General features: G+C 36.9%; 1 protein-coding gene across 1 annotated transcript; it reads left to right on the forward strand.

Annotated features, from left to right (window-relative positions):
* The first annotated feature begins 13,797 nt into the window (after positions 1 to 13,797).
* On the forward strand, positions 13,798 to 59,929 carry MINDY3 (MINDY lysine 48 deubiquitinase 3). Its single transcript, XM_036403737.2, has 15 exons — positions 13,798 to 13,958; positions 20,596 to 20,675; positions 21,827 to 21,884; positions 22,329 to 22,502; positions 26,044 to 26,095; positions 27,973 to 28,087; positions 28,503 to 28,576; positions 29,041 to 29,120; positions 33,772 to 33,842; positions 34,386 to 34,466; positions 48,338 to 48,410; positions 49,216 to 49,288; positions 54,299 to 54,386; positions 57,600 to 57,671; positions 58,916 to 59,929. Exons 1-15 carry the CDS (start codon positions 13,862 to 13,864, stop codon positions 59,063 to 59,065), a joined length of 1,338 nt encoding a protein of 445 aa, XP_036259630.1. The 5' UTR covers positions 13,798 to 13,861; the 3' UTR covers positions 59,066 to 59,929.
* The last annotated feature ends 3,857 nt before the right edge of the window (positions 59,930 to 63,786 follow it).

Here is a 63,786-nt window from a genome sequence, read left to right on the forward strand (position 1 = left end):
CCCTGCAGCCCATGGTGCAGCCCATGGTGAGGCAGCTGTGCCCCTGTAGTCTGTGCTCGGCCCTTTGGTGAAGCAGAGATCCACCTGCAGCCCACACTGGACCTCCCAGCAGAGCAGGTGGAGGCTCGAAGGAGTCACCCTTTGGGAAGCCCACACTGGAGCAGGCTCCTGACAGGACCTGTGGCCCTGAGAAGTCAGGAGCACACACTGGAGCAGGTTTGCTGGCAGGACTTTTGACCCCATGAGGGACCAACACAGCAGCAGCCTGTTCCTGAAGGACTGCACCTTGTGGAAGGGACCCACCCTGGAGCAGTTCTTCTGGAACAACTCACACTTTAATATAGATTTTTTCATTTCACAGTTATATAATTGCTTCTTTAACACCTAGTAAGGAACTTAGAAAAATGAGATTTAATGAGCATTGTATTTTACAGTGGACCTTATACTCTTTATCCATTTTTGCATTAGAAACATCCATGATACAAATATGTAATAAGCTAATGTAGTGTAGCTTATTGTTTTCTCCAGCTTGAAACAGATATTGGCATTTATTAACCACTTCAGGTTGATTTTTTTTTTAGGTCACTGACCTTTAAGCTTTTCCTTTTAGGCCTACCATAACAACATAGCTTAGAGAAGTTTTTAAACATGCTAACTGGAGCTAAATATATTCATTATTTTGGTAAAGCTTCTCAGTTAGCTTTAGAAGCAAAATGAAACAAATCTCTCTCCCATTTTTCAACTGTTCATGATTCTGAACAAGCATTTGTATTCAAAACCTCTACAGATGAAAACAGCATTCAATACTGGGAATCCATACTGAGATACAGAGAATGGGATTTATATTTCAGAAGACCAAATGGACTTTCTATTACCTTCAGTGTTCCAGGTGAACGGCTGGAAAAGCATCTGGCAAAACTCTGCCAGACTCTTAAGCTGACACAAGGTTGAAGGTCTGGAACCAGCATTTGTGCCAAGTTTCATACTAACAGAAATATGGCCAGGTATTAAAGATGACTTTTATGATGCATTTGGCAACCAACATCAAAATATTTCCAACATTATCCTAACCAAGATTTTTATATCATTTATTCTGAAAAATGAAAGAGACTGTCATCTAGAGAACTACTACCAGTACTTGTGGGATTGCTACAAAAAGTGGATATATAGGACCTAATTTTAAATAGCTTCCCCTATTCTGTTCTGCTTGGTTCTGCAGAGATGCTTTATAACACAGCTTTGTTGACGAGTCATAGGTAAGCACAGAAAAATGGCAACACTTCCAAACAATTTGTTAAAAATCCATCCAAATTTGGATCTCCTTGGACTTAAGATTCTGACCACATAAGTTGGCATTACTGTATTTCTTTACCATGTACAGTTACATATAAGAGGATGCTCAGAATGATACATAAGAGGTTGGTATATTTTTTGTGCTTATGAAAGCCTCACTGGCAAAAGTGTTAGTAAGGCGTTTATTGAAAATACTTTTAAAATTTGTATTCAGTTTTACTTTAAAAATGCTTCAAAAGCATACTGCAGGAGACACCTGACCTAATTTACAACAAGTCAATAACAAATTTTTGCACTGAATCCTAATTCCATTTAGTAATCTAAAATATTTATGTTGACACACTAAAACTTAAGAGTCAAGAAATCAAATACTGCAGACCATGCCTATTAAGAAGTTCAAAAACAGCAAAAGACCCAGCTCTAACAGGATCTCTAGGCAAAAAAAAAGGTTGCTATAACACTTGGTAACATGGGAAACATTTGGTACGTTATTATTTCACAATCTTTACGTACACACACCCAGTTTAAAGGAGTGCACTGTAAAATTATGCTCTATAGTTTCCTATAAGGCCTGGTTGATGTTACATAAAACAAACTGTATGGAAATTAAACTAGATCCTATGATTTACAATGTTCTTTCCATGTTATTTATTACACTGAATCAGTTTATATATATATATATACACCATATATACATAATATTAATCTCTGGATTGTTTTGAGTTAGCACATTATTCCTTAAATTCTATTCCCTTTCTTTCCTTTTGTTTATGGGCTGCAATAAATTCTTATTGTTTCTCTTTCTTCATTTTACAAGGTAAAAACTGTTCTTAATGCCTCATCTTATGGGTATAAAAATGGAAGTTGATGGAGCACACTGTTATGATTTATACAACTTCACCCAGAACTGCCTGTGTATTTAATCCCATAGTGAGACTATAATGTCTATATAGCTACCATTTATTTCAGAATAATAGTATTTAATACTCAAAAGACATAACTTGGCGTGGGGGGGGGAAGCATTACAAGAGAGAAAACCAAGAAAGGCTAGAAACAGATTAATTATCAATGTACAATAGCCAAGCTATCTGTAGTCTGACTTTAGATCTGAGCATACATTGCACAGTGATTTTGTCTTGGTGCTTTTCCTCTCCAGAGAACAATGCCTGCAAGAACAAAGATGATCCTGTAACTAGTTACTAGCTTGCATGCAAACATTTCTCTTTTAAGCTTTCAAATACTGGACTGTCAGTGGGGGAAATCTCAATTTTCTGGTAAATTTTCTGGTTAGTACCATAGTGAGAAAGCACCAAGATACTTCAATTCAAGTAGGAAACTGCTAAGCTGTTAATCAAACCACTCAGTATACAATTTATAGTAACTATGTTGTTGCTTCATTAAAATGACTTCACCTCTCCATTGAAGATGAGACTTCAAAATTACTAATAAACTTCTCTCAACAGAAGGAATACACATCATCATCATCATCACGATTAGTCTGGGAATCAGAAATTACAGGAAAAAAGAAAACAGAACCACAGGAAAAGCAAAAAGTATAGGTTTCAGCTGGATCACTATTGGTGTAGGCAAACAATAGATGAATGCAATTACTATGATGTTCTTATGAGAGAAGTTATCAAATGAAATATCAAGATGACATAGAGAAAGTGAAATACATATAATACTGTTCATGCACTTCTAAGACTCAAGCAACAGACTATACAAATGAAAATTCACAACTGATTTTCTCTTCTTTCCTTTTAGTTGCTTCATTTTTATATATTTCCCTGCAAAACAAAACTCCATTGACCTGTAACTGTCACTTCAAAACTATGAATGAAGAGAGAGAAATCTCTCCTACTGGCATCAGTCCATGCGCATTCAATAACTACCATAGACAGATGCAGTTGGAAAGCACCACTGGAAAACACACCAACACCCTACTCAGTGTAAGTCTATTCAGACCCAAATGCTGAAGGCAGTGGCCAGTCTCCTTGGGTGAAGATTCCACAACTTGTACAGGCAATCTGTTGCAGCATTTGACCACTCAGGGCAAAGGTTTTCCCCTTGCACTGGGATGGGCTTCCAACATTCCAGTGCTCTAACTCCTGGTCACAGGCTCTTGTCCTCCCACTGTACTGCTCTGAGGAGAGCCTAGGTCTGTCTTCTCAACACTCTCCTGTTGAGGGAGGCATATAGAGCATTAGTCTTCTCTACTTAGGACAGAAAAAACACATCTCTCCTTGTCCATCATGTCCTATAGCCCCCTAAACATCAAAATGGCTCTCTGATGCACTTGCTCCACTATGTCAATATCTCTTCTGTGTTGGGGAGCCCAAAACCGGACACAGCTAGAAATGTGGTCCCACAAGTGCTAGATAGAGGGAAAAAAACATCATTGCTCTTCTGCTGCTGGCTACTTTCCTCCTAGCACAGCCCATGATGCACCTGTCCTTCTTTGCCAGAAGTGCAGATCACTGGCGATTGCGTTCAACTCACTGCTCACAGAGGCCTTGGGTCCTTTTCTACCAGGCTGCTTCCTAGCCAGCCAGTGCTGCCCTGTGCTGTTCCATGGGTTTATTCCATCCTGGCACTTGGTATTCTGCTTTGGTAATTTTCCTGAGGTCCCTGACAGCCCATTTCTGGAGCCTGACAAAGGTCCTTTAAACAGCAGCCCTGCACCCCAATGTAGTGAACACGCTTCCCAATTCATGTATCTGCAGACCAGCAAAGGATGCACTCAGTCCAGTCATCCAAGCTGTTACTGAGAACAAGCATGGTTGGAATCAATCCCCGAGTCAAGCAACTCATACCTCGCTGCCAGGTGAGCTTTGTACCAGCAATCACTACCTTAGAGTTCAGTGGTTGAGCTAATTTTCTACCCATCATACTGTCTATTTATTCAGCTCACCAGTTTGGCTATAGGAGCACTATTTACATTCTTAAAAGCCTTGTAATACAACATCCATTACTCTTAATGGCTTAGCTGGTAATCTCATCACAGACTAGAAGGTAGATGATCCTCCCAGACCACATGGCATAGAGAAAATATAGGCAAAGAAATCTTATCAGAGTTGAGAGGTGGCCAGAGTACATAAGAAGCAGTTCCATGGCAACTGCTTCTGACTGGCGCAAACTCAAAAATCCAGAAATCTGGGAAGCCAGAACGAGTTAGTTGCTTGCTGGCCTTGCATTTTCTTCTGAAATTTTGTTGGGTGACTTCTCTTTCCCCAAGGTTTCTGCTCATTGTAAAGATGATGCCCTCTAAAATTCAAAAGAAGCAGTTGGGATTTTTGTTTTCTCTATCATTTGTAGCAAGTTCTCATGCAAATGCATCAACACTGGAAGCTCAGAAGTGCAAGATTTAGAGTATATGTCCTTCTCACTCATTGCCTGAAATTAACAGATTTCTTCACTAAAATACATAAAGCTTGTTAAAAATTTTGCCATGCTAAGCCACACATGGATTTTTCTCTACAATGTCATATGAAAAATTTTCCAAGCCAAAAACGTTTCTCTGTCATCATGTGAGTCATCATAGCACTGACTTACATTCATATCTCCTGATGAGCTCCTCAGTTTTGCTTTCAGTTGCACTGCTACAGAATGAAGTATTCGTAAAAAGAGGAGAGGAAAGCTGCACTAGGATTTCACTGTACATAGGTGATACTGCTGAAAATATACTAATGCTGACTGCTTACGAAGATTTTTAAAGCAAAAATAAATTAGTGAGGCAATAGGAGATGCAAATGGCTTTTGAAACCCATCCGTATGCACTTCATGTAATGCTAAGTTTTGTAAAACACTATGCAAGGATGTACCATATGTCAAATTGCAGAACAGGCTCTGACACTACCAGTTTCAAACATTTAATAACAAGTATTTAATCTTCAACCATTTCTAGTGACTGTGACAAGATGCTTGAATATCAGACCATCTCCTCTGTTTTCCACAGCCAGCCATCTTAAGATGAGGGTTGCCATAATACTTTAAGTGCTGATTATTTTTATAAAAGCAGTGTTAGCAGCAGCAGTCCCAATGTTGTGCTGAATAAGCAGTTTTCTTTTTAGCAATACTTTTTAGGTTTCTAAGAACATGTAATATCCAAAGCTACTTAGTATATTTCAAAGAGGCAGCAGGGAAGCAAAAAGAAAAGAGGAAAACACCTCTTAATAGGCTCAAGACTTTCTGGAATTGTTAGTTTCACAAAACATAAAGAAAATTGAATTTGTACAAAACAAGGAAACTTGTTTATTTCCATGTAACAGCAAAATTAAAATAAAACAGAACACTTCTAATACTTGCAGTTATGGTCTGTAGGGACTATGAATCATTCCAAGGAATCATTCCAAGTGTTTTATTTGAGGAATAGATGGTTTTAAGTAACAATCAAATGTAGTGTTGAGGAAATGCTCCCATTCATCTACAAGGTTTTTAACTGAAAGAGGAATGTGGTATTGAGGATATGTTCCTAATTAATCTAGACAGTTCTAGATCACAATCTCCTCTTGAAGCTTTGATGTCTATCAATTGCTGCTTAGAATGACAGGAGAGAGGTTATTAGATTTTACTAGTATTTATTATTTATTCCGTTGGTTTTTTTTTAAATAAAAGAATGGGAAGAAAATAAAAATATAAGCATAATTTTGTTTGGGGAGAAATTTAAAAGGAAAAAAACCAACAACCCAAAGTCTAATGCAGTTAATATGTTCAAGAATAAAAGTTGTCAGTAAAAATGCCAGCAGTATGTAAAATGGAGACAAGTCATGGTTGTTGCGGGAAACTGTAAATTTGAATCCTTCACTTTGTTTTCCAAAGCAGATGTTCAGCTGCTATAAATCAGCAAAACTCCCTGACCCTTAATTTCTTAACCACATGAATGTGCTGAGGATTTTTTTTCCACTGAATTTAGTTAAGGTAAGTAGCAGTACTCTAGCTATTCTAAGAACTACAACACCCTCTATTGGGCAAAGAATTTTCACTCAAGTATGGAAAACCAGTTAATTTCAATGATCCAAAGCAACCACTGGTTGCATTCTTCCAAATGTCAAACTTGAGTGCACAATGCACATACACAGTCTATACAAATAAACTATATCTAAATATAGTGATGTATAAAATCCTATGATTTATTTTGGTGGAATGATAACATTTTATAAAGAGAAAGTAGGAATTAATCTTTTGATGAAAGAAAAGACCATCTCAACTCAATAATGAGGTTACTCTTGAACCCCCTTTCCCTGAATTTTCTCATTTGATGGGTGCTTTTTTCAGTACTGCTCAACATCTCCTCTGGACAAATCAGTTTTCCCAATATAGGTGCTCCTTTTAAATTTGATCCTTGCATTCCTCCTTATGTATTCTTAAAATGTCCTAAGTATGTTATACTTTTTAAGGTTGCACTATCACAGGCCGAAAGAACTTACAGATTCTTGCAGAGAGTGTATCAGTATGAAAGCAGATGGGATTTTCAGCTGCGTCTGTGAAAAGAGATGAAATAATGAATTTTCATCACAAATCAGAAGGATACAACAGGAAGAAATAGATTGTTGCAAAAATAAAAAATCACTAACATTTAGATTAATACTTAAGAGAGAAAACAATGGTTTGGGATGGAAAATTTATGAAAAAGGCAAGCATTATTAAACAGAAGTATTGTATATGAAGGGGAGATGAGAACCAGTGTGTCAGGGTTTTAAAACAGAGGAGTTTGAAACAGAAAACCTGTAAAAGTAAGAAAAATAATTTAGAGAGCAAGACACTTAAAAGGGCAAATGGTTTTGATTGCCCCATTTAGAGAAGGAGGTGCCTATCCCTTTAGTAGAGACCACTTTCTGAGCATCTGTTTTCTCCTATCAGCCCTCTGAACCACCTCTTCCTTCTGCAGTCTCCCAACACATCACCTGCTTGGAAACAAAACCGCTCCAGTCAAACCACCTTTCCAAGATAAAAAGGAAAGTTATTCTAAACACATTGATGGCATCTTCTGCTGGAAACCAGTTCTTTTAGAAGACTGGAACTTTCCTGTTTAATTTTGACTAAATAATGCATATTTAATTAAGATTTCAGTGCAATTAATATATTTCAATTCAGCTTTTTTTTAAAATCAAAAATTCAGTTCCTTGTATCAAATAACTTTTTAGTTTGAAATGCAGTTCACTTTACTAAATTTGATGAATCTAAATGCCTTTTATCTTTCCTTTTGTGCATTGTCACTGCCAGGTAAATTCTGTAATTAACCAGAGGATACTGACTGCACAGCAAGTTATTAGCCCATTGGATAATTTAGCTTTAAGCTTGCCTGAGCCACTTCTAACTAATAATGCCAGAGGTATAGTATTAGTATTACTGTGTTGGAAGTTGTCATCCTTAATTTAATTATACTACTAATAGTCTTAATAATTACAGACTTTTTTCCTTGCCAATTACAATGTCTGTTTTTTTTCTTTTTCTCATAAAAAAATTGAAGCCCATAATCCAAAGCGTGCGCTGAGAGCAACACACTGAATGACCACGTAAGGATAATGGATGTTTAAATTTACCTGTCTTTGTAAGATCTTTTTATTTGGAAATAATAGAGAACCTCAGGATGCTTTGGGAGAGAAAAGATGACTTTTGTCTTTAAACAACAAGAAAATTCCATGGTAACTTGCAAAAAATGAATAAATTACTCTTTCTGAAATAGTCCATTTTCCTCTTCCATACACTTATGAATTGTAAATGAAATGCAACAGTGAGTAGAATGGTTAAGTTCTGATGTAGATTGTACTAGGAGTACAGGGATATTCACCCACTGGTGTTTCTGTAAATGATGGAGTTTTAGCTCCAGCAGTTTTAAACAGCTTACCTAAAACTAATCTATTGTCTATAGCATTAAGACACTATTTATATATATGTTATATATATAAGAAATAATATATGGTATATACACAAGAAAAATCTCTTTTTACCTTGCTATCAGAGAAAGTTGTGACTCTCCTGAAACTCCTTCTCATTCCACAAAGATGTCAGTCCCAAGCATTCACGTGCACAGGATAATCACTGGCTTCTTTAGTCTCATCAACAGATTCTGAGGGCAAATAGCTACTATGAAATTGCCCTTTTGCTCTCTTCTGTAATTTCAGTAGGAGCAAGTATACTAAGAAATGTTTCCACCTAACACTAATTCATCATTTCAAAAGAGGAAATAAGAAATACGAGAGCTTTTTGTTTCTTAGACTTGGACTCATCTTCTGAGAATTTGGTCCTGATACATAGTTCAAAATAAAAGTTTTACCCTCTTCTCAAAACAAGGAGGCCTAAGGAGAAACAAGAGGGGCCATGAAAGTGTCAGGGCCATAGGATGTCTCTTGACACTTGAAGAATTTAAATTTTGGGTCCCAATTTTCCTCCCAGTCTTTATCCTGGCAGAAAGCACCTTAGACTGCTCTAGATTGGAGGAGCTTTTCCTTTGCCAGACAAAACATGCTATTAGACCACCCCAATTCAGGATGGGTACACTGAGCAGATAAGCATGACCATGTTCTTGTCTCTTCCATATAGTGTCCCACTGTCTGACCTCAGCACAAAACAGGGATCAGCATCTCTTCCCACCCCCACTTTGCCATCACTGCTACTACAATTACCTTAACCTCTTCAGTGAGAAACAGTTGGAAGAGTGAACATCAGCTGCAGTCCAAATCTTGCCTCTGCTACAAGGGATGGAGTCATCAGCATTCTGTAAGCTGGTGACATTCATCATTCCTCAAACACAGATGTGTACACAATGGAATTTTGAGCATGACTTCTGACATTAAAATTTCTCCTCAGTGATCACCCTGAGACTAAATAGTCATCTAGTACTTCATGTTGCACTATAAACAAAGTTCACAGCTAGGAAATAGGCATCCAACACCAACAGGCAGACAGCTAAACATTTTTGTGATTTGGTTCAACAACATTTTCTAGCCTACCACAAGTTTCAACTTCTTAGTAAAATTTTTTTATACAGCTCTGATTGATAGACTGATTTTTGTTTTGCTGGGTTGAGAGGGCAGAAGGACGGGGTGAGGTAATTAAAAGAGGGGAGTAAACAAAAAAGGGAACTGTAGACAACCTTCATACACATTTTTACCTCCTCAGAACAATTTAGTAATACAACACCATTGCAATTCCCTATGGATCTATATGAACTAAGTAGCCTGCCATTAGTTAATATATTTGTTTTTACTACCACCCAAGCCAGCTTTATTAAAGACAAGTAAGGCAAAACTATCTCAGTGTAGATGAACTTTACTGAGATATGTCTGGCAAAAATCTACAATGTCTGTAACTTGTACTGCTGACTGTCAACAATTCATAGCAGTAAATCCATAAAATCTCAATTAGAAGTTTCACTAAGAGATGTAATTCTTTAAAAATAAGTTAAGTAAACCAAATAGGACTGCACACTTAGAGACTATATGCTTATGTTCTTTACCTACTCCTTCTGTCTAGCAAAGAACTGTTCTAAGATGTAACATACTGCAACCAACAGAATCAAGCTAATCTAAGTGAGTTTGGATTAGAGATTAGAAGGGAGAGAACAGTATCTCTCCTATGTTTTCCTAAAACCCCAAACCCACCACACTAGTCTGCAGAGAGAATCATCTGCACAAAGAAAAAAAAGCTGCATCTTAAGTCTCCAATCCAACCACATGATGGCAGTCCAACATTAAAAAAAGGAAAAAATCCCCTGCATTAAGAGAAACTATTTGAAAAAGTAATATAAAATTGATACATATTGTTTATAATATAACCAAACAGTGTTGCAGAGCAGTAATTTTCAGTCTTTCTCTGTTTGCATACCTCTAAACACTTGAAGGACTTAAAGACCCAAAATGCAGATAAATATGCTGTTTATCTTCTGTGAAACCCTTCACAGATGAGTGTTGCAGTGTGATGTAATAGATGAGTTTTGCCTCCCAGAGTCCACAGAAAAAGGATTTAAATACCAGTTTCATAATTTTAGAAAATACTATTTTGAAGTAGTAGTATGCAGATTTGCACTGTCTTTGTTAAGAGTTCTGACTTCAATTCACTTACATTTATTTCTGAAATCCAGCATAGCTGTCAATGTGCTATTGTACAACTGAGCTTGTAGTTTCTTCTAATCATGCTTTTTAGTTTCCTCCTCACTAACTGAAACTCAACTATCTACACAAATTCACACACAAAGCTTCCTGTCCAAATCTTTGATAGGCATATGCAACACATCATTATCTTATGAATGCCCAACACCTATAAGAAACTGATGACATCCAGAGTCTCATTTGCTTGGATTCAATATTTGCTACAGTTGATATATAGTTTGATTTTTACCATTTTTATTAGTGAGGCTAATGATTTCAGTGATATTTCATGGTATTTCCAAAATAATTTCCCAATGCTTTTCCTAACCAGCATGACAGATTGTTCCAGTTGGCACATATCCCCAGAACTGCTCCCTTGTTCCTAGATGAATTAATTTTTATTTGTCTTTATTGAATTGCATGTTCTGTATGCCAACCAAATCAAGATGGGTGAAATCATTTAACATCTTGTGTCTCTCATTACCATCTTTGCTTTTGCCAGTATTGTGAGTAACTCTGAAAATGTGTTTTCTCATACCAAATTATACGGATCAAATTAGCAATATCAGAGTTCATATCAGTTGCTGGTGAGAGCATTTTTACACAACACAAGGCATTAGCTGCAAACCAGTCACTGCTACACAAAAATACTGCTACTGCAGCATATGTGGCAATTTGTCATTCTAACTCAGGTTGGAAATACAGATTTAAATTTATATTGATGCTACAGGTGATACGAGCTGCTAGGTCACCTGCAGGTCTGTAATCACAGATTTGAAGCTGATAAACATTCTTGGTACTCCATGGTAACAAAGTAAATTTGTTGCACTTTAATTTAGAACACATTAAACTGTGGAATCTCTTCTGGCTCACAGCTCTCTAGGTTGTGACTCAGCTTTTCCTTACATGTGGAAAAGTTTCACTGTGAATACCTCTTTCGTACCTATGAAATCAAAGGGCATGCTCATTAACTTCATTCACAATCACCACAGAGTTGTAGAATCATTTAGGCTGGAAAAGACCTACAAGATCAAGTCCAACCTTTGATCACCACCTTGTGAAGCAGACCATGGCCCTGAGTGACACATCCAGCCATTTCTTGAACACCTCTAGTGATGGTGACTCCACCACCTCTCTGAGCAGTGCACTCCAATGATTCATGACCTTCTCCATAAAAATTCTTATGTCGAATCTGAGCCTATCCTGGTGCAGCTTCAGACTATGTCCTCTCATCCTGTCACTGGTTGTCTGGGAGAAGAGCCCACTCCTCACCCGGCTACAGCCTCCTTTCAGGTCGCTGTAGGGAGTGATAAGGCCCATCCTGAGGCTCCTCTTCTCCAAGCAAAACAACCTCAGCTCCCTCAGCCACTCTTCATGACTCACCTTCTAAACCCTTCCCTGGGCTCACTGCCCTTCTGTGGAGACAATGTTTTTCTTGAAGTGATGATCCATGACACCAGAGATGAAGAGGAGGAGGAGCTTCTCCAGCCTTTTGCTGCTTCTGGGTGGTGCCATACAACTTCTCTGCTGTACAGCAGTGGCCATTGCCCCGTGGCAGGTTCAACATCCTTGTTTTGCAGTGCCTTCTTCCCTCTCTCTACTGAATTGTTTTTCAGATTGCACCCTGAACATCCATAATAATATATTTTTTTTTTCCCTACAACAAGCCCAGGAACTTGAAAAGCCAGCCTAAAACTTGCACTTCTTTCCTCTGCCTTGTAAAGCCTTCCTATTAATGGATACAGGCTGAAATTTGTTGAGCTGACTTAGACTTGCACCATGGCACCATTTTGATGATTCGTTTTCTGAAAAACTTCACATGTATATACAACAACACACTTTAAAATAAATGTACTTTGGTATTTTCCTCCTGCACATGGGATGTTTACAATTTCAAGTCTGGTATACCTCGTATTAATGTACTACAACAAAATTTGCTTTTTACTGCACTATTGATTTGAAAGACACAAAACCTAGCAACATAATGGCCTTTGTTAGAGTATGTACAGAACTCAATTTTGTTGTCATCATGCCTTTAATTCTAATTAGATTCTTTCTCATTGTTTGAAGTTCTTTCTTTATGCTAAAAATCAAAGTGTCAATTATAATTGCATTGTTTATTCACAGAATCCATTCTGATAATAAATATTGAAGGAAATTGATGAGTTGTCAGTAATTATTCAGAAAATGCTTAACTGTGCATATAGTTGAAAACGTTTGAAAATCAGAAGTACAACCACCCCATCTTCTGATCAATTTGTGGTATGACATGTCAGAAAACTCAGAAACACGTTTGATATTGGTGATTTTCATATTCAATTCAGAATGATTGCACGTGTAACAGCCTCAATATGTGCTCAATCTTTATAAAAGCACCAAGTGTATGATGAAAGACAAGGAACTACTGGAGAGAGTCCAGTGGTGGGCCACACAAATGAATAATGGATTGGAGCATCTCTCATACAAGGAAGGGCTGCTGGAATTGGGCCTATTCAGTCTAGAGAAGACTGAAAGGGAATTTAATCAATGCATATAAATGAGGTATAAATACCTCAAAGGTGGGTGCCAAGAGGGTGGTGCCAGGCTCTTTTCAGTGGTGCCCAGTGACAAGATGAGGAGCAATAGCCCTAAACTGAAACACAAAAAGTTCCACTCAACGTGAAGTAATATAATTTTACATTGGGGATGGCAGAGCACGGGCACAGGCTGCCCAGGAAGGTCATGAAGTCTTTCTCTGAAGACATTCAAAACCCACCTGGAAACTTTCCTGTCACAGGCTCCTGGTGACTCTGCCTTAGAAGGGGCTCGGGCAAGTTGATGTGGAGACTGTCAAAGGGGATATTCAGACTAGATTATTAGAAGAATCTTTTTCACCGTTACGGTGCTCAGGCATTGGAATAGGTTGCCCAGGGCGGTGGTGGAGTCAGGGTGCCCCAGGTGTTTAACAGGAGTCTGGGTCTGGCGCTTAGCGATGTGGTCTAGGAGGTGACAGTGGCACTGCGGGGTGATGGTTGGACTCGATGCTCGTAAGGGTATCTTCCAACGCCGATGACTCCGTGATTCTCTAATTCTATTTCCAGAGCTCCCTTCCAACCCTAGCGATAGAGTAATTGTTTAAGAAAGTGGGCACCACACCGCAGCTCCATTTCGGCCGCACACCGCAGGAAGGATTCCAAGTGCGAACACACAACAATTGCATCTCGGGAACGTTTAAATCGAAAGGCTGCTCCCTCAGGGACCCGCTCCGTCCCGGATTTGTCACAGCGATGCCCAGCCCCGCACGCCCCCGGGCCCGCGGAAGCACCAGGGCCTGCTGGGGAAGCGGAAGGGCCGCCCCGCCCCGCCCGGCCCGGCCCCGCCCGGCCCGGCCCGGCCCCGCCCCGCCCGCGCGGCCCCGCCCCCGCCTCTCCTGCGCAGGGGCAGCCGGAGTCGCCGGAGCCGCCGCGCCCGCCCGGCGCCGGGGCCGCCGCCGCCCCGCCATGTCCGAGGCGGGCCAGGAGCTCGTCCACCTGGTGTGGGGCAAGAAGGCCGGGCCCCGCGGGCTGGCCGACACCATCTTCTGCCGCTGGGCGCAAGGTACCTGCGTGCGCCGTGCCCCGCCGGCCCTTCCCGCCCCGCTGCCCGCCCGCCCGCCGGGCACGCCGCAGCGCCCGCGCCGCCCCCCGCGCTGGGGCCCGGGTGCCTGAGGGGCGCCGTGCCCTGGGCGCTGCTCCTGTGCCTGTGTCCGCGCTGGCCCACGCGGGAAAATGATGCAGCAGCTTCCCTTGCTCAATAATTATTTTGGTTTTTTGCAGCATAATCGTCACACATTATGCCACACATCTCCGCAGGAACTTAGAATTGTGTAGAAAATTATCTGAATTTATTAAATATAACAACAGTGTCTTATGTCGTGATTTTACATAGCTTGTGGAAACGAACATAAGTTGTGCTGTGGTTTTGGGTTTTTTGTGAGGAATATATGAGTCACAAATAGCAAAAGCGGGGCTAAACTTGGGACAGAGACCCACAGGTTTGTTTTTTGAACTGGTTATTTGGCCGTGGAAGCAGGTGCATGCCAGTACTAGGACATGCCAAGAGATAAAGCACCAGTAACTCTGGAACGTGTGGTATTTGTAAGGTGTTTTTTCTGTGTTTAAGTTGTACAGCCAGTGCAGGGTTTGTTCTTGATGAAAGCTTGTTGGTGATCCTTAAAAGTGCAATTGCAATGCTTACCTGTAAGAATCATATGCAAGGAATTAGGGCACCTATTCTGGCTGAAAGAAGGGAATAGTAGCCTTCTCTGCAACTTACTGGGGGCTTTGAGGAATTCTAATAATGATTCATGTTCATGATAAAACTCTTGATTCCTGGAGAAAATTTGTAAGTGATAGTAGAATTTATAGATAAAAAGAATGTGTCCGGGTCTCAGGTTAAAGTTGCTTGAAACTTAGTTTCTTAGTGTTCTCTGTTCCTTTTTATTTTTTTAACAAGGGTGTTGTCATCTACATAGTTTCAGTAGATTTGGGAGCTGCGTAGCTGCTCCCCACTACTGGACACAGTGTATTACCAGACTCATATTTTTTTCCCTATGTTTATCTGTCTTCAGATAATTCAGTGATAAATATTTAGGGAAAAAAGCCAAATTCCTTCTAAGATCTAGAATTGAAGCAGGCACAGCAAAGCATTGCTTTTCCTAACAAAATTGCTTATTGAAACGTAATCACTTTCTGAAATATCTCTAAGTTTTGGTAATGTAGCGGTTTCAGTACAAGGTGTGTGCAAAGTCAGAAAAGAAGAATTGGTGTTAGAAAGTTTAATTATTTCTTTAACTGGTAATGTTGGATTGCCACAATTGAAGTTTTAAAGATAGTTTGTATGAGAAATTTCAGCAGTTTCAAAATTTATTGAAATGTGTGTTATAATGCACTGTACTTGTGATTGAATGAGGGCTTAATGGAAAAGGTCTCTGGAGTTCTTGGTGGCTTCTGCAATGGAGGCATTTCCAATCTGTCTTTAGGGAAAGTCCTGTGACTAGAATGTGTAGTGCATCTGTTTCCTTCTCTATATCCCTCTCAGTATAATCAATTTTGTGTAGCAAAACCCCATGACATTAAGTTAGACTGTTTGGAGGTCTTGTGCTGAGAATCAAAACAGTTAATTCCAGTCACTTACCTTGTGTAGCTGCATAATACTTTCACCCAGCTTTCAGTTTCTATCTTGTTGATAAAGTTCTGCAGCATTTACTTGCTGCAAAGGAGGCCCATCAGCACTGACTCATCAAGATTTAAAAGAAAAAAAAAGCAACAAATAGATCAAGCTTTATTATTTACAAACACTTGAAAGTTTAAAAGATAGACCCTGTTCCACATTAGAAGGGCTGAAAGCATCAAACAACTAGTTTGGTGTTGGGTTTGTTTTTTTTTTTGTTTTTATTTCTTTTGATTGTAGTGCCAGCAGTGCTGTTTATTTTGGATACTTGCTGAGCATCGTCTGATCCTTTCTCAAACCCTATGGAAGCTGAGAGCTATGATTTTCATTTGGAAAGAAAAGTAGGGAGTTGGGAGGGTGTTGAGGAACCTAAGACTGATAGCTGTCAGTTTCTGAGTGAAGACAGCGCATTCCAGGAATCCTGTTATGCGCCAGACTCCTTGACCATCGTACTCGTTTGAAGATGGGCTGGTTTGCCAGCAGGTAGAGAACTGACCCAGCTGATGTGGATGAGCTGTTGGAAGTTAGTGGAAGTAATTGCCTCAGGCTTCTGTATTGGCAACTTGAAGTATATTGGTTTTATTCTGGACTTAAAGGCATGGCTGTAAAGTTGGTGTGAGGGTTTTCTTGTGGAGTTCTTTACAGAATTTTTGTCTTTATGATTGCAGCAGAATTTGCAGTTTGAACCTTGTAGATTCCATTTATCAGAATCCTCAAAGCAGACACAGGAATGTAGTGCAAAGGTTCAGTCTGCTCTTTGGTGTTTCCTGGCATAGATGTGAGGACTTGGGAAGGAGCTGAGAAGAAGACTGAACCCTAAAGGAGCATACCTATGTTAAAAGTAAATTCCTCCATTGACCCAAGGGACAAATTTCATGCATAGAACTGTTCTTCAGATCATCCCCAAGGCATGAGACATCATGTCTATCCAATGTAAGTGTCTGGCAGGCTTGCACACAGCATCCTTTCCGAATTACATAAGCTGTGTTCTCACTGGTCTTCAGAAAGAAAGATATGGAATGGTCCTCTCCAACAAGCATTTAACTGCAAAAGCATAGTGGGAAGTACAGTTTGTGTATATGGATAACATACAGTGTAAAAAGGTTGATTTTGTCTGGATTCTCTTCTAGCTTCCAGTTGCCCAGTTTAGTGGTAGCCTACCAGGTAGTTTGTATACATTGCTCAATCCTTTACAGGACTTCTGTCTCTTTATCCACAACATCCATAACCCATTCAGGGGAGTTACATTGTGGTATTGCTGTAGGAAATTCTCCTTTGTTTATGTGGGCAAGAAAATGTTTTTTGTTTGTTGGGAGTTTTTCTCCCCACATAAAATTTCAGAAGTTTCATTTTACTGCAAAGATACACTTGCAAAACCCAAAGCCACAAGCAAAATATGAATCATTCTATTCCCAGTGCTAAAGAAAGAGTGCGACATTAAGATGTGTTGTAAACCTCATGTTTGGGTGATAATGTGTTATTCCAGTGTTTCTGTCAGGCAGTTCTTGTATCCCTAAAGAGAAAAAGAAATGCGCTTCCATGGTGAGAGGTGGCTGAAGTCACTTGGTTTGTTCAGCTTGGAGGAGAGGAGACTGAGGGGAAACTTCATTGTGGCCTTCAACATGCACACAAGGGGAAGTGAAGGGGCTGGTACTGATCTCTTCACTCTTGTGACCAGTGACAGGACTTGAGAAAACAGCATGAAGCTGAGTCAGAGGAGGTTTAGGTTGGGTATCAGGAAAAGGTTTGAAAAAACAGAGGATGGTTGAGCACTGGAATGGACTCCCCAGCTAAGTGGTCACAGCTTTAAGCTGGACAGAGTTAAGGAGCCTTTGACAACACTGCCAGGCACATGGTGTGACTCTTGAGGTGACTTGTGCAGGAACAGGAGTTGGACTTGATGATCCTTGTGGTTCCCTTCCAACTCAACATATTCTGTGGTTCTAGGACAAAAAGTGGATAGTGCAGTGTCTTTATAGGTAGATTGGATCAGCAAGGGTTTTTCTGACCTGTTTAGTGTTGCATGCTCTTTGCTAATTCCCTTGTCTCTTTCATTGAGGTAGAATTGGGTTTTGTACAGAGTGAAAATACTGAAGAGACACAGCATCCTTTATGAAATGATAGTTATATCTATGGTGTCTTGGCCGGAAAAAAAGATTTTTTTAGAAATAGGCTGGTAATAAAAAGATGCAGGAAAGTGGTGGAGTAGCCATGGTAGAGGAATGGATGGGTTTTGTAGTATTTTTGACCATGATGTGGCATATTAGATGAAAGACAGCAGTGGTTAAGTAAGTCATAGACCAATTTTGGTAAACTGTACATAGAAAAGAATTAGATACAAGAAAGAAATGTGGACCTTCATAAATGCCAAATGGGGAAATAAGGAGAGTAAAACTTTGTGTTGTGTGATTATAGTAGACAAAGGATATAAAGACAGATTTCTCAGTGTCATTACTCAAAATATTGGGCAATACACTGGCTACCAACAGGAGTCTAGATCCACTTCATCTCCCTGCCACCCTGCCTCAAAAAGTTAAAGCAGCAGAGGAGTAGTAATGTTGAAAAAATTGGGTCAATGCAGCCTTTAATAGGGTTATAAATGACATGGAAGACATGTGGTAATGACATTATTTTATATTTCTTTCAGGGAAATGATGCTAACTATACTAATGGATAAAAGCAGACTCTGATAATTTTAAAACAATATTTTGGCTGCATTACATCCTTTTTCTTTTTGAAATTTTATCTTGAGTGAAAAGAGCTGTATGATAGATATGAAAAGTTGAGAGAAAGCAGAAGTTACTCTGGATTGGAGATGCTCATCTTAGTAGCTTAAAGGGTGGCCAGGCCATTCTTACAAATCATAAGGAAGGGTGTAGGGTTGATGAGTGCTTGCAGATTGCCCAAAATGTGACTGTTGTAGAGTGTTAAAAAGGTAATTCAGGCTGAGGTTGAACCCAGATGGAGTTTGGAATGCTGATTTCTGAAATTTTGCCTGAACTGACTTCCAATTCTGTAGAACTTTCTTAAAAGAGCAAGACCATACTGCCTGAAGCCCATTTTTTTGCTTAACAGCTTTTAGAATCTTGGTATTTATTAAGCATTAAACAGCATTTAAGTAATAAGAAGTGTTTCCTTGGGTATTTTGTATGTGTTTTGCCTGTGGTTGTATTCTGTGAACTTCTGTGTGATACTGACTTTACATTGTCTGTCTCAAATTTGTATTCATTCTGGTGGATCACTTGATGTTCTTTGTTTTTAGGAGGCAATTTTGAAAAACAGGGCAGGGTTAAGCTGAGACAGTTCATGCCTTCTATAAGAAGCCTGAAGAACGTGAAGCAAATTCAAGATCTCTTAAGTGTGGTTTAGTGGTCCCACACCCAAGTATGTTGTTTTTCTGCAGAAACAAATCATTAAAACAACTAAAAAAGCTCTCTTGTTGAAGTGTGCTTAGATAGCATGCAGTAACGCTTCAAAGCAGAGGAGGACTTACCTTTTAATGTTCTAAGCCTGCACAAACCAATTCAGAAAGTTGAAAGGACTGATGATATTTCTTGGTAGGGCATGTTAACAGGGCAGTGAAGTGGCATCACTGCAAGCTTTGCTTCAAGTAGGAATTAATGGAGCTTCATTGCTACATCAGGTGATGCCAGATCTAAGTATGTAGGCTTGACATAGGCATCTAGGTTTTGGATATAAAATACATCTTTGTAATGCACATGTTTGCACATGTGGTTAAAAATAACCTGGAGCCTTTGGTCAAATGCAGCAGAAACCCCATGGCTACCCTGATCCTTTTTAAAACAAAAATTTCACATTGTTGTGGAACATCTACTATTCTGTGATGAAGTATGGCATACAAAATATGCAGTTGTTCTATCTCCTGCTGCTTGAGATGATGTACTTGCCATGCTGTAGTGTGGAGGGGATGCATTTCCTCAGTTCTAATTCACATCCAGGGCTTAGAGTGCTTTTGTAATGGCAGCATGTAATCCTACAGAATTGGGAAGAGGAGAAACTGTGGGAAGTAGCATTGAACTTCCTTTCTGTGAGACTGACACTGTCAGTCCATGACAAGATGCATGTGAATCCCCTTTCTGCCTGCCCTCACTTGCTGGTGTTTGTTGGTGACTTGCTGACTGCAATTGCATGGTTTCTAGATTACAGTGAACTAGAATGACTTTGGCACAATCTTATCATTCCTTAAAAGGATAATGCAAAACACCTCTCACTCTAAGTTACCATGTGTCAGCTTCATCAAGGTAATTGCATGTGCATTTATCAATGAGTAATGAAAGATATGAATCACCTATCTTAAAGACAAGTTTAAGGGCAAGGTGGTAGTGAAACAATTTTGCTCTATTTGCTCCAGTATTTGCTTTATTATGTGACTGTAAGATAATTCTGAAATACAAATTATTAACACAAAGCATTAAAGCTGGAGGGGGAAAATTGTTGATGTTGCATCTCAGTAAATGTAGTGTATCTTCTGTAAAAGAACACCATTAAGAGGTCTGATTCAGGGGTTGCAAGTGAATATTTAAACTGCTCAGCATATTTCAGTCTTAACAGGATGTGCTGATAGGTCAAAAATGAGATCAATGGGAGGCATACTGTGCCATTCATCAGGAATAGAAGTGTATTATATATGTTCAGTGAAGGTTCCAAGATGTATTTTCATTACATATATAGACAAAACAATACACAAATTTTAATTTATTGATATGAAATAAACTATCATAAAATAAAAACCATGGTTTAAGTTAGAAATTCTTTTGTTTAAAACCCCAGCTGTTGGACCTTTGTGGTCATTATTTAATTGCAGATATAAATAATGTCTGTCCTTTCATATGTACTCGTGACTTTTTTTGCTTCAGATAGTTTAACCATCTGCAGTTACATTATCAAGGAAACAAAAACCTAATTTTTAAAGGTGAATAAATGAGGTGTCATTTCTGTTAGGGAAGGAGTATACATACTTGTTTACATATTTCATTAAATAAAATCCTTTTTCATTTGACAGGATTTGTTTTTAGTGACTCTGAATCAACTGCATTAGAACAATTTGAAGGTGGCCCTTGTGCAGTGATAGCACCTGTACAGGTAAGATGCCTTTATTGGTTTAAAATCAGTGAGCCCAAAATTTGTTCTTTAGATATTTGGAACTCAAATAAATATGAAGAAGAAATTCCAGATCAGTTGTATTTTGATTTCATAATTAAAGTATGGAGGAGGCAAAATCTCTGTAAAAAGGTAGGGATGAGCATGGGCTGATTTTGAACAATAATTTTGCAGAAGGGCATTTGTTTGAGGAAGTGTAGCAGGCTGATCCAACCAGAAGTAACTTCAAAATCAGGAATGCATTGTAAAGGGGAGGAGGAAAGGATCAGATACAAATTTAACCCTAATCCTTTCACATCTCTTGAATTCCCTGCCTTTAAGGGTAATGTCTGTGTCACAGTATCTGCTTTTTTTTTTTTTTTTTGTAATTCTGTATTAGAAGTATTTGAAGTAGTTGATTTTCACATCGAACAAGGTTTGCTTAAAAAAAAAATCTGTTAAAAAAAAATCTGTAATGGGAGAGCAGGGTGAGCATGTCAGGAAAGCAGTGAAAGTTGAACCAGCTGTTTCTGAGGGGCTAAAAATACCTAAAATGGCAAGACTCTGCTTCATGAAGTTTCTTCTTTCATTGTTCCTTTTCTGTAACTTAAGAGTTTGTTGTTTTTTTTTTTAATCGTAGTATTACATTAGCATTGATGATAAAACAAAGCAGGGATATGGAGATGCATAGGATTTCTTTAACCTGATTTGGAGGTTATTATTTGCAGTTAAAAGAGGTTGGCTTGTTAACTACTAAGGGGGTTTGTGTTAGTGACTAGAGATGTCTTGCACTACTGATCAGTTATACTGAAAAATATTTGTGCCTCTGTTCCTGCAGTCCTGTGAGTCTGGAGGTGGCTGTGCCAATATGCACTATGTCTATTTGAAGTGTACTTGAGGTTCAAACTCATTGGTGCTGAATGTAGTTATGAGGCCACCTTTGTAGCTGGTTTGATGGGGAAAAGTCAGTAAACAGGGCAGTCCCAGAGTCTTGTTCTGAATGTGAGAATGTTGTCTTTTAAAAGAGCTTGAAACTCTTTTCAAAATGTGCAAAAATGCTTTGGTGCTTGTGACATAATGCAGAAGGTAATGTTGTCTTAATAATATTTTATCCTTTGTTGTCTTTAATAATATTTTATTCTTTGCTAACAAAGGCATTCCTTTTGAAGAGGCTTTTTGCCAGTGAAAAGTCCACTTGGAGAGACTGTCCAGGTACTGAGACCCTTTCCCCCATCCCCCCCTCATTATTTTTCCATTTTATGTATTTGTAAAGCATGTATTAGTTAAAAAAACCCTGAAAATATTTCACACTTTGTTGTTTGTTTGTGTTCTTCCATATTGTATGTATACTACACGCTTCAGAACTCCTATTTGGGAGGTCTATGCTGGTGCTTAATACTTCTGTGTTTTAGAAATATTTAATTGAAATCTGATATTAAGAAAGGGAATGGGTTACAAATCCTATAAAACCACATTTTTCTAAAGACAGCCTTATAATCTTTGGTCCAGTATAGTCAAAGAGCAATTAACATTAGTAATTAATGAGATAAAAGTAGTATTTATTTAGATAGCATTAATGTATAAAAAAGGTACTAGTAGTTTATATATGACAATGGTTCTCAGCAATCAGACTCATGTAGGTTTCTGATCTTTCAGAAGAGGAGCAGAAGAACCTTCTCTGCCATACATTATGTGATATTTTGGAAATGGCTTGCTCTGATAATTCTGAGTCATACTGTCTGGCAACATGGATAAGAGGAAAAACAACTGAAGAAACTGCCAGTATTTCTGAAAGTCCTGCAGAATCTAGTCATCAAGAGGAGCAACCTTGTAAGATGTATTTCTATGCTAAATTACCCATCTTTTAGTGAAGTATTACATGGTTTTAAGGACCACTGCTATTTTATTAATTCACAGATGGTGGGTTTACCTTTGTGGTTCCATAAGCAAAAGACAAGATTTTTGTCTGTTGTAATTAGAGGCATTCATCCTTTTTGTTGAAAGCAATGTGGTGTCTGATCACTGCAGTTCTAACATACATGTTTCTTTAGAATTTCAGCAATTTCCATAATCTTCAATTTTATTTTGTAATTTACTGGGACCTGATACATCTTTAATTTTGAAACATCTACATGCTTCTTAACACTGGAAGAATACTTGTCACTTGTTGCTTTAGAAGAATTTTGTAGAAAATTCTCCAATGCTCTATTTATTCTAAATTATTCTGGATCCTCTGTTATGGAGAAGTAGCCTTTTTCCATTTGTCTGTACAGTACCAAACAATTTAAATCACCTTCTGGTAAATTACCTTAATTTTTTTGAAGTTTGGAATTTTTAAGTTACCTGCTTTTTCCAATTGTCTTCACTCCTTCATGAGTTACTGACTTCAAGGGTCCAGGAGACATCATCTGTTGCACTAAGATGAGGCATCCAGTCATATCTAACTACTGCAGAGTCAGTGACATGGAAAGTTTGTCTGTGCACATATGATCAGAGAGTTGTATTTATTAATCTTTAAACAGGAAAGATCTAATGTGTTAAAAGATAAGCTGCTTTCTCTTTGTTTTTGTTCACAATTTGTGCCTTAAGAAGTATGAAAATCCCTTCACATGAGAACAAATTGCTTATAGAGGTACTATCTTCTGATGGAAGAAATATGTTACTCAGCAGTTTGTGGCATAACTACAAAGTAAGAATTGTACAAATAGATTTATATGTGGACAGCTAGTTATAGCAATTTGTAGTGCTGGAGCTCTTTGTTACGAGTCATCTTCATCTGCTTCTAGCAAGTGCTTCCTGTGCTTTAGAAGGCTCAAGCAATAATAATTAAAATGATATTTAATTTAAAAAACAGATGGTCAGTGCATAAAAGCTCCAAGGTGAGCATTTTTTAAAGTAAGAAAAAGTATTATACAGAAGGTTTTATCTGCAACTTTTCTATTTTATCCTTTGCAAGATAAGGCAGTTGCAAGTCTGAAATTCCATTTTTTTTTCTTTTTTGCTAGTCGTCTCTGAAACTCTTGCCAGTGATAGGAAGTTTGTTTTCTACATAAAGTGAAGCAGAGACTAATCCTCTACAGGATCTTAGTGTCCTGTTTTTTAATGTATTGCTTGATTCCAAAGAACTTTTAACTGTAGAAAATGTTCAACAGTGTTTTTAAACACACACTCAAGTTAATAATTACTCTCAACACTGACACTTATGAACTAATCCATTCTATTACATAACTACATTTTTCATGTTTCTGTGCAAGTCTTCAAGTTCTGCTGACTTGTCCTTAATAACATGGAAAGTGCTCAAGGAAGACCAGGATACATTTCCCATGTACAGCCTGCTTATGTCATGGGCCATGTTGGTCTCTTTCATTGTTTCTGTTCTACATTTCCTGCTAGACACTGAATGCATCTCTCCTCTTTACAGCATTTTGCCTTCTATGTGCGATGCTGTATTCCTACCAATTTAAGATATGTTAGGTTTGGGCTTTTTTCCCTTCCTCTGTCCTGCTATTTACCTGTAAACCATCTTCTTAACCTGGTTAAGGGTGGGACAAAGATGTTGAGGAGAAGATATTATGAGTAATGCAAAGTTGTGTAACTGCTAGTGCAAAGAAATACATTTATTTCTTGCTTGGTTGGTGTACTCAATAAAAATAGAAACTGGCATTGTCATAGTTGATTGGAGTTAAGAGATGAGTTGGGTGAGCAGGGACTATTACAGATACAGTTCCATATGGCAGGCTGTTTGAGAATTGGATATGGGGATGTGTTTATAATAAAGCCACGAAATATGCTTAGACACAGCCTGATAGGGAATCATTTTAAAGAATTTCTAAACAATTGTATTTCTCATACATCTCATGTTCTCTTGCTGTTTGTTCTTTTTCGTTCCACTAAGCACTGTCTTTATTTAGCATTGTTTGGGTTATGTATAGCTCTACTTCTCTTTAGAATTTCTACTTATTTCCCTTTATTTCAAATAGTAATTATCTTAGCATTTTACTCTGTTCTTTAGTAACAGAATGAAACTGCCTGTCATCCTGCTCTGTGAACAAAAGGTGGATTCGAGCACACTAACTGAATGCAATAGTGTTTTTCATCTGCTTTTGTGGTGTATAGCAGTAACTTGTTGGCCATGTGTTGGCTTTAGTAGTGCAAGTTCCCAGGTTCAAAGATTGCTTTATATGAGTTAGTCCCTCTAACCTTTTGCTTACGAAAAGATGTGTTCTTCAAGCAAGGTTAGTTTTTGCAGCATTTTCTGCAATTTAGATTCATTGTTTCATATTTTATTAAAATGTCTTAAAAATACATTATTTTAAGTCCAGTTTTACTCTTGGTGATCTAAGCAATTTCTTGTAGTTATGCAAATGACAAAAATTAAAGTTCTTAAGACTGCTGCTGCTCTATTTCTTAAGTAGAAAATGAAAGTATTCTGTTGCTTGAGAATCAGTTGTATTTGCATGTAGGGCAAATTAAATACATCTTTCAAAATGCAATCAGAATAGGCATAAAATGCCTTTTGGGGAATTCTGGTGGGGAAAATTGATCAGTGGTACTAACCCTAATGGCTTCAGATCTTAACTGAATTGTATGCAGCCACATTCTGTAGCTCGGTGATCAGACATTGTTTAAATACTCAGCATCAAGTGGTATCTATCAGAAAGCAGATCTGTCTGTTGTGTATATTGCTCTACTAGCAGAAAGTTAAAGAAAAAGGAAAGGTATAAAGCCTGTGTTGAACTTGGGAAGACACTAATGCTGTATTTTTTTATGTCCTGGACGCGCACTAATTTGAAAGGCTGTTTATCCATTATTGAAAGAAAACAACAAGAACTTAGTTAAAAACAGAATGTGTAACACTGTTTAGAATAATTCTACTTTTTTGTTTGTAATAAATAAGCATTAAAGGGAAAAAAAAAAGAACTAAATTTCAGTAACAGAAGTGTATATTCAAAGAAAAAAATACAGCTTACCTACACTGATAAAATGATCCAAAAATAATCATGCTTGCTTTTCTAGGAAATAGTACTTCTTGTTGACCTGCAAAATTATATCTATAGTATGCATATGCTTGGTGACTTTGTGACAGCCACATTTTGTACAAAATCAACAGCTCAGTATATGACAAATATTTCCAGCATGCCAGTGGCTTTGTGCTTTTAATAAATTGATTAGTCCAAATAGAAATGTTCTCACTAATTTGTATGGCGGAATCTTAATGTTGCAGTAAATTAGTTTATACTAATCAGTTAAATTTAAATGTCAGGAGAGGGTTAAAAATATAATTAGAGCTTGAAAGTATTCTAGCTTGCTGTGTGTATCTTGTGTCATTTTTTTGCCATGTGTAGTGCTGAAAAGTGTCTCTTGTGTATAGCTGCCTTGGCTGTCGAAGAGCTTGGCTTTGAGCGATTTCATGCATTAATTCAGTAAGTAATATGTTGGAACATTTAAAATGCAATATTTTGAAGTTACACTGATATTCACAGGCCTGAAAGGGGTATGCTGAGGAACTTTTTGTGTGTTACTCATCAGGTTAAACTTGGATTTCAAGTTTTGGTTTGGGGGGTTTTGTGTTTTTCCTTTGCATTTTATGTGGAATATTTTAAATGGACATTTAATGGAACATTTTAAATGGAATATCATTTCGAGCATAAGTATTAGGCTTTAAAATAAAACTGGAGCAATGTAATAAATTGGCTAGATAGTTTATGCATTTCAAGTTTATGAACACAGGGTTCTGGGAATCTAATTAAGATTACTATTTAAGTTAAAGATGTTAATCCTCAATAATTATATAATGTCATCAGTACTTTTTCCTGATCTGAGATATCATAAGAAACATTTTTTAAAATGTTTCATACTTTAAACTTAGTTCTTTTTTGGGGTCTAAACCCAGAGCTCACAGTTCTAGTGAGTTTATATTTAAAGGTAACAGCCTTTTATTTTCATAGTGAACAGTTGGGTAAATATTACACAAATCAATCCCCAAAGAGTAAATAAAGAGCATCAGAATTCCAAAAAACACCTGAGATGGAAAATGTTGCTAATTAGAACTGAAATAACTACAGCTCATTTTATCAGTAGTAATTATAGTTTATTTTTTAAATCCATTGTCATATAAGGAAATAAGAAAGAGGAGAATATAAAATTTTTATAACCTTAGCTATTCAAAACGCTAATTTCCTGCCCTTCCTCCTCCCCTCCTGCTCACCCCTTCAATCTTTGTACTTGTGGTTCCAAATTATTTTTTTTCTGTCATTCTGCTTGGAATCAGTGCTCTGGCATTTGCCTTTAGACATCAGGTGGATTTTAGAACTGGCTTTGCCTTGCATACCTTGTATGCCATGTGTACTCTTCTGATGAAGAAAGGATGTTTAGAAATCAAGTAGTAGCCAGAGTAAACCCATCTGTGGATATATTTTTGTAGATCTTGTTTCTTTTTTAAACAAAGCTCACTAAAAGTGTGCGAGAAACCAGAAAAAAACGTAATGTGCTGTTTGTGTAAGCCTAGCAAAGACTATGATCTAGTTTGAATTACTCAAAATAATGTTTGTGTTCTGAAATGTAATATTTAGCTCTAACTACCCAAGGAATTGCAAGTGTGTTGCTTCACTGGGATATTGGTGAATTTCTTTCTTTCCTCAGTTTTTATTTCAGTTTTTTTCCTTTTTAAACATAGGATCACATGGTGTTACCTTATCATCCAGGCAGTTACCATATTATGCAATAAGATAATATCCCAAATGTCAGTGTACCACTGTTCAATGTTTTGAACAATTTACTTTTTCCAGAGCTAGTGCCTAACAAGGTCAAATTCTTATGGGAAATAAAATAATTGCTTCAAAAGCCTGGAAGATAGTCTTACCTGGTTAAGTAGAAGGTTTATTTCTCCACTGTTTCTGGGCTGAATGTTGTTCAGAACACTATATAGTGCCAATGTTATTTTGGTGACATACAGTCTCTTTGCAATTTCAGTAACATTGTTTTATAGAATTACAGTAGTGGTGCAAGCCACTCAGCTCTTTCACACATATATGTAACTTTATGGTTAATGTTTGCATATAAAAATCGCTCATTTTTGCATTTTGCTCCAGAATTATTTATCATCTGCAGATGGCAGTTACTGTAACTCCAGAGGAGCTGCTGTGTCATTCTGTATATAACACCAGATCTGTTCTACTTTTACTTTTACATTTTCATGTTAGGTGTTAGTAATTCTTGGTAGTGCTTTGTGACACTATTCTAATGTTTCATCTCAATACATACTTCTTTTCTGTTGTTTGTTATTGTTTTTTGTCTTTAGCAAACGAGCATTTAAAAGCTTCCCTGAACTGAAGGCTGCAGTTTGGGATCAATATTCAGCATGGACAAACAGATTTGGAGTATTGCTCTTTCTGTATTCTGTAATACTGACAAAGGTTTGTGGGTTGCTTGATGTATTTTTTGGGTGGGTTTTATTTCTTTGTTAAGAGAAGGTTTGATCATGTAACCCTTTTTCTGTAAAAGGTGAACAAATAAACTGATGAACTAAGTCAAGTCCAGATAAATTGTTACAGTACAGTTCCAGCCTAAAAATTTGAAAGGCTCAGTCCTTTGGTTTTTTTGGGTTTTGGTTTGTCTTTTTCTCTTTTGATCTGGGAGACTTAGACTTAACACATTTTGAAAACATCCTTCATTGCAAGATGTTTGAAAACATCTTCCTTTGAAGAGAAAGCAGCCTTTATCAGTTCATGTAAAAACATCAGCTTCCCACTGTTTCACTGTTTCATTCTGTTGTATAAATGTTGCAGCTCATTCCTTAAGACAGCAAAAATGTTTGTAATTTTTCTGCAGGGTATAGAAAACATAAAAAATGAAATTGAAGATGCAACTGAGCCATTAATAGATCCTGTTTATGGTCATGGAAGGTAAGCTGCAAGAAAAAGTTTGCTACCACTTAAAATAGATTTTTGAGCTAATTTTTTGTCTTATGTAACTGATCATTCTTTTACGAAGTTACTGACATTAAAAGAGAGACTCAATTGTAACTTAAAAATAACTAAAAGCAACACTGAAAAGTGTGTCTATTTCCCTGCTAACTCCTTTTAGTACATCAGTTCTGAGGAAATGATTCTGTTCTCGTTGAATTTTCAGATGGATAATTTTCAAATTCAGGGCTACATTCTATACCAAGTTCATATTTGAGAGAGTGGAAATGATAATTAGGGTTCCTGAATTAAAATACATACTAGTTAATGGAAGATAGTTACAAAAGGTCTGCTTAGGTAATCCAATAACTTTTAAATTTGTTACAAATAACCATATTTTTTGAAATAAATTTCATGTCCCTTTTAATTTCCTGTGTCTTACATAATTTCTTTCTGTTGTGTAGCCAAAGTTTGATTAATCTGCTGTTGACTGGACATGCTGTTTCTAACGTGTGGGATGGAGACAGAGAATGTTCAGGAATGAGTAAGTTGGTTCTAGTTTATGCTTGTTATTTTTTACATACTCTGAGATGCTGATCTATAGATTTGGAATATATTCCATTTCTGATTTGATAGTCTCCTTGTTTACTGCTCTTTGAATTAAGGAGACTTCAAATGGAAGTAAAACACATTTGCACAAAATTGCTGGTGTGAATACCGTGAATATCAGTGAATACAGGATTGTCAGCTACAAGTTGAATGTAGATGTTATGTGGATGATGGAAGGGAGTGCAGTCTCTGCAATTTGCAAAGTTTGAAGACAAGGTCACTGTTCAAAACAGCCACATCAAACTAGAGAAATGGACTGACAGTAATGTCCTGAGGTGCAGCCAAGTCCTACATCCAGGATGGAATAAAGCCATGGACCAGCTCAGGGCAGCACTGGCTGGCTGGGAAGCAGCCTGGTAGGAAAGGACCCGTGGCCCCTGTGGGCAGTGAGCTGCACTCACTCACTGGTGTGTCCTTCTGGCCAAGGAGGGCTGTGCAGGAGGGCAGCCAGCAGCTGAAGAGAAGTGGTGGTTCTTTCCCTCTCTCTGGCACTTGTGGGACCAACTCTGGGGTGGGGTGTCCAGTTTTGGGCTCCCCAGTGCAGGAAAGACATGGACATAATGGAGTGATTCAGTGGAGGCTCATGATTAGAGAGCTTTTGTGGGTTTTGGGTTTCATTTTACAAATAGAGATTATATGAAAACAGGAACAGTTTGAGTTGTTCACATCTCCTCTTTAACTGCTGCAAAGTCCATCTCTGGTTCATAAGCATGTTTCTTACAATGATTTTCCATCGTCTAAGTCAGCACAGAAAATACTTACTTGAAATGAGGTTCAGGACAGATCCATGCAAGACCTGCATCAAAATGCTCTGGTTTGATGATGAACAAGTAATATAATCTCCCTTGAGGCATTTTAGACTTGCACTTGATTATGATTTCATGCAGCCTATGCTTTCAGACTTACAGAATGTCATTTGGATATTCTATCTAACTTTCCTCTATTTGACATTGTTGATATTTATTCCCCCTATTTCTAATAGAAATTTGTTTCAATTAGCCTTCTGAGTTTTATCTGTATGTTTTCTTCAGTATTTTTAATCTTCCCTTTTTGATTATGATATATCTTTCTGAATTTTTTGATTATGATTGATCAATCTGAGTTTTCTAGGAGCTTTCCTTTACATTAGGCAAAGTTGCTGTTCTGCAATTCAATATATTGGTTTTGAAAACTGTGAATTCATTCCCTTATTTGCCTTTCAGATTATCTTTCTGGTAGGCTTTTTCTTAGTTATCCAGATTGGAATTTTTTTCTTTTCTGAGAATGCTGAACTTGCTTTGCATGCAGTAATAGTCAGCATTTAGGTTCTCAGTCAGTTCTGCCCTAAAAACCTGGAATGACAGCTCCCATAGAGTCTTTTTGTGGAAAGTGGAGGAACAGAAAATGATCTTTAGTGCTTCTTAAGGATCTGGTATTATGTGTCCTGTTAGTTTTTCTGACCAGTCAAGTAATTGGACTTTATACTGGGAGCCCTCCATTTTCTTGAAGCTGTTGGATAATTACAGCCAGAACCTGCTTATACGCAGTCTTAAGTCTATAAATGTATTTGTTACCAAGTGATTTGTTATAGTCTATCAAAAAGAAAGATAAAGAGCAGCTGGTACTGTTCACAACTGCTTAGGCTAGGCTGAATTTTGGATACATTGTCACATTTCCTTTATATAGAAATCCTTTTTGTCATCTTTTCTTGTTTGTGCATTTCTCTTGGATTTTGTTTCTCTTTGTGTGTAAAACCTTGAGCTTATTTCATGTCAATGCTTATGAGCTTTTCACATAGAAGGGTTAAAGGTATCAAAATAGCAACTGAATACTGTTTTATTCAGAAGTTATCTGAAGTCACTTTACCTCTTTAACTAAGCAGTTTTTAATTAATAAATAATTACAATTATTTATAAGCCATTGTAAAGGTACTGCCAGTAATTTTAGCAGTGACGAAGGAGCAGACTGAGTTGCAAACTTGAGGAATTACCATGTCTTTGCAGATTATACTCTGAGCACTGACTCCCACAGTATTGCATATTTTCCAAACAGGGTAGGAGTTACTAACTGGAATTGTTCTTGGCCAGTGGTGGTAAAAATGCCAGTGAAATGATATCTCTTCTTTGACTATCTATATGTTCTCCTTTAAACCTTTCTTCTTATTCTGATCTCTTCTCTTGCCACAGCTATCCACGGTGGGAAGATACGGGGAGGTAGTTGGTATTTTTTACTGCTTTTTTAGGGCTGTTGTTCCTCCATGCGCTGTAGCAGCTCCCTACGAATGCAGCCGGGGCTGGAACTGCATTTCCCGGGCGGTGCCAGGGATTTGTGGGGTTGGTGTGGCCGCTGGGTGGCGCTGTGCTGATGCGGATGGAAACAAACGGGTACCAAAATTTGAGTCCTTTGCAAAAGTGCTTTTCCAAGCAAGAGAAACTAACTTTGTGACAAGAGGCATAAATATTCATTTTTTTAGTTGATCTTTGGTGCTATCAGATATCTTCCAGTCATCTTCTCTCTTTGAGGGGTGAGGATATTCACAGAATAAACTTTGATTTAGTGCAGCTAGTCTCCTTTTGTTTCTTTGTAAATCATCTGAGAGTAGTTTTTGCTTTTGTGTCTCTCCTCTCTGTTGGCTCCTTCTGAAGGAGGCATAGGTAGGTCAGTGAATACAAGCTGAAGTTAACCTAGGAGCTTCCTACACAGATACACAGTCTGTGGAGCTTGACTACTAACTATTCAGAATATTCACAGTGTGTGGCTACTGTTGTAGCCAGCATCACAGCACTCTCTAGTTATCAGTGAAAGTTCTCATCTAGTTATCTTTCAGGGGAACAAACTACTTAAGCATAGAATTATTTTGAATAATTTTCTGAATAGTAAATATTATTTACCTGTGACTTAGTTGTTCTGTGCCCAGGTATTGGCTCCTACATCTGAAGCTCTTGTTTAGCAGACTGAACTTTGCATCGATTTTTGTTATTGGTTTTTAAGAAATATATGTGATGCATAAAATTACTTCTCTAATGTACTGCTACTTACTTCTGCCACTCATTTCCTTCATTGCACGTATAAATGTGCTATTTCTGTATGTTAGCTGTTCCCTAGTTTGCAGGATTCTTCACTAGTTTTTTTAATTGGGCTATAGCTCTCTTTCCCTCAGCTCAAAGACAGGATGAATTGTCTCAGCATATGGCAATTTATAGCCATTCAGCTATTAGCCAGGGAGATAATGGGGTTTTGCAAAGGATAATCTATGCACCCTGAATATTTTAATTCCAAGCAAGTTTGAAGGTAATCTGTAAAAGCACAGCTTTCAGATCAAAGAATTATACACTGCAAAGATCATTTTGATATGTATAGCTCACACTCTAAGGAAGGAGTTGTACTTCCAGACACAAAGGTAGTGAGTAAGATTGTGTTTGTAAGTTTTTTGGGTTTTGATTTTCAGAATTGTATATATGGGGACTTTTTCTTAACAGTAGAGGGGAAAATTAAACCATTACTATAACAACTGTTCTGCACTGATGCAAAATACAGAGAGGTAAACTTGAAGTTGGTGAAGGGAGTATAGCAAAGCCTGGTACTGCAGAGTTCACTTTGCAAATCCAGGAATCTTTTAAATTCAGAATGGCCTCTTTCACTTGCTGTGGTCCTGAGGCTTTATCCCATTGGTATAGATGTCAGTTTTATGCTGCTGTACACAGATGACTGGTGTTAAAAATTATGGTTGAGGCCTAGTGTTTTAGAGGGAACTTTCAAATATGGAAGTCAGTGTTCAACAAAATAAAGGAAATCCAGATATTCTTAAATTGATCATAGTGTATGCTTCCAGTATGTGCTGCTCTTGTCAGACAGTGTTTGGGGATCCAGCAGAGCTGCTCTAAGCAGACAGTACTTGGAGCTCCTTAGATGATGTATACGAAAGCCCAGAGCTTCTTCCAAATCTGTATAATTAGGTTCGAAGCTTGAATTTTGCAGTACTTTCTCTTTATTTATATTAGAGGACCTCAAGTAAGGCTCTGTAAGTGCTCTTCTAATCAGTAGTACATAAATATTTCAGCTATTTCTGGCAGCTGTGTGTGTTTGAGAGCTTTAAATGGAAGTCAGTATTGAAAATCAAATTAGTTTTTCTACTTAAAAAATTATTATTTCAAAAATTGTGTTTTATTATTCAAAATGTGAAATGCATAAGATAAATATGACCAAGGAACTTTAAGAAAAAATAGGGAGAGAGGAAAAAGCATTCATTTATGCATGTATATGGGATTTTCTTTTCTTGAAGATAGCTATTCTTCGTAGATTTTTCTAAGAATAATTGTGATGTAAATTGTAAATATTCCCCTCCTACAAAGTCCAACAGGTTTTTAAAACAGACTATCAACAGGAACCTCTTAAAACCTTGAGTCTGGATCTTATTTTATAGAGAGATCTTACTTATAGAGATCTTGTTTTGTAGAGAGAGAAATTACCATTTTGACTATATTTTGATGATTTGCTATTGTTTCTAAATTGTTATTATTTGACCAAATTTGAAAGTAAGAAAAAAATGGCTTAAAACAGAATTTGCAGATTTTTCTTGAATAAATTTTGTGTTTTCTTTTGAACAGAGCTTCTTGGCATACACAAACAGGCAACAGTAGGCTTTTTGACGTTGATGGAATCACTGAGATATTGTAAGGTAAGCTGTTTTCTACATAATTTTTCTTTCGTTAAGGTGTTGTGGGCTTTTTTAACATATTACTGAAAGCTTTACTGTGTACTATTGGAGATCTTAAAGAACTTTCAAATAATGTTGAAATTCATCTATTGAGACATATATAAGACATATATTAAGACAAATATATGATAAAATGCTTTCTTTATAGTCTGTATTAAATTCCTTTAGCTTAACGCAGAGTTAAAGAAAATAATGTAGTTGGCAGAATGTCAGTATCTTGACTGCAACTGGCTGTCCTTTAATTTATAAAATAAATGTCAATTCTAAATTAATTAATCCAAAGCGAGTTAATAAATCAAGTGGACTTCTACCTTTCATTAGCATCTGATTATAGTATTGTTAAGCATAGTACTTGTCTGCAAGCTAAACACTTACATCATTTTATTAAACATTTTATATCAGTGGAATCCTAACTGTTCTGAAAACTATTTCATTAATTTGGTCACTAACTAGATGACATTTCTGGGTTTGCTTTGTATTTCTGATTTTGCTGTACCTTTTTAGGTTGGCTCCTATTTGAAATCTCCAAAATTTCCCATTTGGATACTTGGCAGTGAAACACACCTCACAGTCTTCTTTGCCAAGGTATGTTAGATGTGGTTTTGGTAACCTCAGGCAGATAAACACCACATAAATTCAAAGTACAGATCTTGCTACAAGGTGACTTTTATGTGGCTTTAATCTAAAAACATAGTCACTAAAACTGTTAATTAAGCCTTTCCTTGGCGGCAGAGTTGTTCCCATACTTAAGCAATATTTCATAACTTGCAGTGTGAAGTCTTCCAGTTTTAGCTTAATTTATTGGGCTGGGGGTAGTTTATGCTTTGGAACACCATGCTTGGGATAAGTACTGCCTTAAATTTCTATAGTGTAAGAGGGATTTTTATAGTAGTTTCATCTCCCTGACAGTATTTCACAATTTTTAATCTGTAGTTGGTTGTTCTAGATTTAAAATAGATGTCAGGACTGTTACAATAATTCTTTATATATATTCTGTCAGATATCTACTGTAGCCTGTAAAACATAAAATGCTTTTGGGAGGACTCTGAGTTTAAAATCTTAAATCAGATTTTCCAAGGAGACAATTTCTGTTTCTTTAGTTGAAGACTGTAAGTTGCTTACCTTAAATTTTATATTTATAGAACATTTGTTTCTGATTAAAAATTTTGTTGAAACTTTGAATAGTACCTACTAGTATATTGGTACTTACTAGAAGTTAACTTCCCTATACAGAATATCTTAAAAAGTTAATTAAAACTTTAACTATAAATCTTGAAAATAAATACCGGAACATACAACAAAGATAAAACTGTAAATTCTCGAACAGTTGAATTTCCTTAAGTAAAACTTTTGCCTAATCTCTACCTTACTAAGAAAGAAACCTCCACAAGATATTGAAAGTTAGTGTAGTAGTATTTTTTAATCTTTAAAGTTAAAATTTAAAAAATCCTTGAAATTAATTAGCCAGTTTTACACATTGAAACTTTTTCTTGCAAAGTTTTAATCCCTGATGTCAGATAAATATTCTTTCTTCCTTCATGGAATAGAAAAGTCCTTCTTCACCTTTGGATATTTGTTTTCTGCTTTACTCTCTCCCCAGTCTTTCCTAGTAAAGCTTTTTTATTTCCATTTTATCCCCAGTTTTTCTGAATGATATCATCAAAGTCAGTACCATGTAGACAGCAATGTGATACAAATAGGTATAATTGCTCTGTTAATGCCAGTCCAGTGTTCCTGTCACAATTATCACAGCTAATGCTCAGTGTCTACAGAGACCATTCCCTGACAGAAATCCACTTCTAATGCTCTTTCTTTTAGGATGCTGAAGGTTGTTTCCTGGGTTTAGAGTAACTGGGTATCAATATCTGGTGTCTCCAATTGGTTCTTCTTTCTTCACTGAACTCCACTTAGGCTGTGTAGAACTTCAGCTTGTTATTATTAAAAACAGAATGAAGAATTGACATGGTCTTGGCAAAGAATTTCTTAGATTTTTTTTTTTGTTATTATTATTAGGCAAAGCAGGAGCTGAAGGTGTGTAAAAGCTCATTGTTTTTGAATTTGAGTGTCTAACCTCACCATTTCTAAAGTAGCAGTTGTTGAGCTTTTCAGGTGGAGCAGAGATGTCAGCTACAGTGGAAATACAAATTGTGTTGACAATCAGTTATTGTATCAATTGAAGCTACATGTCAAAAACTGCAGGAAGAAACTTGAAGTCATTGCCAACGGTAAATCAGCAAGTTGTAGTGTGTGTAGTTGTGTAGATGGTGTTTAATACTGAGGATGTAGCTTCTAGTTTGATGGTGAGTTTGATTACATGAAAAAGAAATGTTCAGAATGGAAAGAGAAAAATTAACTGTGGAGCCAAAACCAGCTCAGATTAAATTTAAAAAAAACAAGTTTTAATTCTTTCAAGCTGCATATATTTTACAGGAGCCTAAGGCCTTATTTTTAAATAGAATAATCTTAGGCAATTATTAATTATTCTTTAAAGCAGAACAGTAATCAGTTTTGTCATTAGCTAAGTAATTCAGTCTAGAAATCTAGAAACAGCAATCTTCCTAGGCTACTGTTGCTATAGACAACTAGCATGGGAAAATTAGGGAACAGAACAGAATCTTCATTTCCTTTAGCATGGAGGTTTAACAAGCAAAAGATTTTACTCAAATTCTGCATACTGCTCTACTTAAAGAAAGAAAGCTGGCTGCTGTTCTTTAGTATTTAGATGTTTGACTCAGATTTTATACATTAGATGAATGATTAACATTTTTCTCCTATCAGTGGAATGAATGATAAACCACCACACACATTTTGATTTAAATATTGTAGACTTCTATTGTTGTCTGCCAGAATACATTTGCACTACTCTAAATGTGGACCATTCTTTCAGCTGTGACTGTAGAAATGTTTTATTTTGTAAAATAAAGGATTCTGTTCATAGATGCCATTCTAAAACTTTGGATATTTTCAATGGATTTTAATGTGCAAAATGTAGCTCAGTATCTTTGGCTGAAGGTCACACTTGCAGCTTAAAGTGAAAATTAATTACCTAAATTGTGGAATTTGGCTTAAGCTCTCTTGTAACTGCTGCTGCATGAAATAGCTGTAAACAGAGACAGTTGAGTCAATGCCTAGTTTTAAGACAAGTTTGCAGTGGGTCAGCAGTTTCTCCTGTTTCTAAAATAGTAAGTTTTCTTTTACCTGCATGGTCTTCATCTACACATCTTGACTATCATAGCATTTCTGTACATACCCAGTGAGTAATCAACCTTTTTTTTAGTACAGAGATTTGGAGATAGAGAGAAATAACAAATAATTTCTTTATTGTTTTGATTGAAGCACATTTTGTTAAAGATAATATCAGTAGTTTTGTTGTCTGGGACTTAACCAACCTGTCATCAGCCAAATAATTATTTGTACTTAGATCTTTTGGAAAGAAAATAGAATCTGGAAATATGTGAAATGGACCCTCACATCTTCATTTCCAGAGTAGACTGTCTTGAAAAATACTACAGCTTGTTCTGCAGATGGGTAAATGTTGAAGTCAGGAAGCACATGCAAACATCTATATTATCTGAATAGTTCTTCAAAGCTCTGATAGTTATGTGTGTCATAATAGAGTTGGAAAAATTTTGTGGATCACTGTGGGGGGGTCCCTAGTAAAAAACCATAACTAGTACCACCATATTATTTTTCTTCACAGGCTTTTGTGTGTTTAAAGTCAGAAAGCTGCTTAATGCTCAGCAATCCAAATTTAATGTTTTCTAAACGAATAAATGTGGCTATTACTCCTAGTGGTCATGGACTGCATTTGCAACAAGGTAGATTATCTGTAGGCTACTAAATCCAAGCAGCCATCATTTCTGCCTCTCCCTGCCCACTATTCCTTTCAGTGAATAGAAGAACTTTCAAATGGCTTCAGTCCAACAAAAGCAAACAAGAAATCTTTCATCTGACACAATGAACTTCCCTGCATGGTTTGTCAGACAGTGTGAAGCAAATATGTGATATTGTAAATGTTCTCTAAAAATCTGCTTTATTACTACAGGTCTTTTTGTGTTGTTTTTTCTCTTTCGTTGTAGGGATAAGAGAGAGTAGGAAGTGGGGCAGCTCTAAATAAGGCTGTGATGTTCTGGATGGAGTGTTGTGCAGGCATTTCATAATTATTTTTATGATACTCATAGGAAGTTATGACAAGTTGAGACAATTCAGAACTTCTAGGAATGCCAAAATGTGGTCAGACACTGTATAAAAGAGTACCAACAAGTTGAAATGTTATGCAAAATATACCAAGAAAATGATCCAGTGCAAACAATAGGAAGAACAGCAGGAGGTTAATAGGTGCTTTCTAATTCTGTCGTGACATGCAAATCCACATTGTGTTGAAGTTTGAATTCAGACTCATTGAAAGTGAAAAGACAGTGTGGAATAAATGTATGTCTGCTGACATCACGTGATTGAAACTGTGGGGACACTTCAGCTGTGTAGGTCTTTAAGAAATTTCCTTTGTTTCTATGTCTTTGAGCACAGAGGCCACAACAGAATTGGCTATCCATTTTCAGTTACAGCATTGTGGCATTTCTAGACTTGAAGAGTCAGATAAGCAGAGAAAATGCCTGTCTGAGAAATCTGAATAAGTTACAAATTACTGCTTTTGAAGGCAAATGTCCTGTCCTGGACTCCTGGAACCACATTGGTTTCAGATTACATTTTCTTATTTCTCTGACTTTGATCACTGTAACCTGTTCTACACATTCTCAGGGCCTTTCTTCTGCATCCTTGATAGCATTGTCTCTCAGAAGAAAGAACATTGACTTCTGTTCCTAAACAATCTCTTTCATCAGAGTTCAGCTGAGGGGCACCTCACCAAACACTGACACTGTTGTAGGAGAGCCTAAATGTGGGGCAGTGGTGTTCACCAGAGCAGGGCCGACAGGGAGTGTGAGTTGGTGCAGCATTAAGCTCAGAACACCAACAGAGATTGTTGGTGGTGTGAAAGGAATTGAAATGCATGTGTAAAAAATCAGTCATTATTACTATGTGTTAACAACTTTGGTTTCTACAAAAATAACCTATGTGAATCTTTTAACTTAAGAACTCTCCTACTTAGGGAAGGGAGTGAAAAATGGCTGTGCACTTCCTTTTGTTTTTCACTTCCATGACCAGTAAATGCAGGTAACCAGATTTTGAAAAACATGTTTTCATCAAAGAAATTAAAATCACATTTTGAAGATTTCACTTCAGAAAATGGTTACAGAGCACATGGCTATAGAGTCTGTAATTTTCAGGAGTAAGAGGAATTGATTCTGTTGGAACAGTCTGGACACTAAAAGGAAAATGTATAGATGTGTGAGACAACAGCAGAAATCATTTCTAGACTAAAGTAGGGTTCCCGTTTTCTGTGTGCTGTTTAAGAGCAGGGAGGCAAATGCTGTTCTGTTTTTGACAGTAGTCTTTACCTGACTAAATCAGCATTGACTCTTCAAATATTCCTAATGTTAATTTAAGAGCTCCTTTCTGCAGGAGGAGAGCCATTTTTAAAATTAATGTTGGTGGAGGGTGTTTCCTGTGGGAACTATGGCCTCCTAAAAAGAATTGAAGTTACTCCAATGGTTGGTTTAAGATTTGTAGTGTAAATGCTATTGCTAAATGAACTTAATTTTTTCTGAATAAGACAGCATTTCATAAGTTCCTAAGTATCCCAATCCTAAATGAGTTTTATAGTAGAAAGGCCAGCCTGATGGTTCCCTCTCTATTTAGTATTTTCTTCTGCAGAAATTGTTCTGTACATTTGATTATCTGTGCTTTTATGTACCTTCTCTAGTTCACCCAAGTGCTTAATTTTTGACTTTATATGTTAAGTTTATTGGGAAGTATATCCTAACAGTTCATTCACTTCTAGGTTTAAATTTTTTCCATCTTGAACCACCTTTTTTCTGATACATATTTCACATCATAATATTGTTTGGGCTGGAAGGGACCTTGAAGATCCCATGGCCAAGGACACTTTCTACTAGACCAGGTTGCTCAGAGCCCCATCTAGCCTAGAGCCCCATCTAGCCTACTCTTGAACACCTCCAGAGATGGGGCATCCACAACTTGTCTGGGCAACCTGTTCTGGTGCCTCACCACCCTCACAGTAAAGAATTTCTTCCTAATATCTAATTTAAACCTACTCTCTTTCAGTTTGAATCCATCTCTACTTGTCCTGTCACTACATGCTCTTGTTAAAAATCCCTCTCCACCTTTCTTATAGGCTCCCTTCAGGTACTGGAAGCCCCAGTTAGGTCACAGCTAATAGTATATTCCTTATCGGGGGTTATCTTCATGGAATCATTCCAGAAATTGAATTTTGAATGAGAAATTTGGAGTCATTTCCACACGGAATTTTTTAAGAGCCCTAAAAGTTAAACCACTGTCTTCCAAAATATGGAATTTAATACGCTTATAGTAATACAATGAAGAGAAGCCAAATAAAATGAACAACTTCTCCACATGCCCCATGTACCTTTAGATGAGGTAAGAGGTAGAAATCATAAATCTTGATTGATAAATCATAAATCTTGATGGTGTGGCAGGCGCACACCATCCATTCTTTGCTTTACAAAGCACCTTCCCTTTTACTTTATCTTTTAATTGTGGCCTAGTAACTGCATATTTTTTATAGCAGATAATGATACTGGGAATACTAAGAATTGGGAATGTAGTATTCACCATGTGACAGAGTGGTTGCTCAGCTTATGAACTGATTATCTGCCTGTTGTGTGTCCTGTTTGAGGAAATGGATCTCTATGAATGGCTGTTAATCCTTGCTCCCTTGTTATAAATACATGTTCTGGATGGAATCCGAGGAATCATTCTTCCCCTTACAGTTTTTTTTCCTGAGAAAATGTCCTGGAGTCGTTAATGTATTACAGAACTTAGGAAACAGAGTTTTAAATATAGTTAGTGAATGCCTATTAAAGATATTTTTAAGTGAAGTGTTCTTGGGCAAAACAACAGGGAAATTATTTTGTGGCCATTTGTCTCTTTGCATGTTTTTTCTCCAAAATGTCTGAAGACCAGATGTTCTTTCTGAGCAGGGCACCATGTATCCTTGGAAGTGGAGGCGTACATGTTCTTTTATTCTCTGTTTAGCCTGCCTTATTCCCATGTTCCCAGACCCTAATGGGATAGATGCAGGAACTAGAAACAGAAAATGAGACTCCCAGCATGCCAACATATGCTTCAGTAATGAGAATAGGCTTTAAAATAGTAACTGTTATAGTCCTGTTCTGAAACTTTGTGCCAAGTTCTGCTTTTTGCAAAACTTGCACACTGTCTAATAAACTGTGACATGACAGGCTGAACTTGTGTAGAGAATTTCTATCAGGAGACTTTGGGTCATTTTATAAATGGCAGGAACCTGGTTGAAATCTGTGTTGTAGCTGTTGTTTGATCCACAAAACCTTAATACATTTGACAGCTGTGGAATCCCCAGGACCATAGGGTGAATCCATGTACAGCATCAGATTTAATCCAAGTACAATCACAAAGATCTTTAGCAACCAATTTCTAACCACTTTTTTAAAAAGCATTGAAAAATAAGTTTTCTATCCCTTTATTTTCTCGTTTCATAGCAATAACAGCTTTATTGCATGCAAAATAAAAATAACTTTGACCTCTTTTGATAAGGCAGCTTTACTTTCAGGTTAGGATATGTAAATGAATGAATTGAAAGTCAGAATGTGGAAGGATTTTGACAGAGAAAAGGCAGAGACAGGGATTGTCTGTGGAGGAGGGACCTTTCAACTCCTAGCAAAGGTGAAGCACATTTAGTGATACTTTAGCTATTGCCTTCATTTTCTGTTGTTCTTCTCTTACATAGGAAGTTACGTGTGATTAGGTATGTGAATAACATATTCTCTTGTTTCTAAAACTCAACCTCATAGCTACCTCATGTAGCAACCTCATTTAGATATTTAAATACGTTTTCCCAGTGTTGGTTTGTTTTAGATAAGAAGTTTATGACATCTGTTTTCTTTGTATGTTACAGGGAGTCCAATGCCATTTTCTTCTACCAGTTGACAGTTTACAGTATCTTATATGTGTACTTTAAAAATAACTGTTACAGAGGGGTGCCAAAGTTGTCAGAGACTGTGGTATGAAAATATTGAAGCATTTCAGGTGTATTTAAGGAAGAAAGTCAGTCACTGCCCGTGTGCAGTTAAGAAAGCTCATGCAGTTGAAGTGAAGTGAGATGGGCTTTACTGTATAATACAGCTGTAATGAAAAAAAAATTTCATGTGTTTTGTATTAATAAAAGAATAAAATAATTGGTTTTATAGAAGCTATATATTCTGCTACTGTTAGTGTCAGCTACCTGACCATAATATACTTCAAATATGAACATAAATGGCAATACTGCTTTTATAATATATGAAACTGTGATGTTTTTGAATAACAGTGGATCACATGCCACTATTAATGTACTTTTTTTCTTCATTGCTTCACAAAGCTTGTACATTTCACTTGAAAAGATATAAAATGTTTCTGTTAGAATAATGAACCAGGTGAAGAATTGTCCTTTAGAAACACTCGGCATATTTGAGTTATAAAATAATTAATCCTGTCTGTTTTCAAAAAGCATTTCATCTTTCTGGATTGAAGCAAGTCAGAGCGTTTTCATCATCCCAAGAGAGAATTATATGGTTTAAGTGGGAAACTGAATACTGTAGGCTGGTTTCCAACATTAAGTGCAGCTTTCATTATTGTTAGAACTGTAGTTAGAAAGATTTAAATTTCTGCAGTCCATCTTCACTGTTTTAAACTTTGCTATCAAGTGTTCCTGTCATACATGTTCATTTCCCACCTCCTTATTGTACTTCCCAACAGAATTAGTAATATGTTAATACTCACCACTGTGTTGTGTAGCAATCAGCTCATGTCTATAGGCTGAAATAGTACTAGATGTAGAAATAGTATTTGAGACTAGATATTAATTTTTTTACGTAGAAAATGGTAGCATAATAATAGAAGCTAAAGTTCATCTTGAATGAATTATATTATGGAGGTTTTGGAAGTCACAGAACATGGAATTTGTCCACTTCCAGCTTGATTCCTCTTAAGAACAAAGTTTTGTGTTTATATAGCATTGTATTCTGTCTTCCAACAAAAAAAAAAAAAGCTATGTGAATATAACTTGAAAAGCTGCCCTTGCAGATTAAGCTTTTGACTGGAGAGTAGTATGTAATTTAGTTATTAGAGAAGAATTCCAGTAAACTCAAATTTGCTGACTCTTGATCTATAATTCCAGTAATGTATTTTTACTTTCAAAACAAAGACATTTTGTGTTGATGAGCAAAACAAGCTAGTAACTGAATAAGAATAATACTATATACCTAATCCTTATTGGTTTACAGTAATCTCTTATAATCTGACTGTGAAAGCAAGGAACATGTTGAAGAAGCTCTTATTTTTTAGCAAGTAACCATGTGAATTGTTGCCTTCTTGTGATGTTTTAAACTAAACCACCAACATCTGTGGCAATGTAACTGCAAATAGGTATTCACTGTACTTTTGAGTTTCTCTTATTTTTAAAAACTGCAACACTGTGGCTTTTTTGTTGGCTGTCTTGTTAAACCACCCTCTCTCAAAGGAATGGAGGATATATTGTGGTTTCTATAGCTTATTTGAGTGTATGTTAGAAGCCCCACTTTCCAGACCAATAGGCTGACAGGCTCCTCAGATTTCTGTTACTAATTCTTTTTCTTTGGTTTGTGTTCGCTTTTCTTCCAAAGCCTCACCCCACCCTTGGATCAAGTAGGCTCTCTTTTCTGTCTGGTACTATGGGTGAATGTGAAAAAGAGTTTGAAGTAGTCCATATGTAGCTTTTCTTTCTTCCCTGTTGAGAACTCATTTCTGTCCTCAGCAAGGTACTGCAGGTACTGTAGAGTAAATGCAGTCATTTCACTTTTGCAAGGCAGTGTGCAGCTAGAGCCAGTTTGCTTCCTTTTAACACCCTTGTTGTAGCAAATTGCTTGTCATGAATGTTCCTCCTCCAGCACCACCACTATCCCTTGATGAACACTTTCAGATTAACTGTGGTGTTATCCTGGTCTAAACTACAAGGCCTGTATTTTATTTTCTGACCCCAGTAAGAATTCCATTACTTTGGGGGTGGCATTCTTCCTTTTGTATTTCCTCTTTTCTTTATTTCCTCTTTTCTTATTCAAGGAAAGTATTTTCTTCTGGCATTTTCTGAATCCCAGATAGACTCATAGCCCTTCCTCAAGGCTTAGGAGGATACAGTATATGGTCTTTGACACCTGCCATTCTGAAGTGGAAATAGTTGTGGCCACAGAGCTCTTGTATAGTGACAGAAAAGTCTAGGACCTTTCCTTCAGGTTTTCCATATACATCTCCAAAGTGGAAAAAACCTTGTACTCCTTCAAGTATTGTTTGGGTACGTTCCAGTAGTTTGGCATTTTTTGATGCCTTCTCTCATGGAAGATAGTGTGCTGCAGAGCAATGGCACGTTCTATTGGCCAGCACAAGAAAATCCTGGTAAGCAGGCTGTGCAGGGCACTGCCCTCTGCAAGCTACCGGTGTGGGTGATGTCCCTGAACACAAATGGGAGTCTTGAACCAGTCTTCATTGGCCATCTCTCTGTAAAAGACTCATAGTCTTTTAAATTAAATTTATGCCAAATGACATCAAATGGTTTAGGACTGACTTCACAGGTGAATGTTCTAGGATTTGACTTGCTTTGTTACCACGGCATAATTCTCTTAACTGTCCCTTTCCAGACAGACCCTTCACAATAGTCTGCCTAGATTGACAGTAGATGATATGTTGGTATTTTTAGAACCAGTAACTTCAAACCTCAGTGGTCTTAATACTTCCTCTGTGGTGCCTAAGAGGAGAAAAGATCTATGACCTTTCCATAACTGTTTAGTTCTTTGTATGATGGTAATAATGGTCTCCCATTTTAGATCTTAAGGACTCTCTTTTCCTTGGTTTGATAAATAGCTCCTAGGAAAACCTACAAAAGAAAGCTGCTATTTAATTTCAAGCAATGCCCAAATTCTACTGAGCCTTCACCTTAATGAGAGTCAGCAGCTGGGTTTTTATATCGTTCTAAGTCTTTGAACCTTTTTTTTTGCTATTGCAGTGATGATGCATTTCCTGCTTTTCAACTGATACCAGTCTGTGTTAAATTCTAATTTTTGGTTCACTTCCTAGCCAGTCCCTACAAGTAAAACTATCTGATACCTTTAGGACACAAACTCGATACATAAGGCACTTCTGCTCTGTGCCCCCAAATAAAGCTGCATTCAATTAATTCTGTTCTCGCTTAGTTAAGTGAGTTGTTATATCTCAGGCTATAAAGAGCATTTCAGTTCTGGCTTTGGTAGCAGGATCCCTTCACCTTTTGAAGAAGAACATTCTCTGTCTGCTCAGGGTACATAGAGTGGATGTGGAGACTGATGGCAAAGGAATGATTACAGCCACAGGAGGATCTGAAGTTGGACATTGTAATTTCAGAGCACTGTCCAATTTGAAATGCATTCCAGTCATGTGTGAAAGACCTGTGTGTCCAGATTATAATGATACAGTTACATAGTACATCAGTAGGATTGTGTGAAGTGTCTTTTCTCTTCAAAATACAATCTCCAAAGGAACCTTGCTGACAGATAAAATCAAATTTCTTTTTGAACCAACTCCTCACTGAGATGCTCTGCCTGGCATCCAGTTTCAACAATCAGTTGTGAGACTCCTGTAAAATTGAAATTGGGCAATGAATTCAGAAGTCAGCTAGAGAGATGGGAATAAATTTCAGAGATCCCATCAACCTTGTTTTCTTAGGAAGCCATTTTGGAAAAGTTGATGCCTTGAAAGCCACTGATTATAGCATTGAAAAATACACACTTCTCTCTGTAATACAAGACTGAATTGAATAAACCAGTTCTCCAGATGTGATTACAAGTTACAGCAAGTTAAAAAGTTGATAAACAATCAATGTTTCTATATTGTTTTTAGGTAAATTTTTAAGAAGAAAGTTAGTATTACAATATATAATTCTTCTACTCAGTAGTAGAAGTCTTCTACTGAGTAGTCACTCAGTAGTGATAGTGTAGAACCATAAAGCACTTCATATGCAAGCAGATTTCTTTTTTCAGGGCAATGGGTCTTTCAGGGTGTGATTTTTGTAAAAATTCATAGCCTGGATTTTGGTGTGGCTTAGCCATTATGTTCTGCTTTGGATTTTCAGAATGAAATGTTTGGGAATGTTTTCATTATAACTGATGAAGAATATTTTTTGCCTCTGAGGCTAAGCATGGGATCTTAAAATAACTGGTACTACTGATGAGAATAACTTTTCAAAGTAATATAAAATGACTTGTTTGTGTATCACAAGAGCCAATGAGTGAAACATGATTTTTGGGACATGTTGTTCTTAGTATTGAAAATAATTATTATAATTAACTGTTTATGAGATTCCCTTATATAGAACTTTCACTGCATGGGTTACATCAAAATACAATTCATAAGGCTGCAGTGGGGAATCTATTTTGGCACATATGGTGAAATATCAGCTTGGGCAGCTGAAATATGTTTTTGTTAGATGTTTATCACATTTTCAGCTTTATTGCATGAGGGACCTATGGTATTTTTTCCCCCAGTACAAATATATGGACTTATTGGAGTTTTTAAAGTTATCTGTGTAGTGGAAATGAATGACACGGTAAGTTAATAGGTTGTGTGAGATTTGTATGTAAAGGAGCTTGCATTTTAACTTTTTATACTACAGCAATCTCAGTGAAAAGTTAGAATTATTTTACAGGTAAGAGAGGTTGGGGTTTTGGTCATCTGACTCTGAGACAGACTTTTCTGTTTCCATCTGAAGTTACTTGCTTAGAGCATCAGTACATGACATTTAGTGAATAAAAATATTAATATGTAACAATATGGAAGCTTTACCATATTTGAAAGTTCCTTTAAAAGAGAGAGAATTTTTGGTATGACTAATGCATTTAGTGACTTCATCTCTTAGTTCTTCCTTCTTTTCAGTTCATGTATACATGCATGAACTGAAAAACTAAGGACCTGGAAAACTAAAATGCTAACAGAAGTACACATTATTTGCAAATTGGACTATGAAAAAACTTGTTGGCAGTTGTGGAAGACTTGCTTTAAAGAATCTGTTTTGTGTAACATGAAGTTGTGGAAAGTACTGCATGAACAGGATAATTTGTGGGTAGGGAGGACAGTGCAAATGCTTGTCTTTATTCTTGGATTACGTTAAGATTGTATGGAAGGAACTGCATACTTGTAAACCAAAGTAGAGCTATGTAGTTTACATTTGAAATTCTGTGTCTATGCCACTGGAAGTTACTTTGGGTTATATCCTTCCATACCACTGGAAATTCTAAGTGGTCTCCCTTGTTAAATAGGCTTTGTGAGCTGCTGATTTTTTAAATAAGAAACTACAGCTAAAACATCCCTTCTTCAGAGTTAAATCCTGAATATTGAAATCACTAATCATCTTGTTGTTAATAAGCTTTATGTGCTATGGCATCATTGGTTTTAAACTGAGAAATATTTACATTAATTTATTGTAATACACTGTGATAATGAAATCTATTCCTACTTCAGTATGTTTTGTATTCCAGATTATTTAAGAATTGGTCAAATATTACAAAATTTCATAGTGTATGTATGTGCCTTATATAAAAGCATAAGTGTTACCCATTATGACAGGGTATGTGCTCAACAACTGCACAACTTCATACTTTGTTTGGCATCCTGAAACCAACTGTATTGAGCTAATGTAGTCTTTTTATCTGAAAGTACTTTAAAGGATTTTAGAACATATGTAAACATGAAGATACATTGTTAAAATATTGGTTTTCTTTAAATGTTCTAGTTATCATTCATTTATAAAATCAGTGGAATTTTTTTCATTAAACACAGTGGATTTATTTCTATTAAGTCATATTTATGGATTTTTAAAATTGCATTATTGTGATACTGAATTAATATAAAAATCTAGCATTTATATTTCTAGTACATAAAGTAAGCAATTTTCAAGTTGTTGTCATCAGGAGAGATGAGCAGGACAAAGGGACTCCTTCCAAATTATTTTCTCCTGTGCACTTTCCCACTTGGAGCTCTTGAGTACAAATGATTGGAATTGTAGTTTCCAATTAGCTTTTGTGCCACAACATCTGCATGATAAGACTTGCATAAAATTTGTGTAGAAGTCTGTGGAATAATCTTTAGCATACTTCTTGATTGTTTCATTTCACTATCAGCAAAATTGCTGAATTACTTTAACTTTCTCCGTTGTATTGAAATTTTCATTAATTTAGGTTCCAACTGGGTGTAGTATGGCTAAACATTTTCTCAGTAATCTGTATCTGAAGTAAGAATGTTTTGTAAGTTTTCTTTGTGGGTTTTTTTTTTCACCTCCACAGGACATGGCCCTTGTTGCTCCTGAGGCACCTTCAGAACAAGCAAGAAGAGTTTTCCAGACATATGACCCTGAGGGTAAGGGCTGTACTTTGTGCTGAAATAAGATTTTTTTAATAGAAATGTACTTATTAAGAGAGAAATGAAAGCCTAGTCCTTAAGAAATGTTCAGTACAGGAGTCAATCTACAAGTGACATTGAGCACCCTGGTCTACTGGAAGGTCACCCTGCCCACGACAGGCAGGTTGGAACTAGGTGATCTTTAAGGTCCCTTCAAACCCAAAACATTCCATAATTCTATGAAGAAATTATTGGAGAATTCTGCAGTAAAGGAATTTGTGCAATAGGAAGTAGAGTTTTTAAAAGAGACGTTTTTTAACCTTGTTATGTTCTTTGTAGTTAACATAAAGCTTAAATAAAATTTATTTCTCCCATATTAAATTTTCATTAAACAACTGATCTGATATGATTCATTCTTCATGAGATTTTGTTCTTGAATGTATGCAGCATACATGGAAAATTTTCTTATGTGCTGGAAAACAGAGGATGGTTAGCATTCAGGTACTATTTTAACTGATCAAAAGGGAAAAACAGTGCAGCTGTTATCCCAAGGTACATCGTGGAGAACTCTATACAAAGATTGAATTCTTAGCAAGTATTAAGCATCTCAGTTTATGAGTAATAAATCCAGTTTCTGTATTGCACTTCTATTTTTCTTTTTTTTTAAAGTGCCAGAAAAGCATTTGAAAACTCCTTTCCTTCTAGAACCCCAAAATTTGCTTGCAAATTTTACATGTAAAGATATGTTTGTATTTTTAAGTGAGATTTGTGCTGGAAAGTATTTTGTTTCTTTTTCTCACAAGAAACTTTGCTACTTCTTCAGATAATGGGTTTATACCTGACACCCTGCTAGAAGATGTAATGAAGGCTCTGGACCTTGTTTCAGATCCTGAATAGTAAGTATAATAAAATTTAAATACTGCAGAAGTATCAATTAATGACATTAATTATCATTTAAGGCTTTTTTTTTCTTGATTCCATTTACCACATATCTATAATAATTTTGGGTTGGTTTTGGTTTTGGATTTTTTTTCCTAGTTTGGATTTTTTTCATTCTGGGCAGAGAGTGTTATTTTCAAATGTTAAGCTTTAAATTTAAGGGAAGGAATTAAAATTAAAATGTCTCTAACTTTGGTAGTAATAACTAGAAGAAAAAAACCCCTCAAACCTACTGCATTACTGTATATTCAGGAGATAGTCAGGATTATATTTTTATATATTAATGTATATAATGAAATGGTGTGTCAGGATTATATTTTTATATATTAATGTATATAATGAAATGGTGTGTCAGAAGAGCTAAACAGTCAAAGTATTCAGAGGGAAGTCTGGATTACCACTGGATCTTTCTGCTGAGTTGGAAGCTGAAACTGCTTCAGTTAAAGTTTTGTTTCCACTAGGACTCAGGACCTAGTAGTGTTTATAATTGCCATTTATTTTCAGAAATAACACATTGATTCCCAGGGTTGGAGTTACAATGCAAATGTTTAGGCTCTAATATGGACAGATAAGACTAATATTAAGTGACAGCAGTTAACCCTCAATGTCAAAACTTACCATGTTTTGTGACTAAATGCTTAACCCAAAAAGGAGAGCCAAGCACTTGCACTTTTTTAATGCCCCCAAAGTTGCTTCTGCTCTTTTGTAAACATTTGGTCTAGTTTAGTTGGGTCAAAACTGGAATGACTGTGGAGACTGTGAGTTTACTTACCAGAGCCATCTGAAATGTGGTTGAGCCTATTTTCTGTCCTTTCAAATGTTTATAGTGTAGTTGATAATGAAGTTTACTGAGTTGTTCTCTGGAGGAGAGGGGTAAAAATTGAAATAGAGTTACCCAAACCAAAAGAAAGTACCAGACAAAAGGCTCACATTCATATTATAACAATAAGTGGTGAAATTTGCAAAAGACATTTTTTTTAAAAGGAGGAGAAAGAAACAAAGCCATCATTTAATAGGTCTAAGAAGATGACTTTCACCTTTTTTTCACTTTCTCAATTTTTTGTTCTACTGTCTCTGTAGAAAAATTCTCTCTTCATTCAGTGGTTTTTCCATTTGGTTGTTTGTCTTTCAGGGTGTTTGTGGCATAGCCCTGTCATATTTTATTTGCATAGCATATAAAATATAAATTGATGTACAAAGAGCCAGTCAAAAGACCTGCTGTATTGAAAAGCCATGATCAAAACATGGACTATGCAGTCTTAAATCATCTCCTCTTAAATAAATATATGCCCATTACTATTATCTTGAGAACCTACTCTGTTTGGGCTCTAAAGGTTCTGTCTTTTAGTGTGGAACACAAGTATAAATAATGTATTTCAAATTCCATACAGGCTTTTTTGCTTGTTTTTTGTTTTTTTGTTCTTAAGTAAAATTAAAGGCCTTGCCTCCAAATGTATTATTTAAATTTTTGATTATCTAATTCAAGGCTTTAAGTTTCTCAGAATCTCAGAATGTATAAAGATCAGACCTGATAAGAATTTTAGAACTGTAGAGGGGAAAACTAGAGAGCAGACATGTAGAGCAGACATGAATTAGCAAGGTGACTTAGCCAGTACTGAATGCCATTGCATGTGTTTTTAGTAAAATTTTTTAGTGTTTTAGTAAATGTATCTGAGAACACACCTGTCTCATTTGTTTTGCCTGTTTCTAAAAACCATTTGATGCCCTTTAGGGCACTGATTTGAGCACATCTGTCAATGTAGGTTTAGCTTGCTGAAAACATTTTATGCTCTCTATTTGACCAGTAGTGGAGGTTTTTGTTCCCACACACTTCTCAGCAATAACAGTAAAAAGGTCCCAAGACTTGTAACCTCTTGAGTTCAGGTGCCAAGCTTTGCACTGAGGAGACTGAAGCATAAATGTGTTCAGTAGCACTGCTGTGGTACCAGTAACAGTGAAAGGTGTTAATGATCTGCTGAAGGAAAAAGCCTCATTTGAAGCACAGTAAAATCCAAGTTTATTAAATCTACCCTCCTGCTTAACTGATTGAATTTTGTACAGTGGCCATATTTAAAAACTTACATGGTGCTGTATTTCTAAACAGTTCTTGCATTTCTTTATTGAGTATATACCTTGCTTTAATTTTATTACATAATTTTAAGTTCATTTTAAAAATAATCTGTTACGGTTCTGTTTGCAAACACAATGTTTTTGCATCTCTGCTGCAGCATTTCAAGAATTTGGGCAGGTTTCAAGCAGCCACAGACATAGCCAAAATTTTGTACTTTGAGAGCAGTGAGAATGAGGAATAGAAGGGTTGAAGTCCAGTAGCTTGCAAGTTCTCAGTTGTGATTTCACTTGAGTAGTGATTTTTTTTTAAAATAATAAATTAGCATTGTTTATAGGATACCACATTCAGTGTTAGGAATTTTAAAATTCTTCTCCCAAGGACCTTAACGGAGCCACTCTCTTCAGATTTGCGTAATACAGCCTCTGTGTGTTGAGGGAGAGGCAAAAAGAATTCAAGTAACTTTCTTCTAGTTCTATGTTAGGGCCAAGAAAGGAATAAAGATGAAGAAATGTAAGTGGTAGCCAAAAGGACAAAATGCTTTTGTGCAACAACCAAAAAGACCTTGGAAACCACACCTTCTGCTCACAGCTCCCAACAAAAGAGACCTGAGGGGTTGTTAAAGGCCTAAGCAGTAAAAGAGACATCTATGAGAAACTGAGAGTGCGTCTTGTGAAAGGAAAATGTGGCGTGTACACTAAAATAAAGGGAAGAATCTGGATTTATGGAATGTTAAATGTAAATACAACATAAAGCAGAGTTAAAATCTGTAGACTAATAAGTAAAGTTATAAAACAAAAACTAGTGGTATTCTTCTGAGCCCATCAGTGCCAAGGGGCCTGCAAGAAAGTTTGTTGTTCTGATAGATGATTCCCAATGTTTTAAAAGTATTCAAAGTCAATTAGAAAAGTGCAGTGAGTTCTTCATATTCACCAGAGAAGATATTAGGGAGCAGTTCTCCTCATCACTGGAGAAGATCAAAGAGTGGTTCCACACTTAAGCCTTTGGATGAGTGGTCAGAGTAACTAACATTCTGAAGTGTCAAAATAAGTAAAACAATGCAAAGTCCTGAAGAAACATCAGACTGACATTGCTGAACTCTTTTAGGTTACCTACCACTGTGAACTGTGCTGGTACCAAAGAGTACAGGAATGAGGAAGGTGACAAATGAACAGTAGGACTTAGAAAAGGATTTGAAGGCCAGTCTAGGGAAAATTCACATGTAAATGTTTAATGTGTAAACATGGAATAGGAAGGAACATTTTTCACAGGTAAAGAATTGATCAAGGAATAAAAATGTCACTTTTTCTTAATAGAGGGAGATCATTAGAGGGATTTTACAGGAATTTGTATTAACTATGTGAATTTTGTTATTTTATCAGCAGGATTTGACCATAGGGATTTGTATGACTGTTGCTGATACAAATGTCTTTGAGATGTTAAAAAAGTGTGTAAGAGCAGCTGAAGTTACTAGAGGGTATGGGAACAGAGAAGTGTCGATAAAGTAAATGTAGATTGGTTGCTCAGGGGATAAAGCAATGCTGATTTCACATTTTGGGTCTGTGAACTAGATATTACTGGTCAGGGAACAGATCTTGAAATTTAAACACATAGTGATAGCCAGACATATGGAGCGGGATTCACAGGAGTTATGTCATTATATAAATGCCTGATGTTTCACTCCTTCTTGGAAAAAGAATATGATACAAAGCTGGCAACAAGGCTAATTAAAGATACAGAATGCCATTAGTGCAAGGAAAAGCCAGGTTAGAACTGTTTGACCTGAAAAAGATAGACAACCACTGACACAGTAAATAGGGAACGACTATTAATTGCTTCACACAATACAAAAATGAGGTGTCATCAAACTGAATCAGGTGACAGGTTCAAAACAGAGAAGACACTTATTTCCAGAACCCATAGTCTAATTTGTATTTTTTGAGTGGAGTTTATTAAGAGCCAGAAATATAGATGGATTCAAAGCCAATTAGGCACATGCATGGAAAGAAAAATATATATCTTTGTGTTTTAGATACTGCCTGTCACTGAAGATGTCTTTGAGCAGCAGACTGCTGGCAATGGGGAGGGTAAACTAAGGATGTGTGTGTGCCCTGTTGTTCTCTGTCGTAAGCACCCACTACTGAGCAGTGTCAGGAGCAGGATACTGGGCCAGGCGCTCTGTTGGTTTGACCCAATGAGGACATTCCTGTGGACGGTACAGCTTGGAACTCAAGCACAGGGCTAGGTAGATGCAAATAGATACAATCTGCTGCCTGTAGAAATATATTGCTTAAATAGATATATAGTCTTACAGTTGACCTTCGTTTGCAGTGACCTGAAATTAGACTGTAGTCATGCAGTAAAGGCTTCCAGATTAGTATTGTTAGTATTTCCATTATTTGTTGGTTCTGGCTGCTTTGATACTGAGTACGTGATGTAAATAAGAAATGTATCTGTTAAATTTAATTTTATTTCAGCGTACTTAGAAAATCTTGGAAGGTTTTCAAATCTCTGTTTAAAAACAGGTTGTTTGGCAGTGACAGAGCTATATTTCAAAGATGGCTGGTTTTTGTATCTTTAAAGAATGCTTACAAGACAGCAAAATGCCTTTTGGGCTGTAAACCTGGTTTTAGATTATATGGGTTTCAAATTATTTTACCAAATATGGTGGTCCTTCAGAATTATCACTTATTTAATTTAAGATAACAGATTACTTTTACTTAAAAATAACCATGTTTTGGCAACTTGCATGCCATTCTGGTGCAGTTGTCACTTAGGATTAAAAATAGAATAGTATTGCTATACTTGGCAGTCAGTACTGTGGTAGTACAGCATAACTTAGTCATGCAAGAATAAAAGTGTCTTACTCATACTTTTATATTCAATGTTTTTATCTTAGTGTAAACCTCATGAAGACCAAATTAGACCCAGAAGGACTGGGCATCATACTACTGGGTCCCTTTCTGCAAGAATTTTTCCCTGAGCAGGTAATCAATATAACTTCATTGCTGCAGAGCATTGTCTATTCTGTTTGGCTTTGAGATCATTGAAAACTTCATGAATATCACAAGAGTAAGTTTTAATAAGTGTTGCATTCATTCAACTCAGCTGATCAGCAGATAACTTCTGTATTCCACCACAAAAGGTAGACTTCTGTTTTCTATAACACGTCCATGATTTTTTCACTTTTACACTGGAAGGAAACTCCATTGTTCTAAATTTAACTTCAGGAAATATATAATCATTTTGAGTGTGACATTGAATTGTTTCCATACTCAGAAAGTTCATCTGAGTTTGGTTTTTTTGAGAATAAATGACCATACTGGTTTTATCAATATTAAAAAAGTTGCTTGCAAATGTGAAAATGCTTGCAAACATTATTAAAACTATTTTTAATAGTTTAAAATAGTTTAATAATTTAAAACTATTTTTATGTACATTTCTTGATAATGTAAAATTTTTGACAGTTTAACAAAAAATTCATTATAGACTTAGATTTAACATATGTGGAAATTAGGGTATTGGAAAATTATTTTCAAACTCTCAGTCTGTTGCATATATTCTTTAAGACTGCACCACTACTGAGAGGCAGGTGTTAACTTAGCACTGCTGTCCTCTTTCCCCTTTGCCTTGGATCACATTTTCCTGCTCTCACACTGCCTCCCTGCCACCAGGAGTCTCTTTAAACAGATTTGTGGTAAGCCAGAACAGGAAGCTGGTCTGGGTAAGAGCTTTATTTGCAGGTGTGTTCGGTTTGTTCTATGGCCATGCACTTGCTTGTATTGGCAAAAAAGAGCAGGTTTACCTGGGGTAGAAGAATAGGCTGGTGGAAGAAGAGGGACTAAGAGGAGTACTTTTTAAAAGCTTTTTAGCTTAATGTGTCACTGAAACTATGTGGCTTAGTTTTTACTATCAAGGAAAAGTGAAACTGATGGGTTTAAGTCCCTTCAGCAAGATTCTTTTTGTTAGGATTGTGCAGCACTGGGTATAACATTCTGTACTATGAAACATTCTGGTCAGTCAGAAGACACTGGAAGTGCACTGCCAAAGATGGTAGGGACTGAATATATCATATCATCCACAGGCTTTCATCATCTGGAGGAAAGAGAAGGAGGAGTTGGTGCTCATTTTCTCTGGCCTTTTAGAATTACATCCACATTGTATTTTTGCCAACTGTTTCTTCTTCCTTTCATTTGTTTATACAGAAGTGGAAATATATGTATAATTGAATATAATTTATTTATTACAATTATATTACATGTGCAAATCTAGAAGACTCCACTGCTTCATTTTAGGCCCCAGATGCTTAGAATGAAGTTCAGAATGCCAAACATCCTCCATAATTGGCTGTGCCTAAACTGTCCAGTACCATGGGCCATAGGGAGGTGGAGGAGAAAAGAGCCATTGTATGGGGCTGCCGCCTCTCTTGCCTGTCATAAGGGCATCATTGACTGGAGAGGGGAAGCTGGAGAACAAAGCACAATGCAATCATGGGCAGAACCCTACCTTGGTGGAGGAGCTCTGCCTTCTGTTAAAGCTAGAGCCCCCTAGTCAGTGCCTGTCAAGTGCTAATTCCGTGCTGCATGTGATTCCCCACCACTCACTTTTTCCTGTTCTGTTAAACCTTCACTGGCTCCAGTAAAAAACATGGGAATTGTTACTGCCTTATGGGTGCTGTTTGAGCAATCAGCATGTTTTGGACTGGAACCTGGCAGTATCCATTTTATCAATCTGTCTGTACTCTGTGCATCAGGTAGCAGTAGCCCTTACCCATACTGACACCTTGCTCAGAATTCTTTCTGAAAGTGAAATTCTGCAGAAATGATGATGAATATCTTTGAAAGTCTTTCTTTCAAATACTGTGAGGAAATAGCAGAATAGCAGATACCAGTGATGGTTCGATGTTAATATTTGAACATCTAGCTAGGGCTCAGGTGATGTTCCTTTGCTGAGAATATTCAAACCCCTATTCTTACTCTCCTAAAAAGTACTTAACTCCATCTCAAAAGCAGAAAGGTATCTCAGCTTTCCTTCTGAAAGCTGTTGGCTTAGAAAAAAATTATTCAAAGCTATTCAGCCTGACTCCTTACTATTTAGGTATTTAGGGCAGTCACTGGAGAGGGGGATTCCTGAATTCCGTGCTAGCCTTTTTTTTTTTTTTTTGAAACAATAACTGCACAAAATTCTTAACTTCCATGGGACAGGAACTGTGAAACAGCATTTTTTTTCCCCTCTGAGTGAGCATAACTTCCTCAGGGAGATGAATGCGTCCTCTTTCCATCCCAGGAAGGCCTGATTTTATTTATCTCTGTGAAGCAATTTCTGTAAGCAGAGTTACCTCTTACCTTCCTTTTCACCACCCTCCCTCCACTGAATAGCCTGGATTGCTGTGAGAGACCCATAGAAAGATAGAGTTTGTGAACTATTCAAGAGTAGAAAAATGTATGATGGTTTTTGTCATCTGATGGATGTACTGAGATGATTTATTCTCATTCCAGCCTTTACTTCCATGTGCTCAAAAAAGGGATAAGCTTTTGTTTGGAGCCTGGTCGAGTAGGCGGGAAAGAGCTGACATTACACCTGATTTATGTTTCCTGGTTCAGTGAATCCAAAGCTTTCAGTCCTCTTAGGACTACAGCATTTAAACCTGGAATGGTAAAGATCACCAGATAAAGATAAAGATGGTAAAGATTACCTGGAATGGTAAAGATCACCAGAGCCAGTAGCTTTGCTGTTGGACCTTGGCAGAACCAGTGTCTTCAAAATTAGTGTAGTTAGACAGGCATGGGAGTATATGAGCTTTTTAGCTCTCAGATGGAGGGACAGGTATTGGATCTAGTCCTTAATAAAAAACTTTGTGGTGTCCAAACCATCATAAATAAACATGCATGTGACTACTGCATAAGGTGTCTGACATTAAAAATTAGGATGGCTTCTCCACAGTCAATGCTGAAGTTGTACTTCAGATTGTCCAGAAAATCATGGCTTGCTCTTGGGGGCATTACTCATTAATTTACTGAGAACTGTGTTTTTATTTCTGATAAGAAAGGTAAAATGAAGATTTTGTCACCTAAAAGAAATGTCACTTTTTTAGCAGTTTTCTCAGGTGTTACTGGTTGAATGCATCTGTCTAGTTGTAAAGAGAAGAGAATCAAGGCACAATGGATGCCACATGAAATTAACTGTCTTCTTTCTATTAGGACTCCAGGGTTTCAGAGTCATTCACTGTTTACCATTACAATGGACTGAAGCAATCTAATTATAATGAAAAGGTAAGATTTACAATTAAGCTCTAATAAAGCAAAACTGAATATAGTTAAAGGCAAAATACTCTACCTTGAAGCAGACTTTTCAGACTTTTTACAAAACTATTATTTTGATAATTTTCTTCCAAAATTGTATAGTTGGAATTGGAAACTTCTTTGTGCTCCTAATCATATTTGAGCAACTATACTGGACTGCTTGGCCAGACCACATCTCTGAAACTCTGCATTTTGAAAAGAGCACTTCTCATCTGCCTGTCATAAGGGAGGGTCTGAACTGCAAGGGACAGTGGAGATGTAACACACACAAGGTGCAACTTCTAGAAGTAACTCTACATCTAAATTAGGTTTTTTAGAATTTTTGTGAATTTTTTTAGTAGTACATGCTTGCATCAAAAAATTAGTTGTTTTTTTTTTTTTTTTTTAGCTTTTTACTGAGGAAACAAAGATGACCTGTTTCATTTTCAGTGTTCTTGAAAAAAGGGGTATACCAGACACTATATGACTGCTTCTAAGTTCCTGAAGGAGAATTTAGAGTAAAAGATAGTAAGGTATTAAGAGACATAAAGAGCAAGAAAGACTTAAGTAAGACTTCTTCCAGAAAATATACCTACTCAGTCTTTGGAATAGCTTGTAATTAAGTCCTTAAAATTAGCCCTGTGAAATCTCCAGCAGTTCCATACCCCAAAATATAAGCAGAAGCAGAATCCTCAAAGATGAGGATATTTTGATTTCGTACTTCTATTTCATTAAAAAAAGAAGTATGTAAAACTTCACAGATTTGATGTGTGTGGGATTCACATTCTCTGAACCTGAGAGAAGCAGTGAGAGAAGCAGAGAAAAGAATGATCAAAACAATTCTTATCTCATTCGCGGCTTCTCTTGTTCACAAGTGGAATGCATTGTGGAAGATTGCTTACCTGAAGGGAATTGGTCATTGGATTCTGGTGGGAGTGTTTTGATTCATTGACCAATTGAATCCGTGTGTGTGTCGGGACTGTCAGCTGCAGGTGGGTGCTTGTGCAGATTCAGTTTAGCTGTAGTGTAATATAGAATAGAATAATAGAGTATAATAAAGTAATTAGTTAGCCTTCTGATATCCATGAAGTCCTCCTCGTCATTTCTCCCAGACGTCAGGCAAAAATATCACCGATAGATGTGTATCCTAACCAATCCTCTCCTGGCCTGGTGGAAATAATCACCTCATCTCCCAGTTCTTGAGCAGGCTGACAGAGTTGGGTTTACTTTGCCAGGTCATGTATGTGGAAGGCACAGCAGTTGTCATGGGCTTTGAGGAGCCCATGCTGCAGACGGACGACACCCCGGTGAAGCGCTGCTTGCAGACCAAGTGGCCGTACATAGAGCTGCTCTGGAGCACGGACCGATCCCCTTCCCTGAACTGACCTGGCCAGGAACAACACCCACCTGGAGCTGACTGTGTGGAGTTAGACACTGGTATCACTGAGGAATTGTAAATAATGATTACAAACACTTTTTCAGTGTTAATTGGAATATTTAATTTTTTAATCAGATTGATTTCTATTATAATAGTTTGTCTTTTTTGGCCACTGTAGTACTGTTAATGTGAGTTATCCTAAAAAAAAAAAGCCTACTTACAAAGTCTTACCATTATTTTGCCATCTCATTAAGATTTGAAACATTCTGATATTGCAGAATCTGCATATTAGATGTCAGATCTTTAAACATAAAACATATTCAGCTTTCTCAGAATCATATAGGCATGTTTTATTATTTAAATTATATTAGCTTACATTACAGTACCATAATGTGTGGACTAGACTGGCCTTTGCACTGGATATGTTTTAATGAGTTTAAATTTTCTGCAGTTTTTCCTAAAATCTAATTTTACCTGAAGAGCTTGCACAATGTGAGATAAATAAGATACATTTTTAGGAATAAGTATAATTCTTAAATACTCTTTCTTGGCAGTTGTATATTACTGTGGCTTAGTTATTGGGCATGTTAAAAGTGAACAGAAAATCTGAGAAAAAAATAGATATATTAATATTTATTTGAATTTGTATAAAAGAAATGTAAAAACAGCAGAATTTCTTGTTCTATAATCTTTAAACTATTCAAAACTTACAATATTGCCAAATACCTCTTCTTAATTTGTCCAAACAGCAGTGTAAGCCAGCATTACTGTATGTGTTAAGTGCATGAGAACATCTGTTATTACATTATTATATTCCTTTATTTATTATCAACTTCTTAGCCCTAAAATAAAATCTTTTCCTTGAATCATATATTATTTAAAGTTTGGTTTACTTGGACTTGTTTGCTGCTTCTCTGAGATGATGAAAAGGAACCACAGGTTTAGAAATGTCAGCTTTCAAGTTGAATGCATCTTGGGGGAGAAAAAGCCCACACCAAAAGGTAATTTCCTAACTTCTGGAATTTCCATGATCATTCCTTATTGCAGACTGACAGCAGAGTATCTTAGTATTAAGAGAGTCTTTTTGTTAGATTTCTTTTTCTGAAAAAAAAAAATGCTTTGCAGATAACAATGATTTGAAAAGATTCCTTAATTGGACTCACTGTATTTAGAACACAAGTAGTCTGTCTTGCAGTGTGGGCTTGACATTAAAAACTTGTGCAACAGTGGTATTATTGCTGAAAAATATAGATAAGTAAGGAGAATCTACTTGTCAAGTATGGAATTTTCTTTTTCAAAAAATGCTCAAGCTTGATAGGTACTTGCTTCAGCTGGTTTTACACATTTAAGATAAATGTCATTAGACTTCCACTGACACCTTGGAAGGGGAAAATTCACTTATCTTGCTTTTTCTCCTCAATTCTGCTGTCTGTCCTTGGCTTGTACTAGAGTATCTCACACCAGATTTTGCGCTGAATCATAGCTTGAATCTGTTAGAATATGCATCTTTTTTTCTAGCCCACTCTCATAAAATTGATGTTCTATCTCACTGAAAAAAGTTAGAAGCCCAGCTGATGTGAGATCTGTCTTTAAGCATTAGTCTGGATCAAAACTTCTGCTGTACTCTAGAGACGTTTAGCTGATGATGGTGTGATAAAAGAACCCTCATTCCTGTATCCTTTTTCCTTCATACTGCCTAGTTGTTAGAGGCCTGGATTCTGGTTTACTTCACTTATTTTTGGATACAGAGGCTAACTAGCAGTGCTTTATGGCATTCAGGCAGCTCATCTGAAAGCCTCAGCCAAGTGAACCTCTCTGGCCTTTCTTCTGTGATGAGCACAATGGGAGAGATTCTGCCTTCATGGAAAGTCACTTTTTGTCCCCTAAAAGAATATGGTTACTTAGATAGTAGACTTAAAACATGCAGGACATTAATGTTTGCTACATTTGATTTGCTTTCACAGAAAAATATCTAGAAACTTATATAAAGGTTGTTCTGCTGTAAGTGCTGCCTATGTGTGTGTATATATTGCAGTTTGCAAATTGAGACCTGTTGACCTCAGTGAAATCAGAGCACTCTATGGGATTAAATGCATGCTGTAAGTAACTAGAGCAAATTGATAATGCTAACTGTAAGAAAGTGTGTGAGCTAAATATGCAAGTAAATGACATTTTGATTAATACTCTAGGGGGTTTTATGTATTGCAGAGTCATTCAATTTTATTTGCCAAGGAAAGGTCGGTATCTTCTGGGAAACAGCTGCTATCCTAGCTGAAAACATGGTGCAGTTAGTAGGATGTTGGATGGTTGGTCTGGAAAACTGGCCTTTCCTTCCCATGTCTCAAAACCCTTTGAGACAGAAGATACATGTTCGTGTGGTTTTGCTCTAAATTAACTTTCATAAAAAAAGAGGAGGGGGAGAGAAAGGGGTCTCTACTGCTGGATAAATGGTAAAAGAAATTATTCCCACTTCAGTGTATACTGAGGTTCACAGGCAGGCAGCTCCAAATAAGTTATCTAAGTAAATAATGGAAAGACTATTTCCAGTGCCTCATATTGGCCCAGATGAGTTATATTTGAAGGCTGACAGCTACCAAATCCATATTTGCTTTGTTGAAGTCTGAACTGTTTAAAGGTAAGCAGCCAGTACAAACCCAAATGTAAATATCCTTGTTAGAATCCATGCAAAGGGCCCTTTGAAACAGTGAATCACTTAAGTACATGCTGGGCATTTTGGTTTTTTGGATGCTTTTGTTGAAGTTCTGTTCCTTCAGACAGTTAAAATTTATGCTTATCTGGTTCATGTATATGCTTTCTCTTCTCTCTTCAGTTCTTGTGTGGATGAGTTTAGGTTAAAGAAGCCCAAGATGGGTCTTGATGGAGCAGGCAAGCAGAAACAAGAACCTCCCTTAGTGCAACACACTAATTTGCTGTCCACCCAGATGAGTGTGTGCAGTCAGGCTGTGGACAGCTACTCTGGATTCTCCTGCTTGCAAGCAAGGCTGCTCAGCACAAAACATCCAGCATGTTCTGGAGAGCACCTGCAGCTTCCCTGTGCTGCAGCTCTGCTGCTGGTGGCAGCCAGAGGTGCAGTGGGAAGGAACACTGCATCCCCAGCTTCCTCTGCAGCATCCTGTCCTTTGGGGTCTTTTGCTTTCACCAGCGTGGTAGATTGGCTCATTAGACTCCTTTTTACATTGATTTTGTGAGTTAATACCTATAACTAATGAAAAATCAGTACTTCCATGGGATCTCTTGAAAATAAACTGATTTTTATGTAGACTATATGCTTTGATTGATAGATTGATTTAATCTGTTTTGATTCAGATTGATTTAATCTGCTCAATCTAAAATTAGCTTCAACACTTTTCATGTACTAATTACTTCTGCTAAGATTTTTAGCTTGAACAATGGTAAGGTTCAAAGGTAAGGTTCAAAGAGGAATGCTGAACATCTTTTGTCAGCATGTCATCCTGGATTCAAACTGACTTTCTTTGTAATACATGATCACATCCTCATTTTATCCTCTTGCAACACAAAAATACTGTCTATGTAGTTACTCCAGCTACAGGTCAGGAGAAGGCTTCTGGCCTACAGAAACAAAACTAGGAAACAATTGAAAGGTTGGTTTTCCATGGGAATTGGACTTTTCACTTCTGTAGTGCCATATTTTGAAAATATTTCACAGTAAAATTATCACTTATATTGATAAGATTTATGCTAAAAATCCATACAATTCTTTGAAGTACTTGTTCCTCTGCTAGCAAGTTCATTACTAAATAATAGCATAAATAACATTAAAGCTGTGATAATGGAGCCTCCTACAAAATATTAATATTTAAGTTTTGCCTCAGCAAATCTTTCCATAGAAGATTAATCTGTTTTTAAGATTGGAAACACCATAATGACATACTAACATCACCAACTGCACATAATATTAGCTGTAGAAATTCACACCATGAATCTTATATTTTTTTCATAAATTACTTAATCCCACTTATTCTGTAAGGTAGATAATGATTTTTAGACTCTTGGCTAAATGTTCTTACAAAAGCTCTCTATCCTGGCTCCAGGTGTGGTTCTAGAGCCTATTCAGACTTTCCAGTTAGATATTCAAAGGAGTTAATGTATCAGACCACAGGTATGCTAAAGTGCAAGCTTCAGTCTACCAACAACTGGGGGAGCTGCTTACCTCTTATGCAGTGCAGATCAGTGTGCACTCCAAACATTACTGAAGTCCAAGGAAAGCAAGATGTGAAATAAGCTTTGAGTGATCAGAACAGGTCCAGCTTGTTTAGGGAAACACTGAAAATTCTTAGAAATATAAATTGTTTATCTCTTTGAATTGATTTGGAATATCCTGCATGCATATGTCTCTATAGAGGGAAAAAAAAGGAAAAAGGTAAAGGGAGGGGGGGACTGCTGTAGGTTAACACTTTGGGGGTAAAGGATCTTGAAAGAGAGTTCCTTCTTTTCCTGCTGCCCTGCCTTTCTACAGGTTTTAGCACTGATAGCCATTTGAAGCACTTTTTCATTTTTTAAAATTTAGCTCAAAACAATCAGGTTAGGTGGCATGTGTTTCTAACTGAAAGGCAGGTACATGAGAACTGCCTGTGCCTTATGCCTCTTCAGCTTTATTTGTGTGAACACTCACCTATCTCCAACTGTGCTAATTACTGAATTTTAACTGTTTTGAATGTATCAGTGAAAGTGACTACAGCACCCGAA

This window comes from Molothrus ater, chromosome 1, assembly GCF_012460135.2.
Source record: "Molothrus ater isolate BHLD 08-10-18 breed brown headed cowbird chromosome 1, BPBGC_Mater_1.1, whole genome shotgun sequence".
Classification (NCBI taxonomy): Eukaryota; Metazoa; Chordata; class Aves; order Passeriformes; family Icteridae; genus Molothrus; species Molothrus ater.

Coding starts and splice junctions, on each gene's coding strand:
- MINDY3 (XM_036403737.2), top strand. CDS start 13,862: ATGTCCGAGGCGGGCCAGGAGCTCGTCCACCTGGTGTGGGGCAAGAAG. Junction 49,289..54,298: donor CTTGTTTCAGATCCTGAATA/GTAAGTATAATA, acceptor TTTTTATCTTAG/TGTAAACCTCATGAAGACCA. Junction 54,387..57,599: donor AAGAATTTTTCCCTGAGCAG/GTAATCAATATA, acceptor TCTTTCTATTAG/GACTCCAGGGTTTCAGAGTC.